This window comes from Vicia villosa, unplaced genomic scaffold, assembly GCF_029867415.1.
Source record: "Vicia villosa cultivar HV-30 ecotype Madison, WI unplaced genomic scaffold, Vvil1.0 ctg.000044F_1_1, whole genome shotgun sequence".
In the NCBI taxonomy this organism is placed as follows: Eukaryota; Viridiplantae; Streptophyta; class Magnoliopsida; order Fabales; family Fabaceae; genus Vicia; species Vicia villosa.
In genome coordinates, this window is record NW_026704976.1 from 1,572,711 (window position 1) to 1,644,799 (window position 72,089).

General features: G+C 34.0%; 2 protein-coding genes and 1 long non-coding RNA gene across 5 annotated transcripts; 2 read left to right on the forward strand and 1 right to left on the reverse strand.

Annotated features, from left to right (window-relative positions):
* Positions 1 to 23,428: 23,428 nt before the first annotated feature.
* Positions 23,429 to 26,665, forward strand: LOC131622754 (uncharacterized). The gene is made up of 6 exons (XM_058893797.1): positions 23,429 to 23,561; positions 23,670 to 24,433; positions 24,510 to 24,698; positions 24,784 to 24,882; positions 26,353 to 26,421; positions 26,514 to 26,665. The coding sequence occupies exons 1-6, from the start codon at positions 23,429 to 23,431 to the stop codon at positions 26,640 to 26,642; spliced, it is 1,383 nt and encodes a 460-aa protein (XP_058749780.1). The 3' UTR covers positions 26,643 to 26,665.
* A 15,638-nt stretch (positions 26,666 to 42,303) lies between these two features.
* LOC131622785 (uncharacterized) lies at positions 42,304 to 44,602 on the reverse strand. 3 transcript variants are annotated; one of them, XR_009290000.1, is made up of 4 exons: positions 44,044 to 44,602; positions 43,873 to 43,927; positions 43,169 to 43,449; positions 42,304 to 42,875 (listed from the first exon to the last, which is right to left on the reverse strand). It is a non-coding gene; the product is annotated as an uncharacterized LOC131622785 (long non-coding RNA). The 3 variants fall into 3 exon arrangements; XR_009290002.1 differs by having other exon boundaries at positions 42,304 to 43,223; positions 43,346 to 43,927; XR_009289999.1 differs by having other exon boundaries at positions 43,169 to 43,927.
* Positions 44,603 to 52,825: 8,223 nt separating this feature from the next.
* Positions 52,826 to 56,677, forward strand: LOC131622755 (uncharacterized). Its single transcript, XM_058893798.1, has 10 exons — positions 52,826 to 52,958; positions 53,315 to 54,078; positions 54,168 to 54,356; positions 54,442 to 54,550; positions 54,659 to 54,717; positions 54,810 to 54,972; positions 55,066 to 55,133; positions 55,403 to 55,763; positions 55,842 to 55,903; positions 56,630 to 56,677. Exons 1-10 carry the CDS (start codon positions 52,826 to 52,828, stop codon positions 56,675 to 56,677), a joined length of 1,956 nt encoding a protein of 651 aa, XP_058749781.1.
* Positions 56,678 to 72,089: the final 15,412 nt, after the last annotated feature.

Sequence of the window (72,089 nt, forward strand, 5' to 3'; positions counted from 1 at the left end):
GACCCTCGGAAGTGGCCTACGGAAAAAAGGCTGAGGTATCTTCTGGCTGCCTACGAAAAGGCTTATTCTGATCCTTGCCTTAGACTACCTGCCCCTCTATGGCATGGGACAGTCTTATGGCAAAGGATGCTTCGACGACCCTTCAACCTCCAAACGAAAGGCTTCCTGCCCTCTTATGGCGAGGATAGATCCTTTCATTCTGAAAGGCTAAAAAGAGACCTATTATCTGAGTTTAAGGTAATTGCCCCTAATTGCCTTGCAATGCTCAAACCTTTTTATTATATTCTTTCTCATAATTTTTCAAAAGGGCAACGCTTATTCACAAGCTAAAGTCCCTATCTCTTTCATCTATATTTTCTAAACAAACGAGCAAGCAAAGCAATTAAGAGCCCATGGAAAACCATGGATGCAAAGGGTGCCTTACACCTTCCCTTTGCATAAATTACCCCCCGAACTTAGATTTCTTTAAAAGGTTTTTTTCTGTTTCTTTTTGCCTTTCCGAATATTGTTTGGATAAAATAAAAGTCGGTGGCGACTCTTGCTTACCGCGACATTCCGATCATTAAAAAGTCAGTTCACCGTGTTACAGAACTGGCGACTCTGCTGGGGAGAAAATTCGATAAAAGAGGGGTTACCTTAAAAGTTTAGGATTCACTTAAATGGTTTCTATTGTTTGTTTTGTTTGTTTTATTTTTCAGGGGCGTTTTGGGAAAATTGAAGGACGAATCCTATTCCCGGATTCAAGAACACTTAAGATTAGGAGTGGCATAGTCATGGAGACCCCCCTTGTGCATGCTTGGGGTTGGTCAAAATGAGGTTCACGCTTGAGTTAGGCCTCCACTGGTTATTGTGTACCTCTTTTGCATGAGAGAGGTTTATGCATGTATCTTTGGGTGCGTCGGAGCTCAAGGACCTTTAGTTACCCTTAACCCATCCTGGCTTTTAGGAACGTAGTGGGAGGGCTATTCTTGGTGCATGCCAAGTTATGGTCGCTACCCGATACTACAGCTCAGATAGGTTTCTTCCTAAAGTATCATTGCGTGGTATGCATTTACCATGTTCGAGGGTGCTTTAGAGGGGGCTGACAATTCTGAGTCACTTGGTAGAACCCGTTGCTGAAATCTCCTTATCCATAGAAATACCCTTGGGAAGGACACCTGATCAGACTCCATGCAAGCCTTAAGCCAAAAATTGCGTGACTTGTGTGACTTATTTGTGTGTGCTACTAACCCTTCTATTTCCTTGCAGGATTTGCTTGTGGGACATCTCGTCTTTATCACCTTATGCCTTACTTAATGCATCACATGTGCATGACATCATGACATCATAAGCATAACATGATTTAACTAACCCTTTCAAGGATCTTAGGAATTTAGGGCGCATAATTTCAGGTGCCCTTATCAAAGACTAAATTCTTATCAAGGGGCAAGAGGATTTATTTTCCTCTAGCCACATACCTTCCAATTCAAAGACTCAGTACCTATCAAGGGGCAAGAGGATTTACTTTCCTCTGGCCATGTATCTTCAAATTCAGAAGTATCCCGAATCAGAGGCGATGACCCACTCGATATGGTGAGCTCGATTCTCAAAGAAGGATGTTCAAAAACGGAATTCAGAATTCTTCAGACGAAAATGCAACCAATCTAAATTTCCTATAGATCCTTGAAAACATTACATTTGCATTCATAACATCGCATAACAGGTCTCTCGTCCTTCCTCGCTGTTTATGTCAGCACAAATGGATCTCGAGCAATCAGTCATAAATCTTCAGGCTCAGAATAACCAGTTCCGAGGGATGATCCTTAACCCGGCCAAGGGGAAAGAAGAATTAAAGGCACTCCTATTCTTGGGGTACAATTACAATGCGAGATGTGCTTATGATTCGAACAATCCTGGTTATGGTGTAAAGGATGATAGACCGTTGAAGCGTGCCATTAAAGAGTTAATCATGCCACTCAAAAGACCACGACAATGGATTCACGACAACTGAGTCACGACAACTGAGTCACGACAACTGAGTCACGACAACTGAGTCACGACAACTGAGTCACGATAAACGAACCACGACAACTGAGTCACGACAATTGAGTCACGATAATGGAATCATGACGATTGAGTCACGATAAAGGAATCATGACAATTGAGTCACAACAAACAATTCACTCATATGATCCATACGCTCAGGGCAATCGAGCCAACAAAATCCACTCATACTATAAATCTCAATACAAGGTGCGCGTACCATTCCAACATGCCTGGACATTACAAAAAAAAAACAATTGTTGGACATTGAAGAATAAGATTCAAGATCTGATGAATGACGGAGAAATCAAATTCAACCCTCCTGAAACACCTGTGGTGATCACCGCTCTTATGCCTAGCCATGACAAGACGGATTGAGGTCTAGACGGACGAACTTCTGGAACATTAGATCTACTTTCATTTGCATATTTCTCTTCTGTTTGTTTAAACATTTGAATCATGATAGACATTATATGTTTTAATAATCATCATCAGTGCATCGCAGATGTTTGTCTTGAATAAATTATTTCGCTATCACTCATTTTAAATTATGTCTTTATTCTGCATATGTTTTTGTGATACTCAACTCCTGCTAAAGTTGTATACCTTTTGAGGGAGGATGACGAAAATGATACCGCAACCTTATACAATATGCTTTTGAACGGACTATGCTGACGATGTACAGGCATTGTTTCAATTCCTAAACAGTGGAGATATAAGGATGTTAATCCCTCGTCAACCCCTTTGAGCCTAAGAAGTAGGAGTTTCTTTCTTGTACTAATTAAAACCCTTGATCATAACCTGGGGCAGGGTAGTTCTCAGTTAATTTGGTTGTGCATTCTATTTTAAGAGAATCATTCAGTACACCTTTCAACAAAGGTTTCATTCACAAGCGTTCATCTACACACATCAAAGAAATGTTGGAGATGTCAATCAAAAGCCAATGATGGTTCATCAATCATTAAGCAAGGCAGTGAATATCTTTCAAAAAAAATGAAAAAACATATATACAAAGAAAAGCCTGCTAAGTCAAAAATAAAAAAATGACTTAGGCAAAAAATCGAGGCATCCCGCTGACTGTAAGCTTAAAATAGACAGTTCAGGCAAAAGTTAGGGATATCAAAAGATGAAAAAAAAGAGAAGTCAATAAATTCCTGAACGACACAATGTTGTGACTACCGAAAGGAAGAAGTGACTGCCATCTCAAAAATTCTCTTTGCTTGCGAATCATCATCATTATCAAAGGTGCAAATCCAAAAGTCTCTTGGAACCTGAATGCATAAGCCGAATTTACTGAGTTTAGGACTGAAGATCATCACGAAGAGGGGTGGGGATAAATAAACTTTGAGCCTTTATCCTTTGTTTCTTAAACCGTGAACCAAGCCACGTTACAACCCTTGAAAGTCCTAATTGAAGCATGGTTAGTTCGAAAGCATACTGTCACCAAAAAAAAAGGTATCCTGACTCCTTAAGGTTTACCAAAAACGAGGAGTCGGTATTTCATTCTTACAAACATTATTACAAATATCATTTTTTTTACAAGTGTCGTGTTTTTGCATCTCATGTTTTAAAAGGTTTTTCAAAAATTCAAGACAAACGTATGCATTGCATCTCATGAATTCATTATTAAACATATTCTGCTACATAATTTCAAATGTTAGCATCAGAAAGAACTTGCACAGGGTACAACTAATGACTGAAAGTTATCCCGACAGACAAGATTACACCGAGAAGCAATGTATCCTACGTATACAAGGGGCATGACATGCTTTGCCCAATCAATCTGGGGCAATCCAGTCAAGATTATAAGAATCTCTCAAAAGCCAAACAATCAAAGGCATACACCTCAAGTGGGTTTCAAACCATTTGTCCAAACAATCTGGGGCAATCAAGTCAAGTTTCCGAGAATCTCTCAAGGATGCCAAAATAATCAGGGGCACGCATCCAAGAAGATCTGAAGCTACTTCTCAACCAACATAGGACATCATATTGGGCATATGACTACTAGGGGCATGTCTCCTAAAGTGCACATCTTATAAAGTCCTCGCAAGGCGAATCTTTCCAAAGTTCCTGCTAACTGGGGCAAATCTATACAAGTCCCGTTTGACATCTTAAGTGACGTATCCTAAATCAAGTAGTAGTTACTATAATACTGGGGGCAACTTTCACCCATGTCTCCCCACAAAGCCGGGATCACAAGATAATATCCCCACAGAGTAATCATTAAGAAGACATCTTCAAACGCTCCCGATAAAGACATGGCTGCCCAACAGAGTTTACATCTTCAACACTGTCGCTCTCCTCCAACATGATTTATCAATATCTTTATCACCAATCAGGGAACATCAAGTCACTGATCATCTCCAAGCAGAAATCATAAATTCCCAGCTGAGCATCTTCAAGACAAGATCAGACAGTACAATTACAAGGACATAAAGATCTACTTTCTTAATCAAAGACAACATAAATCATATTCACATGTCATAAACATATTCATACACTGCATACATTACCTCATAATGAACTCATACATAACATGCAAAAGCTCTCATTTATTTTGAGGGATTCATTACATAACCCATGCATCATGACATTGCATAAAGATTAACCTTACCTTTTTCAGAATACATGTACCGACAAATGAACGAAATCTCCAACTTTCCAAGATCTAATTCAGCTACTACGAATGGTACTGACACGATCAACGCTCGAAGATCTAATTCAGTTACCACGAACGGTAATGACACGATCACTTTCAAAGTCTAATTCAGCTACTACGAACAGTACTGACACGACAAAAGATCTAATTCGGTTACTACGAACGGTACTGACACGGTCAATTCTCAGAGATCTAATTCTATCATCACGAACGATGTAGACACGGTCACTGACTTTCTCAGTCTAATTCAGCTACTACGAACGGTACTGACACGACAGAAGATCTAATTCAGATACTACGAACGGTACTGACACGATCAAATTTCAGAGGTCTAAGTCTATCATCACGAACACGATCACTGGCCTTCCCAGTCTAATTCAGTCACTACAAACGGTGCTGACACGACAAGAGAATCTAATTCTATCATCACGAACGATGAAGACACGATTATCTCCTCAGATCTAATTCTATCATCACGAACGATGAAGACACGGTCATCTTTCCAAGATCTAATTCAAGTATCACGAACGATACTGACACGATCAATTCCCAGGGATCTAATTCATCTACCACGAACGGTAATGACACGATCAACGCACAAACAACATCTTCTCAAAATTCAACTACCAGATGGCATCCACAAGCCCATCTCCGACAAAAGTCCCTACTTCAAATAGGGCAAATTTCTTGGTATTCTAGTGTTCAATCATCTTCCACCTTCAGATACCGACTGGCCTACAAACCACTCTACATCTTCAGGTCTAAGATAATTGAACAGGGGCAGCTGTCATACCCCAAAATTTGCCCATACATTTTCTCCCATTCCAATTCAAATAAATAAATAAAGCTCCTAGACACACTCTCCTATACAAACTAGGGTTTGGCTTAATCAAAGAAAAATCAGTGAACCAATGGGCTTAAGATATGAAGTTACAACGCGTCCATGGGCCATATGAAGACTCTTAGACCATTTATTTTATTTTATGATATTTATTTTTATTTACTTGAAGATTTATTCAATTAAATATTAATAAATTAATTAAAATACAAAATAAATTGTTCTAAATCAAATATTTGATCTTATAATCAATTTCAACTATCAAATATGTCAATTATATGAGCCAAAATCATGGAAGGAGAGATTGGAGAGATATGATCAAAGTTGAGCTAATTTTAGAAAGATTCAAATCAAATTTCAATCAAATAATTTGTAGAGATTTGGTGCATTGTTACTGACCTAATCCAAACCTTATAAGTACTTGGATCTATTCTGAAAAAGGGGGACGAAAATTCATAATGGATGGCAGACCCAAGGAACCCTAGCCGAGCACAAAAAATCCAAGAACAAAACACAAATCGGTTTTCCAATTTGCAGCGCAATTCAAGAGGTTTTGAACATCAAATAACATCCCTGAGGTCTCTCTGAAGCAAGCACAATCGGAATCAAAGCCCAGAACGTCCAGAATCATCACCCATATGATTACGGTTTGGCCTTTTTAAACTTTAATCGTTTTGCTCATTTGGTGTATGATAAACGAATTGCGATTTCATATTCACGTTCATGAGGTTGAATCGAAGCTTTCCATATGATTTAATTGTTGTTTACATGCATAAACCGATATCTGCCATGATTAGGTTTTTTAAGCTTTAAATTGGGGGTTCTCAATTGGAGATGAAATCGGTCCAAATTAATGATGTTACAATGTTCAGGAGGTAAGGTTTGATGGATCTGGGCACTGATTTGAAATTTCTTTTGCGTGTATATTAGTTTTTGTAATCGCAGGTTTTGGCTACGGCAAGAATCGTAGCTAGCTGGCAGGAAAATCGTAGCTAAATGTATGAGCCCACGAGGAAGACGAAGGCTGTTTTAGCGCGTGTTTTTTTAAATAACTTGTTTCTCTTCATATTCTATTATTTCCAGATAATAATCAGCGTGCAAATGTGGCTCAGTTGGTAGCGCGTTTGGTCCAAAGTTCCTCATACGCAGGGGCAGGGGTTCGATCCCTGCCTCTTGCAAAATTTTGTTCCAATTTTATTCCTCCTATTATCTCACAGATCCAGTCCAACCAAGGCGCGCCTGCTATCATACACCCTTTGGCCTAGACCGTTGGATGTTCACCAATGAAGATCTAAAGGCCCCGGGGAGTGCAGCTCATCATAGACTCTCATCCATGAGCAACACAGGATCAGCTAAGCTACTAATCTCCTTTTTAATTTTCACATAGTTTTTATTCATTTGTTTATTTTTATTATATTTTGTATATTATTTCTTAAAATTTCTTTTAAAATAGTTTTAATAAAACTTCTCTTGAAATTTCTTTTTAGATGAAACTATATGTGGTTAATAATAATTTTTTTTTGTTAATATAATTTTTAATAAATACTTTTTATTTTGATTTAAATAATTAGAATGTGTAGAATTATTTGTTTAAATTAATTATCAAGTTTTTGTTTTATTGACGTACATACATATTAAGGTTAAGTAATTTAATCAAAAACATATTTTTTCCGAATTAATTAATTGGGTTGAAAATCGACCATTAATTAATTTTTGTTCTATTAACTATGACTAACTTATACCCTAATCAGGGTTTACGAAGATCATGCCATACACTAAAAATCTTCTTCTTCTGTGCCTTTTCAGGGTTAGCAATATGATTAATCCCGACTGCGCGCCTATTCCGAAACACGAAGTTAAGTACTCTATTTAATTCAATTTAAATTTTTATTTGGTTTATTTTAATATTAGGGTTTGTTTCGCCTTCATCTTCTTCTGCCTTGTCTCTTTTCAGGGTTAACCTTAAAGCGTCCTATCAACCATATCAGATCAAATCGAATCAAAGCTAAGTACCCTCGCCTATTTGATCATTGTTTTTTATCTTTATTTACCTACTTTTTACTTTTTAGGGTTACCCCCGCCCGCCTTTGAATTAGTCATACACTCACCCAATTTTGTTATTTATTTGCCTTTTCAGGTTTATCAGTTGCCAAAGCTACGTCATTGGTAACCCTAAACCTCATTTTATTTTATGCCTTTTATTATTATTACTTGTGTCAAACCCCATTGGGGATCCGCTGGTTTCATTGTCCCCTTCCCCTTTATTGCTTTATATTATTGCGTGGTTAGTAATCTTAGGGAGTGCAAGCCTTAAACTGAATCAGAATAACTAATTAAAAGATAAATATCTGAACATAATCACGTGATTGTTGCACACACGCACGCTTTTGGGGTAACCTCTCTGTTGCCTGGTTGCCTGGTTGCCTTGTTGCCTGTTGCCTGTTGCCTTTGTGTTTTTTTTTGCAGAATAAGCCATGTCCCTCGAATTTGAGGATACCTCAGCCATGCTGCCTCGAATACTAAAGGTCATACGACCCTAAATGATGCTGCCTTCGATACACAATATGACCTCGACCCTCGGAAGTGGCCTACGGAAAAAAGGCTGAGGTATCTTCTGGCTGCCTACGAAAAGGCTTATTCTGATCCTTGCCTTAGACTACCTGCCCCTCTATGGCATGGGACAGTCTTATGGCAAAGGATGCTTCGACGACCCTTCAACCTCCAAACGAAAGGCTTCCTGCCCTCTTATGGCGAGGATAGATCCTTTCATTCTGAAAGGCTAAAAAGAGACCTATTATCTGAGTTTAAGGTAATTGCCCCTAATTGCCTTGCAATGCTCAAACCTTTTTATTATATTCTTTCTCATAATTTTTCAAAAGGGCAACGCTTATTCACAAGCTAAAGTCCCTATCTCTTTCATCTATATTTTCTAAACAAACGAGCAAGCAAAGCAATTAAGAGCCCATGGAAAACCATGGATGCAAAGGGTGCCTTACACCTTCCCTTTGCATAAATTACCCCCCGAACTTAGATTTCTTTAAAAGGTTTTTTTCTGTTTCTTTTTGCCTTTCCGAATATTGTTTGGATAAAATAAAAGTCGGTGGCGACTCTTGCTTACCGCGACATTCCGATCATTAAAAAGTCAGTTCACCGTGTTACACCGTCACGGTTCGAGAAGGAATTAGCTCATTCTTTTCATTTCGAATCACCGTCATTCCACCCTTCTTGGGCACCACATGGACGGGACTCACCCAAGCACTATCCGAGATCGGATAAATCATCCTGGCTTCTAACATTTTCACTACTTCCTTTCTCACTACCTCTTTCATCACCGGATTCAACCGTCTTTGTGGTTGAGCCACCGGTTTAAAGTCATCCTCCATTAAAATCTTATGCATACAAAAGGAGGGACTAATTCCTTTGAGATCGGAAAGTGTCCATCCCATTGCTTCTTGATTTCTTTCTAAGACCCCAAGTAATTTTTCTTCTTCACCCTTAGAAAGGGCGTTGCTAATGATAACCGGCTTATTTTCATTCTTCTCAAGAAACACATACTTCAAGTGAGACGGTAACACTTTCAATTCCACCTTTGGTTCTTCAACTTCAAGCTCATCTTTCAATTCTTCAATTTGAGCTTCAAAAGGATTTATCTCATCACATGCCTCAAGATTTCTCAAGCAATCTTCAATTTCTTTCTCTTGATCTTTTGTAAGCACTTCAAAAGCTTCCATCAAAGTTTTCTCAAGAGGATTAGACAAGTGCATTTGATTCTCCACTTTCATAATCGCTTTTTCTGTGGCATCAATTCTAAAACAATCATCGTCATCACTAGGATGCTTGATGGCTTCAAAGAGATTAAGACATAATTCCCCGTCTTGGTATCGCAATTTCATTAAGCCATCATCGATGTCTATCATCATTCGGGCCGTCTTCATGAAAGGCCTTCCTAGGATCCATGGTATATCAGGATCTTCTTCCATGTCTATGACAACAAAGTCAACCGGAAACCAAAATTTGTCAACCTTGACAAGCAAGTCTTCCGCAACTCCATGAGGATGAGCTGTGGATTTATCCGCTAATGATAATGTCATTCGAGTTGGCTTCAAGTCATTAATTCCTAACCTTCTCACCATAGACAAAGGAATCAAATTAATACTAGAACCGGTATCGACCAAACCCTTGCCTATATGAACATTTCCAATAGACACCGGTAAAGTTACCCGTCCAGGATCATTTGATTTAATCGGCGTAGTGCGTTGAATTAACGCATTACAACAAGAGCTCACCGTTACTAACTCGGGATCCAAGAATCTCCTCTTTTTTGTGATGATGTCTTTGATGAATTTTGCATACATCGGCATTTGCTCTAATGCCTCGGAAAAAGGAACATTTATTTGTAATTTACTAAATATATCCAAGAACCGAGCATAGTGCTTTTCATCATCTTTCTTTGATGGACCGGGAGGGTAGGGCAATTTTTTCACATGAACTGAATCCTCTTTCTTTTTCCCTTTTTCACTCATACTCAATCTTTTCTTTCCTTTTTCCACTTCTACCTCCGGATTTTCTTTTTCCACTAATTCTTTCTCTTTCTCATTTTCAACTAAATCACCCTCAACATTTTTTTCTACTTCAATCACTCTATCTTTTTCAACATCAACAATATCTTCCTCAACTACTTCTCCTACACCCATATCAATATTTCTACCGCTACGAGTTAGAATGGACTTACAATGCTCACGAGGATTTTCTTGTGTAGTAGCCGGAAAAGGACCTTTGTTTTGATCGGCAATTTGCTTTGACAATTGCCCGACTTGAGTTTCAAGGTTCTTGATGGCCGCATCCGTACTCTTTTGACTTGCAATTTGCAATTGCATGAATTGGCTAAGAGTATCCTCTATTGAAAGCTTTGTTTGTTGAGGTTGTTGATTATAACCACCAAGATAAGGATTTTGACGATTCGATGGACCCGCATCCGACCTCCATCCTTGTTGATAACCTTGATTACCTCTTTGTTGGTAACCTTGGTTATTGTTGTAAGGTTGTTGTTGTTGTCTCCCACCATAACTTTGATTAGGATTAGAAACATAATTCACCTCTTCACCTGGTGGAGGACAAAAACCAGTTTGATGGTCACCCCTACACAATTCACAACACATCACTTGTTGATTTTTAGTAGGGATCCCATTTATTTCTTTGATTTGTTGACATAGTTTTGACATTTGTTGAGTAAGCAATTCTACTTGTTGAGTCAATAACTTGTTTTGAGCAAGTATTGCATCACTAGTATTCAACTCAAGAACTCCCGGCTTTCTTTGCGATGCACTACGGTGGTGTTGCCCTTGATGATCATTCAAAGCCATTCTATCAATGATAGCAATTGCTTCTTCAGCAGTTTTTGACATCAAGGAACCACCTGCGGTAGCATCTAAAAGTGTTTTTGGTTGAGGTTGGAGTCCATTTCTAAAGATATGGATTTGAGACAATTCATCAAATCCATGCCCTTTGCATTTTCTAACCATAGACTTGAACCTCTCCCATGCTTCATTGAGAGATTCATTCGGACCTTGAGAGAACACCGCAATAGAAGTTTTCGCTTCCATGAACCTATTATGAGGAAAGAACCGATCCAGAAATTTCTCTTCTAACTCGTTCCAATTAGTCATAACATTGTTTGGTTGGTCAAGGTACCATTCCTTAGATTTTCCAATTAAGGAATGAGGAAATATTCTCCTGAACACCTGTTCTTCTTCGGCCTCCGGAGCATCAATGGTTCCGGCGATCTCATAGAACTTTGTTAGATGAGTAAACGGATCCTCGTGATCTGCTCCTGTGAAAGGATTCTGGTATAATAGTTGAAGTAACCCCGTTTTCATTTCGGAGTTCCTTCCATTGGCTTGATCACGAGCAAATTGTGCATTCAGACGAGGGCTATTAACGCAAGGCCCTCGCGGTGGAACATTAGGATCCACAGCCATTTCTTCCTCAACTAAGTGTTCAACTGGAGTTGAAGAAGAAGATGCTTCTTGTTGTTGTCTTCTTTCCCTAGCTAGTTGTCTCCGTTTACGAGTTTTTCTATTCTATCTACGCGCAGTCCTTTCAATCTCGGGATCAAAAAGGAGTTGATCTGCAGGTACACGTCCTCGCATAAACTGTAATCTGAAAAACTAACCAAGAAAATTAACAAACACAAGGGATAACAGCTAAGAAATACGAGATTAATTATAAGACTTAATACAAAACAAACTATTGCAATTCTTGCAATATCTAAACAACAATCCCCGGCAACGGCGCCATTTTGTTGAAAGAGTATTGGAGTACTTTTAGATTATCGTTTCCTCAGGAATTGGTGCGATATCACCGCCGTTCTATAGTTTATGTTGTCTTGAGTTAATGTTACTTTGTTTTTGGGTTTGCAAAAGATCATTCAACAATTTTAGTAGCAAGGATTAAATTAAAGAAAGTTCTAAGTTTTAAAGAGAAGTATCAAGACTTGATTTCATCAACCTATAATTTGTATGTCTTCCTAACAACATGCGTATGAATTTGTTATCAATCAATATCTCACGTATCGTACATCTATACCGTTCGTTTCCACAACGTTATAGCAAGACTTACTTGATTGTTCAACCAACGATTTCTCAATCGATTGAACAACACAAATAACATTTATAAACCGATACTAAGTGATTATCAACCATTAATTCCATGTCTAGACTTAATGTTTGATAGATGATAGAGCTAGGTCAAGATTCAAATATTGTATTTCACAAACATTTAAACCATAGTAAGATAAGATAAAGCAAACCAGATCATCTATATTGATTAACAACTTGTTCATACACAATATTTATAAGTAAAACATACAAAAAGTAAGGAAGATTACATCAAAGCCTTGACACAAAAGTGTTTAGCTATCCATTGACATGGTAGCTTGCACAAGAAGGAAGGAAATATAGCAAGCATCAACGGTAATTTCTTGACGATCAATGCTTCGATTCTTCGATTCCAAGTCAAAATACTGAATTTAGGGTTTCTTGGCTCTCAAAAATGGTCTAACACATGAAAAAGACAGAACTGATCTATATATAGAAAAACCAAAATCTGTGCAGCGCGCGTCGCGCACTCCTTGCTCGCGGCGCAAGCCCTTCATTAAATGATCAAACTGCCCAAGCGCGCATCGCGCGATCTTCACCTCGCGACGCGCGGATGCCACTGACTTTAACTGAAAATTTCCTTAACAGCTCGCGACGCGCGCTCCTAGCTCGTGACGCGCCCTTGAGCAGATCTTGAAACTTTGCTTTTGCAATTGGCTCATTACTCCAATCCTCAAAATTCCAACCTAATAAAAGAAAACCTACACACGAAACACTTAAAAACAACGATTAAAAGAAAACGAAAGCGTAATAACTAAACTACTATTATTTACTTCAAAATAAACGGGGTTTCATGAATTTGCGATAAAAAGTAGTCGAAAGGTACCAAATATAAAAGCAAATATTAACACAATTTGGCACCTAACACACTCAACCCGCACAATGAGATTGAGGTACGTCACAAGCGAACCACCGTCCAAAAATGCTACGAATGCATGATGTACAACAATGTCATATAAATTTCGACCGCGGCTAGTCAATTGCATCATCATTCACATAATCATCATTCACATAATCATCATTCACATAATCATCATTACACAATATAACGAGCAACAACAATGCATTTTTGATTATGTCACACCACAACATAAACAATACAATGCATTTACCACCACCACACACCAAATTATGCATTTCCAGGTACATAAACCATTTTTAGAATAAATTTCATCGTGTTAACTTTCCAACGCTTCGAATGGAACTCAAATCGAACTCTCGGAACTAAAGTTTTGAATTTTGGAAGTTTTCAAAAATCAGTCAGAACAGTGGTAACCGATTACACCAAAGTACGTAACCGGTTACTCTAATTGCAGTAGCTTGGATACCCAATTTTCTGCAACAGTAACCGATTACTCCAAAAGTGGTAGCCAATTACACCCTTCTCAAAAACTCTAGTTCTCACAAAATTTGACAGCAGTAACCGGTTACTCCAAAAGTGGTAACCGGTTACCACCCACGAAAATCCAAATATTTTGAAAAGTTATCTCAGTTGTGACCGATTACCCCAAAAGTGGTAACTCGTTACCACCACGACAGTAGCGGATTTTCTGCAATTTCTGTGTACGAAAATCATTCCCAACATATTCCTAAAACCTCAATTTTTCATGAAAATTGTGTATCCAAGTTATACAGGTTCGGTCCAAAACACGTAGCAATCATCATACATCACATAATGGCATAAGAACACATCATAGTATACATCATATACATCAACTCATAGCATTTCAACATCAAATACATTCATCGATTCACAAATCATCATGTTTTTCATCAAATCATCATACAAGACACCACTACCTTAACCTGATATCAATCATAATAAACCCAATTACACCCCCTTTACCTTGAATTCTTAGTAATCGACTTCTTCCTTCGCGTTCTACGGAAAATCCTTCTTGGTTCTCTGTGCCATAACTCTCACTTTACGTCTTCTCTCTATTTCACGATCTTACAAAATAAACTCTTTTCTCTTATTTTATCCCTTGGACCCTTTTATGTTATTTCCCTTATGCCCTTATTCACCTTTCACCTTAAAAATCTATTTTTATCCCTTGGTCACCCAAATTCACCAATAATTTACAAATAATCAATTAAATAATTTAATCTAAATTTTGGGGTGTTACACTCATGCCGACACTTCTCCTTTCTCCATATGGGTCAATTCATGTGGGTCGATTCTGAAAACATATTATTTTTTGTTTCAGATGTAAAATCTTCATTTTAAGGTTTATTTTCTATCAAGAATGTGCCATGATTTTTTTAATATTTTAGTTTTGTGGAATCCTTATAGCCAAGGTGTGACCAAGACATCTTTTCGAAACTCTTGTTGTGGAATCCCTCTAAAAATGGTGTAAGGTTGGTAGTGTTATAGAAATTTAGTCAACCTTTCAAGTTTCTGCTGTGTATCTTTACCTTTTAAACACATGGCTGACATATGCCGACAGGAAAATTTAGGCAACTACTTGTAGTGGAGAATGGAGAAGTTTTGACTTTACTTGATATCACAAATTATTGTTGAGAAAGGTAAAGATATTGCAGCAGCTATTGAAGGAGTTGAAAAACATTGGGGATCAACTAATTCTGGTAAGTATTGTATTTTCATTTTCATTCTTAGATATTTTATTTATAATGTCAGCATCCCTAAAAAGTATCATTGTTGCATGGCCTATAGTTTCAAATAGCTCAGTTATATCAATCTAATTTGTTCTTTGTGCAGATTCTAATTTTGTGGACATTGTTGCTGGTGTTTGGTGTGATACAAAATCTATTGTTACCAGTCCAATGATAGGTAGATAGTATGCTAATGCATCTGGTGGAAAAGCCACAATTGAGTTGGTTACGCGTTGCAGGCATGAGGCGAAATGCAATTGAGGTATGCGTCTGGTTCAAAACTGTTGTTAGTGAAAATAATAATAATGGTAGTATCTTTGTTGGTTTATTATAGTATTGTATTTTTATGCTGATGGTGATTGTTGTTTATTAATTTTTTGTTGGTGTGGTTAAAGGTTGATGAAGGAGGTGGCGGTGTAGGTTTGAATGATGATGATATGTTAACGATGGTGAGTTATTACTATGTATTTGAATCATATTTTTCTAATTTGCTATTTTTTACAGTGGTGTGCTGTTTTGCACCCCTACACATGATGTTCATGCACAACTACTACCAATTTAACTAGCCTAATGGGACTAGGGTTGTTCATGGTATAGTTTTATGAGAAAATCTAACTGAGTCAAACTATAGTTAAAGTTCACTCTGAAGGTGCGAGAAACACAAGAAAGGGGGTTTGAATTGGGTTGCACCAAATATAATATTTTCGCAACTCAGAACATGAGGTTAACAAGTGAATAAGAATAGACAAACACAATTATTTTTATCCTGGTTCACTGTTAACGAAGTTACTCCAATCCACCCGTCAAGGTGATTTTGCCTTCTCAATAAGGACTTATAGTCAAACTGATTGCATACAACCACAATGACCGCAACCACTGTCTTCTTGAGACTCCTGACTAACACTAGTCTCTCAAGGAAACAACCACAATAAGCTAATGATCAACCTTGTTGACAACCCCAACAAGTTCACCAGATCCTTATCGTGAAACCAATATGACCTCAACCACAGTCTTCTCAAGGCTTCTGACTAACACTTAGTCCCCCAAAGAATCTAATCAACCAAGCTGATTACAAGTTTGTGTTACAAAGATGCTTCTAATAAGCAGATTATAAAATGTTTAAGTACATCAAAACAAAAGTGTTGATAAGCAAGATACGAACAAAAGTTCCTTGCTAAAAATACAAAACTATACAAAGAATTTCTCTAACAAGCTTGTGCAGCGCTTTAGTGAAGTTTTGTAGAACTGATTCGTTGATTTCAAATTCTTCCAATGGCTTCCTTTATAGAGAAGGATAAATCCGTTGGAGGGTAGAATAGGAAATGCAAAGTACAACTATAAAGTCCCCAACGCTCATGGTGGAAATGATAGATAACAAGTACATGTTGGATTGTCCTTACGCCACCCTATAAGAGTAGAGGTCACATATTACGTTAGTACTTTCATTCTCACCATCACACGCAAGTTGTCCTTGATCTTCTGAGTCTTCAGATGCTTCTGATTATATGTTGATTGAAGCATGTTGTAGATGATCAGAACTTGAGTCTTCAAAACCTAAGTGTTTGAGTCTTTAGAACGTGTTCAACAGAACCTTGTCTTCAGAGTCTTCAGCACTTGGTCTTTAGAAGCGATGTCTTCAGATCTTCAAAACTTGTTCAGGAAAACCTCGTCTTAAGCATCTTCAGAATATGGGACATAGAAGCAAAGCTTTAGAAGACCTCTAAAGCTTCCTTGCAAAGTCACGATCAGAAGCTCTTGTATTAGCGTTCCTGAGAACCGTCGCAGAAGTAGCATTCCAGAATCTTGACTTCCATTGTGACACTACACTAGTATTCTTCCAGAGTGTTGAGTTCAGAACCTGATTACGTCACACGCCTTCTTACCAGAGTCAGAACCTTCAAGGTAAAAGCCACACACTAGATAGAAACTGTTAGTGTATACAATTTTTCTTTAAGATAACATGTAAAGTTATCATCTAAACTTATGGTCAGATGCAGAATCAATCTTGTTCTTACACACTCAAACTGAATCGAACCGTTTCAATTTATTCAGAACCAAACCGAACCAAAATTATTTGTTTGGTATACCATTTAGAAATTCCGAACCGTACAAAACCGTTAGAAGACAAATTTTTCAAACCGAACTATTTGTTAAAGAACTGAACCTTTAAACTTTTTTTTTTTAAATTTAAAACTTATTTTTAGTATTTTTCATTTTTTTTAGTTTCAGTTCGACTTATTTTTCATATGATTCGGTTCTAAAACCGTTAGTATGATATAGTTCAGTTCACTAACTAAACATAATAATTCGATTATTTTAACTTTAGTTCGATTCAATTCAAATCGCACTATATTTTAACACCCCAAAATGGGACTAAAAATGGTGGAGTAAAGAAAAAATATTATTGTGTTGATTAATAGTTAAAAAAATTAGTTAAATTAAGAATGTGGGTTAAGAAAAAGAAAAAAGTTAATCAATTAAGAAGTTAGTGGTATAAAGTTAGTTAGCTTTGATAAATAATAGAAGTTACTGGGATAAAGTTAGTATAAAAAAAGGTGTTTTATGGAAAATAAAAAGTTAGTTACAAAAAGGTGGGGAAAGAAAAATTATCAAGTAAGAAGCTAGTGAGAAAAACTTAATTTTTAATAAATGGATAAAATTAAAAAAAATTAAATATTATAAATTACTAAAAAACGTAGAAAGTTTATTTTTACTAAATATCTAACAAAATAAATAAATATAAGAGAAATTGTTAAATAAAGTTGCCTTTTATTAGTTCTTAATAAACAACTAAGAAAATAAAATAAAATAAATTTAACAAATTACTATAAAAAAAAAGTAAGCTTTTATAAATAAATATGTTTATAATCTATAATATAAAAAAGCTCTATCTTTTTGAAGAGTTCCTCTCATGCTGCCAAGTGGCTTATTCTGAGAGTAAGAAATGTTGCTTATGGATGCGCCACGTGGACTGTTCATTTATAAAGTTATGTTCTTCCATCTTCCACTATGAATGTGTTACATAATTTGCATTTGTGTGGTTCTGTCCATGCATCTTCCATTCTGCATAATTATGTGTTACATAATTAACATAATGAGGACTTTATCTTCTTCTGTCCATTCACCTTCTGCATCAGTTATGTAATGAAGAGTTTGTAACTGCTACATTATACATAATGATTGTGTTATTCATAGCATTTGCGGCTTCCACTTTTTTGTAGTATCAGACCATTTTTACTTTGCTGCTTGTGCTAACTGGCTGTAAGATATGGCGAGATCATTGGCGAAAACCTGTGACATCAACGATAGCAAAGAACTTTGGAAAGTTTTTGTTCGAGTGCACCACAAATGGAAGGTTGTTTCGAACAAGAAGGAGCATTTTGAGATGATTTGATGAGTTTTTTTTTCTTATATTCTATTATTTTGGTCTTATGTTATTTAGATACGATGGTGGAATGAGATCAAGCAACATCAGAACAAACCAACTGACATATTGGTTTGATTTTCTATATTTATGTACTTTGATAGGGTTTTCATCAAAACTCATCCGAACAAGAGAAAAACTGCCATCAGTGTTTTCGAATCATTAGTTTTATTTGATTTCTGCCATTTTTGTAAGTACAATTGTAGAGTACGAGTACGTAAGAAGTAGAAGTTAATACAAATGTAAGTACAATTTTTGTAATCAGAGTGCATTTAATTTTTGTAATAGGTTGAAAAGAGAATAGATAAATTATACAGTGATAAATGTGATGATTGTATGTGTTTCATTGACGTGGTTTGTTTGTTATTGTTTTGGTTTTAATGAGTTTTCATTTTCATTTTTTTTTATGTTGTTTTGATTTTATTGTTGAACGGTTCCGTTGGTTTTCTACCTTAGAAATGATTCTACTTTTATAAATCTGGTCTTTCCAACTTTACTTTTGAATAGTCCGGTTATTCTGGAATTATAAGTCTCATCTTTCCAACTTTACTGTTGAACGGTTCTTCTGGAATTATAAATCTGTCTTTTCAACTTTACTTCCCGTTCTTCTCGAATTGCGGTGATTTTGGGTCTCAGTTTTTGTTGATATATTTTTTTATAGAATTTAAAGAAGAAAAAAAAACTAAGAGTAAAAGAATAAATAAAATTTAATCCATTATATCTAATGAATTTTGATTTGTTTTTCGATTTGTTTTATTAATTCTATATATGATAAAGATCAAAAAGAGAGCATAATCACGATTTGATCATTAATAAACTATATATTTAATTAATTTCAAAATATTTATTTATAAACATTTTAACCTAAATAAATTATATTGGACTTTAAATAAATAAAATAAAAAATATTCTCTACAAAATACAAATCAACAATAAGAAAAGTGAAAATAAGAAAAATAAATGGAAAAAGAGGTATTGCTTTTGAGTTATTATTCAAGTCATTTAAATTATAAAGAAGATAGACATAAAATATAAAATATAATTTTTTGTTTCTGTTGAGTTGAGAATTCTATTTGTAAAATAATTATTATTGCTACATTAAAGTCTAAAATGGAAAAATATTTATAAATTTGATTTTTCAAAAATATTTAAAATAAATTAAGTAAATATATATTACAATAACTTAAGGAAAAAATATAATAAAAAAATATAATGATGATTAAAATAAGAGAAAAATATAATGTGATGTTTATTATTGATCTAAATATGAAAAAAAAATGTTACTATTGAAATCTATGTCATTGAAATAATGATTTAATAAATATGTAGTACTTATCTAAATACGAGAAAAATATTAAAATTGTCATGGTGAGAATATCCGATAGAGCAAAGATACAATGAAATCTTGGACGGACCAATGAAGGGGAGACACAACATATTTTTATGAGTGGATGGAGATAAGATTGCAAATAACTTGCTATGATGTGTTATATTTTGATGAACAACTAATTATAAAATTTTAATTTTTATGTGTATTATTTAATAGTTATATGATTTATTTTTATACTAAAAAATAATTTATTTTTAATATAATTATCCATATAGGTCTATTAATTTGTCTATATTTAACATTTTGTTAATGTAATAGTGTTATTAGACAACAAAATCGACGAAACAATAATATAATATGCATTTGATTTGTTTCCTTTTTTATTCTTTTTATTTTTAAATGATAATAAATTTTTTATTTTTAATATTTTCTAATATCTACGATATATTTCATTTTTCTATTTTAAAAATATTAAATGTTACATTCAATTAAAAATAAATTATAAAACATTATATAAAAAATGATTTTATGTAAAAAACTAAATATAGACAATGTTATTTTTATAAACGGGGAACACATGTTTTTATAAAAATAGTGATCCAGATATTATTTACATACAAAAAAAAATTTATAAGCACGTGTTTTGTTATTCAGCTAACAATTCAACTTCTATATAATGCTTATTTGTATATACTCTAATTTTTTTTAAAATAACCATATTAAATAAAAATTAACATATTAGTTATAAAAAAATTAGTTACAATTATTTAAATTAATTATCATAAATATTATTCTAATTTTTATTTTATATTTCTTAATATGTATTTATAATATATTATTTAAACTATATAAATATGATATATTAAGAGTCATAAATACTTATTTATTTAATTCTCCCCGCCTTTTTTAGACATAACACCGACTTTTTACCCCCACTTAATTTTTTGGCAATGAAAATCAAGTTTAAAAGTCATCAAGTTATACCTCATATTTTTTAATAAATATTTCATTTTGAGGAAAGGAAAAGTCAATCATATTAATTTTAATCAATTTTTTACATAATTAATTCTAATCAATCATATTAAATAATTGGCATAATTTTTGAAAGAAACATTTATCAATTAATAACATTAAATTATAAAATTAAATATATTTTTAATCTTCTAAATATACAAATTGAATTAATATTATCTTCAATTTTCAAAAATATTAAATTACTCAATTAATTTTAAACAATTACAGTAAATATTTATTTTTAGTAAATAGTTATTTCTCTACAATAATATTCAACTCATATACAACTTACCTTATGTTTTTTTATTAGTGTTGTTTAGTGACGAGTATAAAGTATAGTATTGTTTTGTTTCGTTTAGTTTTTGATATGATTATAAAGTATAGTATTGTGATCTATAATAAATACATAAATAATGTATGAATTAAATATATGAAATATTTTTAATTAGTTTATTATCATTAATCATTGAATATTAAGGACAACATAACGTTACTTATAAAAATACTGAGAATAATAACGGAAACATGAAGTTACTGATCAAAATATTGAATAATAACGGAAACATGAATTTACTAATAACGGGAACATGAAGTTACTGATAAAAATATTGAATATTAACAAATATTGAATATTAACAGGAATATGAAGTTAGTGATCAAAATATTAATATTAGCGGAAACATGAAGTTATCGGTAAAAATATTGTATATTAACGGAAACATGAAGTTATTGATCAAACTATTGAACATTAACGGGAACATGGAGTTATCAATTAAAATATTAAATATTAACTTGAAAGTAAATGTGACTAAGTTTATATTGCATTGGACAATCGATATTATATATTCTTTATTGATCTTTCCAATTTTTATTGCATATTAATAAAATAACACTTCATTATTCTATTCTTTATCAATTTCATTTTTAATTTTATTATGTATCTTTGCTGAACGAATTGTATCATAATAATAATTACATCAATTTTTAAAAAAATATATAATATTGAACAAAATAAGCAAGAACATGAAGTTATTAATCAAAATATTGAATATTAACGGGAACATGAAGTTACTGAATAAAATATTGAATATTAACCAGAACATGAATTACTGATCAAAATATTGAATATTAACGGAAACATGAAGTTGCTGATCGAAATATTGAACATTAACGGGAACATGAAGTTACTGATCAAAATATTGAATATTAAAACAAATGAGCGTACCACATTGGTCCCCGTGCGAATGCACGAATATCCCGTTAATATTTAAAATATTGAATATTAACGGGAGCACGGAGTTATTGATTAAAATATTGAATATTAACGGAAGACGAAGTTACTTATCAAAATTTTTAATATAATCAGAAACATTAAGTTACTGATCCAAATTTTGAATATTAACGGGAACACAAAGTTATTGATCAAAATAATAAATATTAACGGGAACACGGAGTTATTGACAAAATATTGAATATTAACGAGAACACGAAGTTAGTGATAATTGTTTTAAATATAAACGGAATATGAAGTTACTGATAAATTTTTTCAATATTAACGACAACAAATTTGGAATATTAACGGGAACACGAAGTTATTGATCAAAATAATGAATATTAACGGGAACACGGAGTTAATGATCAAAATAAAGAACATTAACGGGAACATGAAGTTACTGATAAAAATATTGAATATTAACGGGAACAAGTTTGGAACATTAACGGGAATACGAAGTTACTGATCAAAATAATGAATATTAGCGGTAACATGAAGATACTGATCAAAATATTGAATATTAACGGGAACATGAAGTTACTGAATAAAATATTCAATATTAACGAGAACATGAATTACTGATAAACATATTAAATATTTACGGGAACATGAAGTTAATGATCGAAATATTGAATATTAACGGGAAAATAATTTTTATTCATGAAAATATCCCAAACTTTGCCCCAGCCTATTAAAAAGAAATTTCTATATTTTACACATCTGGTTTTATGACATTTACCTCTAGAATAATATCTATATTGAACAAAATAATACGGCCACAACGGCTACCCGGCGGACGCACGGGTATCACGCTAGTTTTTATATAAAATAAAATCATTGAAAAATAAAATTAATGTCATTTTTATAATAAAATAAGTATAAAAATTATTGTCAATTTTGTTTTACTACATAATTGATTTTAGTGAAGATAAAAATTACTAAATAATTAATAACATCATATAAATATTACAAATTACTAAAAATAAAAGTAGAAAGTTTATTATTACTAAATAGCTATTTTTACTAAATATGTAATAAAATAATTAAATAAGACAAATTATTAAATAAATTTACCTTTTATTGGTTCTTACTGATTAACTAATAAAATAGAATAAAATAACTATAATAAATTACGACAAAAAAGCCATATTTATATTTAAATAAGTATAAATAATTATTATAAAATGATTTACTATAAAAAATATCATAAAATAAAATGAAATTAAATTCATTTTATAATAAAATAAGTATAAAATTTATTATAAATTTTCTTTTACTAAATAACTCTTTTTTACTAAAAATCTAATAAAATAAAACAAATTTGATAAATTACAAAATAAAGTTATCTTTTATTAGTTCTTACTAATTATAGAAAATAAAATAAAACAAATATCATAAATCACTATAAATAAATAAATAAATTATATAAATTATCTGTGGTGCCCAAAATTACTTAAATAAGTTTACATAATATAAGATATATAAGATAACAAATTTTATTAGAAGTTTTTTAAGGAACATATTACAATTACAAAGTGAAGAGTATAAATTGAGTGTGATTTGTGTTTTACATTTAGCGCTTCTCTATTTCATTTGAGTATGGCTCTAAACAAACGCCATTTCCCATGTGAAGAGGAGGAAGGTTCAACTCATCACAAGAAAGCAAAACAAGTTGCATTGGAACCACCTCCTTCATCCAGCATTGTTCTCAATTCTGCTGATTGTGATTTAGGTATTCATTTTTCTATGGTATTTCAAAAATGATTGATGTTAGATTTCACTGATGAAACAATGGTTATTTGTATCTTAATCTGTTGTGTTGCATGACTGGTTTTGCTAGATTTCAACATTGAATGCAATGGACTTGTTGGATATGGCCTTAATGAGGAAGGCTTTGGTTACTGCTGGTCTGGTGCTAGAGCTACTGTTGGAATAACAAATGGTAGATATTGTTTTGGTTGCATTGTTGTTTCTTCTCAACCTGTTGATACTGACGATACTTCACCTGATCAGCGACATCTTTGTCGTCTTGGTGTTTCTAGAGGTGATGATGTTGTTGGAGCTCTTGGTGAGACAAAACATAGCTTTGGTTTTGGTGGCACCGGAAAGTTCTCCAATGCCGGGAAGTTTATGAATTTCGGTGATAAGTTTGGCGTTGGAGATACAATAGTCTGTTGCATTGATCTTGAGAGTAAACCATCTGCTACTATTGGTTTCTCTAAGAATGGTAAATGGTTAGGTACTGCGTTTCAATTTGATGTTGGTTCTCTTGGTCTTGGACCGGATTCTTCTTTATCCAAGGACTCGCCTTGGGAATGGGCACTTTTTCCGCATGTTCTTTTGAAAAATGTTGTGGTTCAGATGCAGTTCAGTGTTGAGGAAGGACTTGTTCCTCATGAAGGGTTCAAACCTTGGGCCTTGGCTGTTGCCGATGGAAATGCGATTACAGGACCTTCGTTTTCTGACTCAAAGGAATGTGAGTTGATGATGCTCGTGGGATTACCCGCTTCAGGCAAGACTACATGGGCAGAAAAATGGGTGAAAGATCACCCAAAGAAGCGTTATGTTTTGCTTGGCACAAACTTAATTCTCGAACAGATGAAGGTTTGTTTAGCTTCCTTATCATTTTTTTATTATCATTTTTCTATCTTCAATTTTTGCTTAATCTAGTGATGTTCAGGTTCCTGGACTGTTGCGGAAAAACAACTACGGTGAAAGGTTTGATCGTTTGATGGACAAGGCAAGTTCAATGTTCAATGTAATTCTGTCCAGGGCGGCTAACATACCTCGCAATTATATAATTGATCAAACAAATGTGTACAAAAATGCACGCAAGTGTAAGCTTACGCCTTTTGTTGACTATCAAAAGGTAGCTATTTATCTTTCTTTTTTTGTTGGAGCTTGGAAGATGATTACAGTACAGATTTTGTAATATAACTTTTTGTTCATTCCAGATTGCTGTTGTAGTGTTTCCGAAGCCTGAAATGCTCAAGAGACGGTCTGAAAAAAGATTTAAAGAAATGGGCAAAAAAGTTCCAGTTGATGCTTTGAATTAGAGCTGTCAAATAAGCCCTATATTTGAAAGCCCCACTTTTTTAGCCCCATCAAAGCCCTATTATATTAAGCCCTTTTTATTGGAAATTAATTTTAGGCCCTAAAATGTTAGGCCCTTTACATAATGCTTTTTTTTTGGCCCCATTGAAAGGGCCCTATTTTATACAAAAATTTGCACAAGATTCTATTTGTTCCAAGACTCCATTGTACTTTCAGCAAAGAATTGTAATTATTCCATTTGTTAAACAAAAAGTATTTTTATTTTAAAGCATAATCCTTTGATTCTTAAATCACATTTATAGAAATAACTAATAGTCATAAAAATAATTTAATTGGATCTATCTTTAGAAAGAATTGTTGTTTACAAATTAAATCCAAATAATACATAAATTCAATTGTTTGTGTGTGTAAAATTTGATACCATATTGCATCCTGCAAATAATTGTTTGTCTGTGTGTAAAATTTGATACCATATTGCATCCTGCAAATTATATTATCAAAGCTTGTTAATTAAATATTCTCAAAAAAAAAAATTAGGTATGAACAATTAATTTTCTATTTTTAAAAATAGTTTCATAAATTAATTTTTCAAAAACTGTTTTAAAAAAATAAAATAAAATTTGATAGTTTTACTTTTGAAAACTGTTTAAGGATAAAAATATTAAATACTTGTTTTGAAAAAATTGTTTCGGTATTCTAAATTTTACCAATGAACATTTTTAAAAACCTAAAATCTAATATTTTAAATTTTATAGTAAAACATCTCTAATATTAATCAAAACTACAAATTTATCAATTAGATAAAATAAGTTAATAAAGAACCTACTTAAATATTTGAGAATCTCTATTTAAATCTTTTACTATTAACACTTGATTTGGAAGTTTTTTTGTGTGCAGTGCTTAATAAAAAATAGGTAACATTACATGTAGAATTATTACCGTATTATAGAAAAAAATTAGTACACCTTAATTATTAATCAATTAAAATTAGAAATAAAAAATTAATTAAATGACGTTAATGAAAATAGAGTGCTTTTCAGCATGTTTTCATTTTTTATATTTTTTTCAAACAAAAAACTGAAACTGGATACTGGAAACAAGTTTTACAACTTTTCTATTTTTTAGTTTTTAAAACTAAAAAACAAAAATAGTTTTTATTTTTTCGATTTTTTTAATTTTATTTTTTATAATTATATTTTTTTAATTTTATTTGGGCCTTATGGCCCATTTTGAAATTTAGGGGCTTCTAACTTTAGGCCCTATGTATTTAAGGGCTTACTATTGTTAAACTTTTTTAGGCCCTCTTAATAATGGGGCTGGGGCCCAAATTAATTGGCCCCTTAAATTGACAGCTCTACTTTGAATAGCATGATAGGTATTACTTTAACTTTACTTATTATTTTGTGGTGTTTAATTTATCAAATTTTCTTAACATAAAGTAATCTTATGCCTGTTCTATAATTTTTATGTCCATGGCAGCTAATTATGTATTACCTAAAAGCAAGGATTTGCCTCATTCAGATGAGTGTTTTGATCAGGTATATTTAGTGACTTACTCTGCTTTTTGTTGATGTGACTATCAAATTATCAATCATGAATGGCAGTACTAAATCTTAATTTGTATTTCAAGGTTCTGTTTATTGAGCTGAACCGAGACGCATCTCAGAAATATTTGGATCAGATGAAGCAAGATATCCTATCTCTATCTTATAACAACCAATTGACATTATCGCGAGGTTCTTCTCTGTCTTCTTCCTGACCTGTATTACAAAATCAACGAAGTTCGACAGGTTTTTATCTACTAGCAGTTGCTTTTCGATCTTGCACTCTGTTTTATCGTATAATTATCTTTAAGAATTAATAATTCTGACGTTGTGGCACTCTTGCTCAGGAAGTGGCATTCACCAGTGGAGAGCTCATTCTCCCAGTTCTCATACCGACTATAGGATACCTAGTGGACGCTATTCCAATGGTGAAGCATCTTGTTTTCCTAGAGATTATGCGGGTTCCTACACAACTTATGGTGCCATCGAAGCATACAGAAACCCTATTTTGGGTACCCATTATAGGCCAAGCACTGCAGGGAACAACAATATGGGTTTTCATGGAAGACCTTATGTTGAATACCGGGAGTCGCAACCTTTCAATTATAGTACATACAATGGACCTTATGTTGAATACAGAGATTTTCAGCCATACCTGCATATACCTGCACCAGCCACATGTAAGTACTACCTTATGATTTTTCTTAAAGTTTTTTTAGATTAATGCAATCTTAATTTGTTGTTATTACATTTCAGCTTTGCATCCCCCGAATGGGGAACCAGCTCTGAGACCTCGACATGGTGGATTACCTGATTACATGGAATATTCAGAGAGATATGTTTCTCAACTTCCAAAATACTACCACTGAAATTGATCAGACAATGTTATTGATAAGTGGAACAAGGCTTCATTGATAGCTAAAGCTTGTAATTAAGTTTTGGATATATCTTAGTAGTAATCAACAAATTATACAGAGGAATGGAAAACAAAAAGTCCATTTTATGTGGGAGTGGAAGAGAAAAAATTTAAAAAGATAATTTGTGTCCAAAAGTATAATTTGTCACTAGGCCTTGACTGTATTAGTTGATTAGTCTCTCAAGTTTCAGCTTCTGGTTTACTGATGTAATTTTACTATATTAGTTGAAAAAAATTGAAAAGATTGTGTTAGAATATCAGTACTGAAGTGCACCACCAATTGCTCTCACCTTTGAACAATGGTTTTAGATCAAATTTTATTCTCCTAAGATTTTTGCATGTGTTTATTTATTGTGTCATGAACCCATGAATTAATTAACTTAAAAATAACTATATTTAAATAATAAAATCTTATAGAACACCTACTCGGGGTCCAAATTAAATCGTTGCCTTAGAGGTGCCATGAGAACACTAAATATGTAGATCTTGTCATATAACTTACAAATTTAGTATTATATTTAGGTAAACACTTGGTACCCATGAGTTTAATTGGGTACAGATATCTTCAACCAATTAAATAAGATAATTTCATGTCACATCACTTATTTATTTTAATTTAATTTAAAATAAATTAAAATTTTATAATATTTTATTCAAAAAATATCGGTACTTAATTTGAATATATGAATACCAAATAATTTACCTTATATTTAACATCCATAATAAAAATATGAAATGGAGAAACAGAGCCATAATAAAAATATGAAATGGAGAAAAAGAGAGGGGAATTGAAGTACCTAAAACCTACTCGGATTGCTAAAAGAAATTGTAACAATCCAACACATTTTATTTAAATATATTTATACACAAATAAAAGATAAATGTACAAAAGGTTGCGTCGTTATTTCTTTTACGATATTATTCATAAGTCTTGAATTCTCTGTAAACCATCAACAACAACAAGGGAAATAATAGAAAGATATAAAGTATGTTTTTTTTTTGACAAGAGATATAAAGTATGTTTAGTTTAACTTAAAATAAATTATTATAATTTTAAAAACAATTTTATGAGGAAATTTTAAAACTTGTACTAATTATTTCAAATTTATTTTTTATAAATTAAAACAATAGTTTTGATATTCAATAACTTAAATAATAATTGTCAGAGATTGTTAAGAGTAAAAAATGGAATAATATATAACTTAAATATGTCTTATGAGATAGTTCTCACCTTATAATGATGTCTAAGCTAGATTGAGCATTTATGTTATTAGATTTTTGTTATCGAATCATCAACGGTTTATTTTAGGGTCATGTTAACGAGTGCCTTCTGTTGGTACGGTAGAACGGCAAGCAACAAAAGTTTTGGAAGTATTTATCCGGGAAATTATCGTGTCCACGAAGATTGGTCTATTAAACTGCCGTTCAACAGTTTCCATAGTTATGAGTTAGGATTTAATTGTTTAAAGCATAAAAACGGAAAAGTAAATATCAACACAAAAAGAATTCATTCTTCAGAAAGAAAAGACTTATCAAGTATGGCATATAATCTACTTATCACAAACTTTAACTCCTCGACCAGTTACACTCAACCTACAATACTCATCAATGTCTTCCGGCATCGCTCACACCCTAAGTCATTTCTAACCCAAAGTAGAGAGAACTATTATATCATCTTGGCGACGATCTCTCAGCACACCTCAACAACACAGCAGACATTCATATCAATCGTATCGACAATCTCTCAACCGATACAACCAACACGACAACATTAATCTTCGACACTCATAAAGATTGTTAGCTATAAATCTATCTCTAAAATCCAGAAACTAACAGATAATCATCCTAGATAAGGATTCAAGAAGTCTATCTCTAAAACCACCCAAATCCCTAGCACAGAGCAAAAATCTAAGACAACAATCAACAAAGATTTGTAAAGCAAGATTTATATAACGACATGGGTGACAAATATACATGAGTTCAAAGTAAATATATATACAAAACCCAACTAAGAAAAATACATAGAGAGAAATAGAGATAAAACCACAAATCTTCCAGTTTGTCAGCGCCGGTTGATGAGCAATCCACCTCGAAATCACCGAATGCACGACCCAAAGTTGTTATCTAAGCTAGTCCTAAAGAAAAATGGGTGGAATTGGCATGGGAGCACAAAAATCCCCAAAACCAACCACACAAAACCTCAAAAATGTTCTAAAATGAAAATATAAACAAAATTTGTCCCGACGCGTTTGTCCGGCGAGCCAATTGCTCCGCCCCGCGAACGGCTTTATTCTGGCCACACAGCCTGCGCCACGTCAATAAGTGGGCAAAAATATCTTCATTCGCCTGGCGATTGAATTGCACCGCCCGACTACTCCTTAAACTTCTGCCCGGCGAACGAGAGGCGGGCCAAGGCAGAAGCAGGACATTTAGTTTCCATGCTACTCCTTTATTGATCCAAAATTGCACCCTTGAAGCTTTATTGCTCAATGCTCCATAAATGCTCAAATACCCACAAAATGAATGAAAAACTATTAGCTGATACATAAATGAATCAAAAACTCGATTAAACACAAAATCTACATATTTATGTAATATCACTAAAACTCGTCTAAATTAAGGAAAAAGAGAAGATAAGTGCCGCAAAACTATACACAAAAATAACTACAATTTAGCACTTATCACCTTCAGAGAACTCTTTAAGGATATTAAGTAAAGAAAATATTTTTTTTATAAAACTTAATATTTCAATTTTCAATGCATTGAATACACGTATTTTAAAAAAAAAACTTACCACTTTAATCACTTATATATATATATATATGGGGTTTGGGGTTTGCTAACGTAGACCCACTTGGTTTTATGAAGGTCTATTTTAGGAGGGATTAACTGAAAAATAGTTAAATGCACCTTAAGGTGCATGTTGCTAAAACACACCTTCATAAAATAGGTGGGTGTATTTTAGCAAACCTTTGTGGGGTTTGCTAAAATACACCCACTTATTTTTATAAAGGTGTGTTTTAGCAAGCTTTAACTAAAAAATAGTTATATGCACCCTAAGGTGCATGTTGCTAAAATAGACCTTCATAAAATCAAGTGGATCTACGTTAGCATACCCATATATATATATATATATATATATATATATATATATATATATAACATATTTTTACAAATTATATTTAAAATATTTTTAATTCGAGTGATTTTTTTTAAGATTTGATATCCAAAGAAAGTTATAGAAAAAGGAAAAAATATTTAAAATGTCTAAAACGTTGTTTAAATTAAATTTGTGTGTGTGTGTGTGTGTGTGTGTGTGTGCGTGTGTGCGTGTGCGCGCGTGCGTGTGTGCGTGCGTGTGTGCGTGTGCGTGTGTGCGTGTGCGCGTGTGCGCGTGTGCGCGCGTGCGCGCGTGCGCGCGTGCGTGCGTGCGTGCGTGCGTGCGTGCGTGTGTGTGTGTGTGTGTGTGCGCGTGCGCGCGTGCGTGCGTGCGTGCGTGTGTGTGTGGTCTTGAATGGTGGCTACAGTCTCCTTAATGGCGGTGCGGGGTGGACCTACATGGTTAGCACTCCAATGCCCAAGTTAATTCAAGATTCAAGAAGTGCGCATTAAGATTAGGGATAAGAGATTACACACATTCTCATCACATGTGATTTATTTTTATATTAGGGTCGAATAAAGTGGGTCTTTGATGGATTGGGCCTCGACCAATTGGGCATTTGGTCGTTCCAGAGAAGTTTCCCCAAGGCTTGACCAGACATTGAAAGAGTCGGGGTAAGCCATAAGTATCATTGATCGGCCTCTTTATAGTAGTATGGTGTGAGGTAGAACTGGATCGCTTGGGATGAGTTTTGAAAAATAATGGAGGAGTTGATGCATTTAATGCGGTTTCATCATTACGATGCTTCATCACTCATTCCTGACAAGTGCGATGACGTAACCAACTAGGGTGTGGCGCTATTCATAGAGTGATTAAGTGCACTTGAGTTTGGTGTGTTTCCGTGAGTGGAATTCTAGTTGTTGATCTTGCGATTTTTGTTCATAGTTGGTCTTGATCCTTCAGCTATCTTTGGTTATAAATAGGCTGAGTTGAATATTTGGAAGTTTATGCAATCTTTTAGCTTTCAAACTTTTGGTGACTCTTATAAAGAAACATCTATGTTCCTTTCTTTTGAGAACACCATTAGAAGTGATTCAAAGTCTTTGCTTAAAGCTTTCATCTTTTTTCATCCTTATTGATTCATCTATCTATTTTAACCATGTACCCTTCTAACTCAAGCTTTCTACTTTAGCCTTTTCTGCTTTTCAGTTAAGATAAGTGATAACATTTTCGATTTAGTGAGTGATTATGAGGTGGAAACTTCATTTGGGTCATCCCCAGGTTCCCCGTCCCTCCACTAGTAGTGATTAAGTAGGGCTAGAAATCATATCCATATCAGGTCAGAGGGGACGTTTGAGGCTTCCTTGGAGGAAGATACTTCTTCTAGGTCATTAGACGCTCTTATATAAAATGTTGGTGGAAGAATATATCATGTCGAGTCTCTCATACCCCCTCTCATCTGGTTAAAAGAGAAGGTACAAACCAATTTGAAAAAGAGGGCTCTTGTTAGAAATTTCAATCCGATATGCCTACAGAATGTAGGCTATCAGTCTAACGATACTGAAGTGCTGGAACATTTAAATCTTCTAGCTCAGAGGACATGATGATGTTTGGCTAAAAATCTGCAAAGATATCGTGTACTCCCTCGGTTTTAAGTATTGAGGACGCCTTCAGTAATGCCAATATTATGGTCGGTAATCCTTCGGAATGGTTAGTATTTTCGGTGTTAGAGGAGAAGAAGATATGCAGTTCCTTCGATGACTGCATGGTTCCGTTCTATGAGTGTTGTTCACAAGATTAAGGTCCCGACTACCTTTTTTAGAGCTTGAGATCCTTCTATTAATTTATTCTTTGATATTTTCCATTTGAGGCATACTTCCGCTTACAACTTTCATAATTAAGGGCTCATTTGATTTCATTCGGTTTACTAGTGGTTCGACCCCTTCACTATGGATTGGGGCGATTTCCTGGGACATTTCATATTGGTGAAGCCCCTCACATCTATCGCTTATTCCATATTATGCTATCTCCCTAATAACTCTCCTCGTTTTTGTTAGTTTTTGTACCCAAAATATTGGTCCAAGCTCCACTTTAACTGGTCTGCTCATTCCTATTGAGCAAATTAGGTTATCTTTCTCCGAACAAGGTAGCAATGATGGAAGAAATGTAATTCTAGTTTCAATGGCTTGGCTATGAGGAAGGGTTTGACTCTTGTGAGGTTCCCCTTACCAAGGTGAGAAAGAGGCGAATTGATATTCGTGCTATCTTGAGTGCAATTACTCTTGAGGAGATGAAGGAGATTTTTGGTGAGAGTAGAGTTCTCATGCTTTTTTTGACATGCGAGATTGCATGGATAAGATAAGCAAGTTGAATATGTTCTACATCCTTGATGATGCTCAAGGTATACTAGCTGCAATGAATACTTGAACTTCTTCTTCTGTCCCCACTCCTGCCCCAGTTTCTTATCCTACCTAAATTATAGAAGCCTTAACTTATGTGTTCATCTTGTACACGCTTTAGCCACTCTAACCATGGGAGGACCAATTTCGCCTCTTGTTTTGACCAAAAGGGCTCGGGATTAAGAACAACAATACCCTCGAATCAAGATTTCTCTAAAACGAACATGTGTCCCTGAAGACGATACTTCTGTGGAGGTGACTCCTTTTATAAAGATACTGGACATATTATCTTCACGGCTTCCGCGAAATCCCGAGGAGGTTGCTATTATTGTCTCAACATCGAATTTTTATCCTTCATCCAAAACCTTCCAGAGAGGATAAGATGGAAATGGCTTCTGAGCTTGCTCATAGCATGTTCAAAGTTGCTCCTATATTTTCTCTCATCTCAGCTGGACGGGGCGATGTCTAAGCCCCGTGTAATCCCTCCAATGAAAGGTATATTATGGTAAGTAATATTATTTGGGCATAGTCCTCAAAGATGTCTAATGAAACTTTGAGCATAACCTTCACGGTAGAGCTACATCCCAGAGAAACGAACTCAGGACAGTAAGAAATATCAATAAATTAGTTAATTTTGGTAGGTAACAAGTGTACATTGTAGGGAAAAAAATATTACTTGCCAACCAAATTTTAAAATGTCGGGTACAAACACCTCGGTAGTAAAAGGCATGGTGTCATACCCCAAAATTTTCCCATCACATTTTCATACTCAAGCTCATTTGAATATCAAAGAATCAAGGTCTAACCTCAAGCACACTCTCCTAGACAAGGGCTAAATGAACTAGGGTTTTGGCTTCTCTGAAGAAAATCAATGAATCAAAATCTCCAATGCATTTCATATGGCTTATGATGTTTCAAACTATCTCCATGACAAAATTCCGGTTTCAATTCCAAGGATTGACCACTCAATTGCTCAGAAAGTCAACAGTCGACTAGTTTGACCTAAAAGTCAACTGTGGTCAAAGTACAGTCAAAATTCTTGATTTTTGGTCAACATCCTTATTTTGAAGTATCATTCATCATTTGATCAAGGTTCGATCATGATTCATCAAGAAAAGTTCAGAAATCAACAAAACCTAAAAGTTTCTAAATTAGGGTTTCATATGAGAAAGTCAACTAAACTTTGACCAGCCATAACTTCCACATGGAACATCAGAAATTTTCCATCCAAATCTCAATTTGAAGGAAATTGAATTCTCTACAATTTTGTCTCTCACAAGCCAAGGCTAAAAATGCTTCATTTGAGAGATATGGATCAAAAGATTATATGTCCTTTTTGAAAGTCAACCAAAAGCAGTTTTTTGTCAAAGCCCATATCATCAAGATAAAAAGCTTCCAAAAAGTCCTAGAACTCCTCCATATCTTAAAAATTGAGGGAGATATGCCTTGTCAAAGTTAGGCAATTTTAAGGAGAAAAATGTGTTCAAATTGGATTTTCTTGCAAAGAGGCCCAACTTGTTATGACCCAATCTTGTTTCTCAAGACATCAAGGAGATCCAATCCAAATTCCACGAAATTATTTAAATTATTTGATTTTATATTATTTTTATTCATTAAAAAAGAAATATAAATCAAATAGTTTAAATAATAATTAAAGATTTGATTGGAGAGACTTCTCTAACTGAATCCAATCACCAATTGGACATTATATATGATCAATTTTCGTGGATAATTATATTGGAAAGAGAAGATCAAGATTGAACCAAATTTAAAAAACTTTAATATTGATTTTCAATCAAAATTCCAATTACTTGATTCAAATAAATTTGGTGCAAACTATTTACCCTAATATCCTCCTCTATATAAGGACAATAACAAATCAGAAGCAAAGGACGAAACCCTAGCCCCTAAGCCTCATTCAAAAAATTCAAAAATTCAAGAATTTAAGGCAAACTTGCAGTGTTGGTTTTAGAACGAGTCAGAGGCAAACAAGCATACCATTCCACTTTTGAGACATCATAAGGTAAGTCCAGGTAATTTGTAAGGTTAATTATACGTGGAATGCACATATCATATGAACCAACTTCATTCATGCTTTCTGATTTTTGTATTGCATAATTTGTTGTGTTTCAAAGCAATTTGAACATACTAACACATTCCTTGAGTTATTTAGAACGAATCTGGACGATTACATGGGTTCAGGAACGTTTGAACCATCACTTACCATTGTTGGAGACAAAGCTTTGATCTTTTCGTACCCATGGCTACGAATGTTTTCAGCCAAAACTAACCCCTCCATTGAATTCAGAGGGTCATTATTATGTGATCTGGGTTCAAAGGCGTGTCTATTTGTGTTGTTTTTCGTGTTTTGAAGGTGCAGGTTGATGGAGACGGACACCTAACAAAATTCGCATGTAAAGTCCCAGTCGTTCCCGCAGGTAATATCGCAGGTACTGAGGTTGAGGATAATGAACAGTAACGTGGCCATACATTCGTTACAGGCGTGATAACGTGGTTGGACGGTCCACCACTCACTCTCTCTCTCTCTCCGGATGCATATTTACTTTTGATTGGCCAATCAGTTCTTCAACGCCTTCTCTCTTCTTCTCATTGGTTCACGCAGGAGATATGGGGTCCACTTTGACCTTATTTGTTGAATTCCAGATTTCATTTATCTTTTATATATATTACTTTGAAAGCATTTAATTTATGAATGATCAGCGCAACATGGATGGCAAGAGGGGTTGGATCAGGGCTTTAAAGACCTGAGTTCGAGACTTGGTCCAGGCATTTTAGTTTTAACAACTGTGTGATTTCCGATCCAATGCGTGCGGCCGCATGCATCTACGATGCAGCCTCAATCACCAGCCATTGGATTTACACGTTTCCAAATCCAACGCTTCATGGATGCGCCGTCCGTGAACCATTAAGTACTTGTCACACCGGATCCAACGCCCACAGGTTTTGTCTCCTCTTGCTGTTTGTTTTTTATTTATCATCATTATTCTTTTTTTGTTCTTTTTTTATTTATTTCTTTTCTATATAAAAACCAAAACAAAAAACCTTTTCATCTATTTATTTATTAGTTTAATTAATTAGGTTTAATAATTTAATTAGCTTTTATTTAATAGTTAATTAATTTAAACATGTTAATTTAATTTTAGACTAATTTAGGGTTTTAATTTAGATTTAGGTTTAATCACAATTTTTAGACTTAGGTTTATGAAAATTAGGATTTTTAGGCTAATATTTATTTTAAGTTGTAATTTTGATAATAACTATTAATTTTAGATTTTTATCACTAACCCTTGCCCATAACCCTAACAGATCACATATTCAGGTAGGTGTTGCCCATTAACACAATTTCCAAACTTCACACAATTTCCAAACCTCACAAACCTTTTCAGGTCACAGTAAGTTTTCTTAAATAAACCTTGTAGGTTTATGATTAGGGTTTTTACCGTAATAATTAATTTAATATAATTAGGTTTTTTAACCATTAACCGTAGTTATAGGTTTGCCCTTTTGTAAACATTGAATTTCTTCATTACCGCAAACTTCTCTTCTCATCTCATACTCCATTGATTGTCGAATGCTCTCTATTTAATTTTCCTCCTTGTTTAAATTATTTGCCTTTATTTATTTATTTATTTATTTAAATTATTTGTCTTTAAATTATTTGCCTTTAAATATTTTGCTTTTTTTTGCGTCTTTTTATTTTCTGCCTTCTTATTTAATTATCTGTCTTTATTTCAATTATTTGGTTTTCTGCCATTTAAATTCTAGAAAATGTGTATAGGTTTGCAAAAGGTTTTATTGTAATAGTAATTAGGTTTATTTTTTTGCCTTTATTTTCTGCCCACAGGTGTTTATTGTAATAGCGTAGGACTTTTAAATTCTGCCTTTAAATTTCTGTATTTTTTTGAATTACGTGGTTAGTAAATTAGGGAGTGCAAACCATGAACTGGATCTAGAATGAATAACTTTACAAGATAAATGTAATCGAAGTTAACCACGTGATTGTGCACCCACACACCTTTAGGGTAATCCCTCTGGTTGCCTTGTTGCCTTATTACTGTTGCCTTGTTGCCTTAATTTTGTTGCCTAAAAATAGTCAAATCCCTCGATTCCGAGGATACCTAAAGCAAATGTTGCCTTTAAAGTTATTGAAACTCCCTCGAGATTGCCTTATGAATGATGATTTGTCCCTATTGCTAAGGTATCCTCGCATGATGCCTAAAAAATTAATGACTATTCCATCCTTCCCTTAGACTACCTGCCCTCTTTATGGCAAGGGACAGTCTTATGGCGAACGATAACTCGATGACCCTTCAACATCCAATTGAAAGACTTCCTGCCCTCTCATGGTATGGATAGACCCTTTCGCCCTGAAAAGCTAAAAGAACATTTTTTATAACTTAAGGGTAATTGCTTTTTAATTGCTTGCTCTTCTTCAAATTCAAACTCAAAACTCTTTTCCCACTTTTTTTTCAAATCAAATTTAAAAAGACTACGCTTATTTACAAGCTAAAGTTCTTATTCAGATTTCTATTCACACCCTACTTTTCAAACAATTCAAACATTTTGAAAACAGAGTGAGCTAAGCAATTAAGATCCCATGGATAACCATGGATACAAAGGGTGCTTTACACCTTCCCTTTGTATAACTTACCCCCCGAACTCAGTCTCTTTCAAAAAAAGGTTTTTTTCTGTTCTTTTAGCCTTTCTATAATTTGGATAAAATAAAAGTCGGTGGCGACTCTTGCTTACCGCGACATTTCAAATAAAGTCAGTTCACCGTATTACACATGGCTAAACCACCAGAGAAACCACCTCTCATCTTCAAAGGCTTGGTCAAGACGGACTTGCTCTAAAGAGGTCGTCCCAGTAGGATAAAAATTCTCCGCCTAGTTCCAAGAACTTTTAAAAGAGTCATGAGCGATAGAGTATCTTTCCTTCAATGATTTGGCTAATTCCTTGGACATAGCAAGGTTCTCGAGACCTGTCTCATGAAGGACGTCCTCAACTTTCTTCTGTCATCTTAAGACTCCTTTAAAGACTTTTCAAGCTCTTCTATCCTTTTTTGGGCAGAATCCAAAGACTGATTTGCTCCATCCAGAGTGACCTGCACCCTAGATAAAGATGTATGAGAAGAATCTAAAGCCTCGTTCTTCTCCTTCATTTCCTAGGAAAGTTGTTTCACATTCTTGGCCAGGGTACCGGGATATTAAAAAGGCTAAAAAACGATCTCAATAACCAGAAACAAGTCAGAAGCTCCTTGAATTTCTTCCAAGCACTGGTTCTGCTCATTAGTGAGGGCATTAACCCATCCTTTGAGCATTTCCATTTCCTGTCAAAGGAAATTGGGAAAGAAGGCTTCCTCTCGCCTAATAGCTCTAATGGCCAAGACGGAAAACGCCTGATAGATGTAATAGACCAACTATGTTAACTCTCCTTGAAGAGCATCCTCGAAAAGATTTGAGAAACAAGATTAATCTTCATCTAAGATGGAAGACCAGAACCTTGTGGTCATTCTTGGGCTAGGACGAGCTAGCAGCACAGGAGATGAACTTGTCTGAACTGAAGCATATTCTCCATAACTTAAGCCTCTCAATCTAAAATTCTTCGAGGTCAGAGATAGGCGTTGGGCCTCCCTTGCATTATGGCTACGGCAGAGTTAGAACAACATCTAACACTTTCCGGTCAGGCAAACCTCAGACTTCCATTTGAATGGGGGAAGGAGTAACCTGAACACCTGGCCCGACCGAAGTACCTGAAGTAAAATCTCTCCCATTATGCGAAGTAATTAGAATACTTTCTAGAAGAGAGATAACTCAAAGCTTCTTCCTCCTTTTCCGTATGGCTTCTTCAGTCTTTACTGCATATGCACAACCAACAAGAATAATGTCAAAGGAAATATACTTCAAGCAAAAAATTAAGATAAATGAGATTCTTATGTCACTCACCGAAAATAGACTTCCTCTCCTTCTCTGATTTTGCATCCACCAATCGGTAGGTTTGGATGAATATTTTCAATTATTTCCTTGGCGTTGTTTTAATAGTTATTGTTGTTTGGTATTTGTTAATTATGGTTTTTAAGGTGTATTTTGAATACTTAACATTTTAATAAATATCATGATAAACAATATTTTTATTTTTATTTTCCTATTTTTTATTCCCTTCTATTCTTTATTTTATTATTATTTTAGTTATTGATATTTGCTATTTGTTATTTATGTTTCTTAGGTGTATTTTGAAGATTTTGCATTTTTATAAATATTATGGTAAACAAAATGAATCCGAAATGAATACAACATAAAATATTAATAAAAAAATAGTTTTTAATTTATTATATTGTGTTTTATTTTTATTTTCTTTTATTCTTAATTTTATTATTATTTATTAAATTTAGTTATGTTTATTTTGTAGGTATACATTTTAAAACACCACATTATTTTTGGTAAAGAAATTTTAGAAAAATTAATTGTAATATTCTTATATTTCGTTATTTTTATTATTTTTACTTTTTTATTTATTATATAATACTCAATATTTTGTTTCAATTATTAACCGATAGTGAGCTATGATACAACAATCTCTATTAAAAGAATGGTGTTCTAATTTGTCTATTTTTAGTTTGGATATTAGATGCTTTGTAAGGAACTCCAAATTAATTTCCTAGCCTTAAAATAATAGTACAATAGAATTATCAGTTAATTTCGATAATCCATTAAACACCATCTCATTGACTCCATAATTCAACATGTGATAATGTCTATAATAACAGTATAATAATGCAAAATATTGATTAAAATCATTCAATTTTTAAGATATATACTAATTGATAAAATTGTATGTAGTTCCTATATTACAATAAGGGTAAAGATAAAGTTGAGTGGTTGGGAAATTCGGAGAAAGAGTTCTCTGTAGCATCTTGTTATGATTTTTACTAGAAACTTTGTATCCCATATGGTCCTTCTATTAAGCATGAGGAAACGTTTGGCCTTTTGTGGGAAATGGAAGTGCCTTTCAAGATAAAGGCTTTTCGGTGGAGACTACTTCATAATAGACTTCCAATGAAAGATCCTTTGGTGACTAGATGTATTATTTTTCCTTCAAATGATTTAAAGTGTATATTTTATGGATATTGTTCAGAAAGTATAAATCACTTCTTTTTTGGTTGTTTGGTGGTGAAGTATATTTGGAAAGAAATAGCTTTATGGGTGAGTAAATAGGATAATTTTGATGAGGAGTGTTTATCGAATTTTATGGAATGACACTCTTTCTTTTATAGTAAAAAGGTGAAGGATAGAAAATTGGATGTTGTTTGGATGGCTACAACTTAGAGTCTTTGGTTGGTTAAGAACGGTTGGTGCTTTCGTAAGGACGCTTGGAATATGAATAATACCGTTTGAAATATCAAGTTGTTAGTTTGGAGGTAGTCGTTTTGCAGGAAAATTACACACCACAGTTACTCTTTTTACAAGTTTAGTATGGATACTATGTATTTTCTCTCATAATTGTAATCGGTTTGTAAGATTCCTTTTTGTCAGGGTATTCTGATTTTATTTGTAATTGGGTGGAGAACCCTTAGTTCTCCCTTTAATATAATCTCTTGCTTTCTAAAAAAAAACATTAATCTTTTTATTATTTCTTAAAATTCAACATATTCTCAAATATTATAATCAACTCATATATAATATTGATTCAAATAAACACATTATATAAAATCCTATAAATATAATCAATTGATCCTTTATATTAGTTTTAAAGTTCAACTTTTTTTCAAATATGTATTTATAAAATTACATATAATAATTAAAATAATTGGAAAAACACCCCACAAACAAACTATAATAGTTTTTTTTTTGATGAAGTTTAAAATTTCATTAACAATAACAACAATATATTACGGGATTACCGCGTAACGCGCGAATTATATACTAGCTTTTATATACATATTTATATCCGAGTCAACTTATGTAACTAAACCCTAAAAATGTATTTAAACATAATCATTAACAATCACCAACGGTAATTTCTTTGATTCAAGATTATTTATACAAAATTAAATTACAAAAAATACTCATCAAATATTAAATAATTAAACAACTTAACATAATGTACATAATGGCCACATCGATAACAATTATTTTTCAAACAAATATTTTTACAAGTACTTAAAATCCCTAAATTAAGGGATTATGTATGATCCCAAAGACCTAAAATAAAGAATATAAAGAGATTGACGATAAAATTTGAAACCCATAAACACTATTTCAATTAATTTTACACTTTTAACTAACAAATTTTTTTTTTCAATAAGCAATTGATATTCAAAGAAATCGCACTAGAGGTGCAACCCTTACAAAACCGGAAACTCTACGAGTTTAAAAAACAAAATAACGGACATTTATACCAATCGTAAAAGCTAGGTGTTAACAAAGAATTACAATTGGATAACCACCTCCAAGACCAAAAGAAAACATTGGAACACACTTCGTCAAAACTAAACGAACCTTCCTCGAAGATGATCGTGTTTCTCATTTTCCATAAGCTCAACGTCGTTGCCACCCAAATTGCAGAAATCTTCTACTTCGTAACTTCCTTCTTCACTTTCTCTTGAATGATTGCGAAGTTTACGAATTCGTCAAAAGATAGATCTAAATCTTCACCCATCCACAATCCGCTCCCACATCTTTCTTGAAACGCAACAGAGAAAAAACAAGTGAGTAGAGTTCTCCTAGACATTGTTGTAAAACACACAATCCATATTGTTCCCTACAGCCGCTATTCCTCTTTGAAACAAAAGATCTTTCATAGTCAACCTGTTCATAATCATCCTCCAAACAAACACTACAAGAAAATTGACAGATTGCGACAGTTATTTTGGAAGGTTACGACGGTCAAAACAGTCGCAATTTACAATCTATGACAGTTGAAATACCATCGCGGAATCGTGTGTCCCCAACCTGTTTCGCGACGGTTGCCAAAACCGTCACACCAACCGTCGCTCTAGTTCACGACGGGTTGGAATTGACTTAAACTAGAAATAGCGATGGTTAAAAACTATCGTAAATATGTCTGATTTTTATTTTCATTGTTATTCGCGACGGTTTAAAACTGTCGTGAATGTGATATCCCGGCGGTTGAAACCGTCGTAAATATGCCTTTGATTTTTGTTTTCATATTGTTTGCGACTGTTTAAAACCGTGGTAAATAAAAAAAATTAAAAATTATTTCTACTATAATATCTTTAAATATAATTTTATTTTTTTATTTAAATTATTTCTATTATAATATTTTTATTTATAGTATTATTTTATTTTCTATCACTTTTTAATGTAATAAAATTAATTCCAATAAAAAATATTTAATATCAAATAAACATCATAAAATCAAAAAAAATGTGAGTTCCATTATCATGTAAAATGAGTTCCATAATTATGTCATGTAGTACAACAAAAGAAAAACATATCAAATCCTAATCTTATAATAATAAGTCTCATTATGCCAACAATACATTAGAAAGTTCACAATGTAATTAATTCATAGTAAAATATAATTTGTCTTTCTTGCTGATCCATTATCTGCAATAAGGAGACTCGGATGAACGTCTAACATCTAACATCTAAGGGTTTTAGCTTCTATAAAATATAATATAAAAAGGGAGTTAAACTTCAATGATATTCAATATATTTTAGTGGAAATGGGAAAAATAAAACTGTTAAACTGCTTCAGAAAAATGACTAATAAAAACCAGACCTTAGTAGATTTGTGGCCCTCATTAACTAATAGAAAATTAGACCTTAGTAGAATCCATGCATATTTTTGCTTCTGAAATCACTGAAAAAACACTTTTTATTGTGTATGCTTTATATAAACTTAGTAGAATCCATGCATTTTTTTTTTTTTGCTTTTTGAACAAATATCTCTTTATAATAAGCACTTACTTTATATCTAAAGCCCACCAAACATTCATTCTGCAGTTGATCAGATCTCCAGCATCACATTGATATTCCTTTGTTGTACACTACAGAAAAAAGAAATGAAAAGTCAAACTATAGATATTATCCAAGAGACTTGCTAGAACACGTACATTAGAACATGTATAGAGGTGACACTGACATGAAAACAACAGAAATTAAATTAACTGAAAAAGAAAAAGGGAGTTACCTTAGCTTCTTAATAATGTGATGAACAAATTGAAAAATGTGATGAACAAATAAAAAATGCACTGGAAATTAAAGTAAAAAGGATGGTCCTATCTCGGATGTCCTCAAAGTGAAAAATATCAGTAGGAATCTTATAAATCCAAAGCCTTACCAAGAGAAGAATTGCCTTTGTAGAAGCAATCCTTAGATGGGCCTTATCAAGTGAACTGCAAGATGGAATAAATGCCATATTTGTACCCACAAAACCAATTTAAAATTATCTGAAGAAAGAGAGACAATTTTCAGATAGAAATGAATTACAAAAATATAGCTTGTAAAGCTATTAAACCTTGACTTTATGTTTTGTAGTACCAAGAGACAATTAATACCAGGACGAACAACAACATATTTGACTGGCAAGTAGCTTTGTACTACAATTTTGATACCATATATCTGCAACAAAGAAATAAGAAGAAAAAGTGATACAAAGAGAGAATAATACAAACTGTCAGAGAAAAGTTGGCTTACAATCATTATCCAATAAGATAATATTTGTATCAAATTACATATTGCAGACACATCTAAATTACATATTGGCATCTCCATTGCATATAAAGAAATTGTAGAAATCTAGAACTGTAGAGATAAGTAATTATCAAAATCAAATTCTAGAAATAAACTTATATAATTAAATACATATAAGATGTGAGAAATATACACAAACAAATATAGGGAGAAGTGGACCAGTCCCATATCATGAATAACAGGAGAACTGAAATATCTTCTGATTAAGTTTTGAATGGAACATTGGAGAAGATACAAAATGGAACTTATCTATACAACAAATTATAAATTAAACTTAATATGAGAACATACCTGTTACGAGAAAAGTGAGTGAGTTGGAATTACTAGGTCGTGTTGCATGAACACGCTGAAGAAAATATTGAAATCAGTACAAAAATACTTAATTCATCAAACTTGAATCAAAGAAACAATGATAACACATTTATGCAAATAATAATAATAATAGAGGTGGGCAATACATACCAATGCACGCCTCTCAGGTATAAATCCTGGAAACCCATTTTCTATGTCACCTCTTGCTCCTCGAAAAACAAAACTCATGGCTCTATATATTCAAAAACTTGAACTAAAACTTCATGCGGTGAAAATAGACCCAGACCAGAATCAACAATTAAAAACCTTTCAGTATTCTGAAAAATCAAATAAAATGGTAGTCAGTAAACAAGGAATCAACACCAAATACATGATTGAGGATGAAATTCAATAGGTAACTCAGATAAACTAACGGAATAAACCATTTGGCTGCCATTGCACCAAATATCAACACCTTGAGACTCAAACACTCGAAAAAGATAATCGATTGCCAAAGGTTTTGCAATTTATGAAGGAACTGTTTGCGATTTGAAGGGCTTGCGATTGACGGCAAGTTCTAACAACAAAATGATTCGCAGATGAATCGATTGAGAAGAGTTTAGGATTTCAGAGTAAGAAAAAACGGGTTTGAAATTGGTGAATCAATTGTTCAAATTTTCGTGAGTTTCGAATTTGTTAGGGTTCGCGTTCCTCTTTACTAGTGTGCATACGAAAGTTGCGTTTATGAATGTTGAATTTCTCTTTCTTTAACTTTGCTAAATTCAATTCACTCAAACTTTAATTTTTGAGGAAAATAAAAAAAAATATTATGGATCAATTTTTGGAGAAACAAAAATAATTTTTCAATAAAAGTTATTATAAGATTGTAGCCTGAAAATCTTATTGTTTATATTAATGATAATGTATATTATAAAAAATTAACATAATTTTTTTTTATTATATGTTTGATTAGCCTTCTATAAAAATAAAATTACTTATATTATTTTATTATATATTTTAAATAAATTTATTAATGATGTGATAAGATATGTATTATATATAAATGATGAAATTTTCAACATAAAAATAGTTAATTAATTTTTTAGAAAAATAAATTAATTTTCATATTTTTTAATAATAATGTTTATATTATGTAGATTGCTAACTTTTATATTATAAAATTAATATTATTTTTATGCTGATTCAAATTGATGGTGGTTGTTTTGACGGTGATTTGCAGTGGCGGCGTGAGTGGTTGAGAGAAATGTTTTGACAGTGATTCTCCGTTGAACGTGGGTAGCCTTTGACGATGATTCAAAAAAAAAGAAAAAAAAAACCGATTCAATTTTAGTGCAAAACATGCATTCAGAGATTACGACGGATGAAATCACCGTCGCGAACTTCTTATCCGCGTGTGAAGGGTATAGGGTGGCGACGGTAGGTTCACCGTCGTGCCCTTCGATAATTGTTTTGTAATTGTAGGCGACGGTAGGTTCACCGTCGTGAAGTTCGTAATTTTTAAGTAAGTGGGTGCGACGGTTGGTTCACCGTCGTGACCTTTGATGAGTTTCTCATGGTGCAGGGCGTGTGTTATTTGGTTTGGTGCGCGACGGTTAATGTACCGTCGTAACATATAATTTAGGGCGGTTTTTAAACCGCCGTCAATTGATTTCTAGGGCGGTAGTTGTATAACCGTCGTTATATTTAATCTTTTTATAAAAATGTAAGGACGGTAGGTGTTTACCGTCGTGACATGCGTCTCTATATTAGAGTTACGACAACTATCAAGTAACTGTCGTAATTTTTGTGTCGTAAAACCTTAATTTTCTTGTAGTGAAAGTATGTTTAAATAAAAAGTAGAGAATCAGTCAAAAAAATAAAATAACAAGTAGGGTCCCATATATAAGTTTAATTCTTAACTTAAAAGTGTCCGTCCAGTTCTTAGCCTCAAAGAAAATGTGAACTATCCAGGTCTCCCTACCTTGCCTCACGATGCTTCATTGCTTTAGATTTTGCGACTGAGATTCAAGCCTGGGTGATAGAGAATAGAATTATATTATTTAGGTTAGTTTATTAGTTGCACTTTTATTATATTTTAGTTGGGCTTTTCAATTATCAATTAAGTGGGCTTTTAATGTTTAGGTCTTTTATTAGATTATCCAATAGTGACCTTATATAATGTAGTGTCTTTGACACATTTTAGGATATCAATGAAAAGAAATGAGTCTTTATTTTTATTCCCTTTATTTTATCTTCTTCATAATTTAGATTTTCCAGCTTTTAGTAGTCTTGTTAGGGTTCTAGATTTAGCATCCTAACATTGGTGCTTTCATCTTTGAATCTCAATCCTTCCATGGCATACTCATCTCCCTCATCTTTCACTACATTTTATCCCTATCATCCCAACACCACCACTGTCACCTCCTCATTCCCCTCTTATCAATGGGAAAATCCTCCATCTTATTCCCCTAACATACCTTTCACTATCACATCACAAAATTTCTCTTATAACCATGGATACACACCACATAAACAACCACCATTCACCTTGCCTCCCACAACAATACCACTTACAGCATCTCCTCCATACACATCATATACACCTTCACACAACCCATACATTTCATACCAACATCAACCCCAAAATTTCAATTCACAACCACAAACATTTTACCAAGAGCTAGAAACTCTAAAACAATATTTGATTGAAACTCATGAGTTAGCAAACAAATATAGAGAAGAGTTGAAAGTACATATTCAAAATATTTCAGATTCATTCAAAAAAACCCAAGAAAAATTGAAAGAAAAATATGTTGTTCAGAGACATACAGAAGAAAAAGAAGGAATCAAAAAAATTTCGAATCTGAAGTCATCTCCGGCGACAACTCCGGCAACAACTCCGGCGACAACTCCGGCAAAGTTTTTGATGTTGTCTCCGGTCACTTTTCCGATGTCATTTTCGGCACTACCTCCGGCGACATTTTCGGTATCACTTCCGGCGACAACTCCGGCATCAACTCAAAACGTACAGAAACCATCAGATCTACTCTTTTTATGGTCACCGGAAAATTTATCAGAACAACAACGGCCACCGCCGGAACCACCACCACTTTTAGACTGCATACATTATTTAAATTATTATTTAGTGTTATTTGAAAAAAAATAATAAGAAAGAAGAAGAAATGAAAGGAGAAGATAAAGAGATTGGAAAAGAAAAACGTGAAGAGAAGGAGAAAGAGAGGAAAAAAAAAGTGAAAGGAAAAGAGAGAGAAAGAGAATACTGACAAAAAACTTGAAGAGCAATTTTTTTCCTTGATTCGTGCCACTGTTATCTCCCATCACGTGAAGATATTGGTTGAATAGTACATCCACCTTTCTGAAATTGCTACACTACATGACAGCTAATGAAGTACTACTTCTTATCATTTCAATACCACATGATATTTATTATATTTTCACTAAAGCTGCACCACCCATCATTCACTTTGGCCACGTAGACTTTAGAAGAAAAAAAATCAAATAGAAGTCCTGTCATTTCTTTTTAAATAAACATCTCTTTAAAAAAAAGTGACATTATTGTTACAACCTTGAGGACAAGGTTGATTTTGAAGGGGTGAGTAATGATAGAGAATAAAATTATATTATTTAGGTTAGTTTATTAGTTGCACTTTTATTATATTTACGTTGGACTTTTCAATTATCAATTAAGTGGGCTTTTAATGTTTAGGTCTTTTATTAGATTATCCAATAGTGACCTTATATAATGTAGTGTCTTTGACACATTTTAGGATATCAAAGAAAAGAAATGAAATTTATTTTCTAAGTTAGTTTTTATTCTCTCTTTTATTTTACAGCTTTTCTCTAATTTTGTTAGGGTTTAGAGTTAGCTTCCTAACACTGGGCCTCTCGTAATTCCTTCAGGAGAATTTCTTTGTAAACTTATATAGAGAGAGAGAAAAAGACACCTGAAAACTATAAAATACTTTTAGGATATAATCCTATAAAAATTTAGGATTTTAGCTAATTCGGATATGCATATCGGAATTCACCTCAACGGAGTTTGGATATTGGTTAATTCTATTCACAATTTAAATTAAAAATCACACATTTTTAAATAAAATAAAAATATAAGAAAAGTAAAAACAAAAATAAATAAATAAAATGAATGAATAAAATTGGAGACAATGAATCCATAAAGACTTTTCCTTTTTCTTAGGTTACCATCTTCGATTTTACACGTTTAACAACTTCCCTATCTATTTAACATTATATATAATCAAATTGATACTATTAAAATAATTAAATTCATTTATAAATTCTATTCACAATTTAAATTAAAAATCATAAATCTTAAATAAAATAAAAATAGAAGAAAAGTAGAAACAAAAAAATATATAAAAATGGACGAAAAAAATTGGAGATAATGAATTCATAAAGACTTTTCCTTTTTCTTACGTTACCATCTTTGATTTTACATGTTTAACACTTCCCTATCTATTTAACACTATAATAGTATATAATCAAAGAAAATTTCTTTACCCACCTCCCTATGGCGGTCACCCCCGGTGAAAACCCCAGATTACCCCTGCTTCGGAAGTTTATTTCCGAAATATTTTTTTTTTAAAAAAATTTCAGACTTCGGAAGTGCATCTCCGAAAACCCCTCATGGGGGTGTTTTCGGAGATGCACTTCCGAAAACACCTTTTTTTCAGATTTTGGGGGGTTTCAAAAATGAACTTCCGAATTATGCAGAAACTGTGTTTTTTTTTTATGTTTTTGGAAATAGTCTCGTATTTTTAATTAAAGGAAGCCGGAAAATAAAATAAGCGCATATAAACAGAATTCTACTAATATGATAAAAATAGTAATATATACAAACTGATCCAAATCCAAATAATAATAGTGTGCTAAAGATACAATCCGAAAACAAAAAGAAATAAACCCGACCACGACTGGGTATGCCTAACCCTCTCTCCCTGGGACCTCCTCTGCCGCCTGTATGCCGCCGCACGGCCCGCATCAGTGACGATCATCTCCATCACGGCGACTGCCTCTGGACCGCCCTGATGAACGACACCTCGATCCAACGCGTCCCGCCCAAGCATCTCTATCCGCTGGCAGATCGGCAAGAGATCAATGGCGTGGTCATCCTCGGCCTGCTGGTTCTCCAGGATCTCCTCGTGTGCTGGCCTAGGAGCGCCGGGAACGTCGGGTCTCAGCAGAGGATGTGACACCCGGTAGAACCATGTGACGTATCCCTCCACACTGTGCCAGTCCTGGGTGACCCGAGTGTGACGGTACTCCTCCGGTACCACATGACGCTCCCAATCCTCAAATATGGCAGTGAGCTGCACTCGGGTCACTGTGTCGGGAGCAGCCTCAAAGGGTGACCTGGGTATCATCTGCACAAATCCGAACTGCCACATGCACCGCTCAGGGAGATACCGGACCATGATGCTAGTCCCGCATGCCAACCAGCCAGAATATAGAGATATGCCGTCAAAGGGGACAATCTGAGTGTAGTCGCTGAACGGCCTCCAGGTGACGTCATCGTGCATCGTGCGGTCCAAGTACCCACGGTATGGTCCCACCGCATTGTTCCCCCTCTGGAGAACGTATCTGGCGGCCCTGGGCATGGCGTCAACGTACGTAGGATCGATGTGGAAGCCGTGGATGCGGGAGAAGTAGGAGATGATCCAGCTCTGAAACACAAACACGATAATGTATTAAAAATAAATACGAAACATAAATAAATACAAAACAATTAAAATTAAACGTACCGTAAGTAGTGTGCAGGATCCGACCAACTGCCTCGTCCTCCAGTTGGAGGCCTCATTCAGCTTCTGGTATAGGTATGCCAGAGTAGCTGCCCCCCAGTTCCACTGGTGAACGGTAGTCAGGTCCATGAAGTAGCGGAGGTAGGTCACGTCGACGTACCTCGCACTCTTGTCCACAAAGATCGCAGCGCCTACCACATGCATGTACCAGCACCGGAGAGCGCAGCCACGGTGATAATGTGTAAATAGGTCGTCACCCGCATCCTCGGCATCGGCCGCCGCGTCCAGGTGGTGCTCGAAATAGCGGCTCAGTGTGGTGAACCGGATATGAGGCCCAGATGTCGTGATGCACTCGTAGTCAGCAGCTTCGGGCTCCATGCCCAAATAGAGCGCCATCCACTGACTGGCTTTGACCTTATGGATCCGGGAGTGGGTCAACAGCGGACCCCTGATCGGCAGGTGGAGAAGACACTGCACATCATGCAAGGTGATCGTCATCTCCCCAACCGGCAAGTGGAAAGAAGACGTCTCCTTGTGTCAGCGCTCCATAAAGGCCCCCTGCATGCCGTGGCTGATGGTGGTGTACCCCGTCATGCAGAGCCCACTAAACCCTGAAGCTCTCACCGAGTCGTTAAACCACTCCGCCGTCGGTTTAAACAGACTGAAAATCTTCCGGGCGTGGTTCACCACTTTCAACGGCTCTCTCTCCTATTACAAAAAAAACAAATAAAAGCGTATGTTAAATAGACCGTTAAGAAAATATCGAATAAACGTCTAAATTATAAACGGTTAAATAATGTAGTCGGTCAAATTATAAAAAATACCTCTCCCTCCCAGATACGCCGAGCGACGTGATCGTGGTAGGTAATCAGCACGGAAGTGTCAATGGGACCTCTCGGGTAGCTGTCCTCTTGCTCATCCTCCTCCCCGAGTGGAGGGTCAACATCCGGTACTCTCCGCCTCGTGGTATGGCACTGCCACCTCCTCCTCCTCCTCCTCTCGCTGGCGGGAAGAAGATACCCGAGCCAGCCGACTCCTCAATCCAGATGTAGAGGTACCCTCGTCCATCTCCACGGGAACTCGCACACGTCGTCCCCGACCCTGCCCTCGTCCCTGTGTCGACGCCAGCTGCGCCGCCGCCCGCTCGCATCTAGCCGACGCAGTCTGTGTCTCTCTACCCTGTCTGTTGCGTGCTTGGTTGCCTGACATGTTTTTGAAAACAATTGAAATCGATTAATATGCGAGACAACAGAAAAAACTAAAAAAGAAATGAAATTCTGATACACTTCGGAAGTTCATTTCCGAAATTGGGAATGGAGGTGTTTTCGGAAATGAACTTCCGAAACACCCCTGCGAAGAACTTCTCTGCAACCTCCAATGGCAGACCTCAAAATCCTAAATCAAAACTACTTTTATGCCTACTAAACAACCTAATATCAGTACCAACCTATCTTAATGTGATTTTTTCAATTTCTAAACACCGTAATAGAGTAATGAATAATGGATCTAAAAATTGAAAAAAAATGATAAACTTACCAATTAGTGTTTGAGATTATTTAGGTTGAGATTGGAAGAAGACTTTGGCAATCTCTTTGACTTCACACTTGCTTGTTGCAGAAATTTTGAAAGAGGATGAGTTTGGAAGAAGATTAGGGTAAATGAATGGGGGAGGGGGACTGTTTTGCTTAATCTGCAAAACGCGCAGTATTTCGGAAATGAACTTCCGAAATGCTGTTTTCGGAAATGAACTTCCGAAATAAGACAATTTTTTCAAAAAAAAAAAAAACGCTTTCGGAGATGCATCTCCGAAAACACCTTTTTCTTGCATTTCGGAAATGCATTTTCGAAGTCAGGGGTAGTTTGGGCTTTTCACCAGAGGTGACCTAGAAGGTTGGGAGGTGGTCAAAGAATTTTCCTAATCAAATTGATACTATTAAAATAATTAAATTTATTTATTAATTTTATTCACAATTTAAATTAAAAACCACAAATCTTTAAACAAAATAAATATATAAGAAAAGTAGAAACAAAAATAAATATAAAAATGAGTGGAAAAAATGGAGAAAATGAACCCATAAAAACTTTTCCTTTTTCTTGGGTTACCATCTTTGATTTTAAACGTTTAACAACTTTCCTATCTATTTAACACTACAATAGTATATAATCAAATTGATACTATTACAATAATTAAACTCATTTATTAATTCTATTCACAATTTAAATTAAAAATCACAGATCTTAAATAAAATAAAAATAGAAGAAAAGTAGAAACAAAAAGAAATATAAAAATGGATGAAAAAAATGGAGAGAATAAATCCATAATGACTTTTCCTTTTTCTTGTGTTACCATCTTTGATTTTAAACATTTAACAACTCTCCTATCTATTTAACACTACAATAGTATAAAATCAAATTGATACTATTAAAATAATTAAACTCATTTATTAATTCTATTCACAATTTAAATTAAAAACCACAAATTTTTAAATAAAATAAAAATATAAGAAAAGTAGAAACAAAAATAAATATAAAAATGGGTGGAAAATGGAGAGAATGAATCCATAAAAACTTTTTCTTTTTCTTGGGTTACCATCTTTGATTTTAAACGTTTAACAACTTTCCTATCTATTTAACACTATAGTATATAATCAAATTGATACTATTAAAATAATTAAATTCATTTATTAAATCTATTCATAATTTAAATTAAAAGTCATAAATCTTTGAATATAAGAAAAATATAAACAAAAAAAAGATAAAAATGGATGGAAAAAAATGGAGAGAATGAATCCACAAAGAGTCTTCATTTTTCTTGTGTTACCATCTTTAGTTTTGCACGTTTCACAACTTCCCTTTTTGCAGTTTTTTTCTATGTTTTATTTTTAACGAATAATTGAAATAAAATTATAAATATTTATATCAAATAAATTAATAAATTAATAAACAAATAGACATAGTCATAAAAACTTCCATTTTCAAATCGTTTTGCAAGTTTTACAGCTTTTCTTTTTGCAATTTTTTCCTATGTAAAATATAATAATTAATAAATAGGTAATAGGTAAAATTACAAAAATACCCTCAATAAACTTGACAATTTACTATATAAGATGAGGTAGGAGAGTATAAATTGAGTATGGCATGTATGTATCTATAACACTTCTCTATTTCATTTGAGTATGACTCTCAACAAACGCCATTTCTCATGCGAAGAAGAGGAAAATTCAACTCATCATAAGAAAGCAAAACAAGTTGCGTTGGAACCGCCTCCTTCATCCAGCATCATTCTCAATTCCGCTGATTGTGACTTAGGTATTCCTTCTTCAATCTCCAAAATAATAAGCTGAAACTTTAACGTGTGAGGCATGCAAATGCAGAACTGTTCTTTATATTGTGAAGAGTTTCACTAAATATGACTGATGCGAAACACCTCCCTCGAGTCTCACTAACTTCATCGAAATTCAAAACCCTCCCTTTGATTTACATAATTTAATTTTATGTTTATTTATGGTGCTTTTTTATTAATGTTGTTTAACTTACATTGATTTAATTTCTTAATTTAACTTGTATGTTTATATAGGGTGTTTCTTGATTGACGTGGTTAGATTTCAATATTGAAGCAATTGTGATTTGTATTTTAATGTGTCGTGCTTGATTGATTTTGTTAGATTTCAACATTGAATGCAATGGACTTGTTGGATATGGCCTTAATGAGGAAGGGTTTGGTTACTGTTGGTCTGGTGCTCGAGCTACTGTTGGAATAACTAATGGCAGATATTGTTTTGGCTGCATTGTTGTTTCTGCACAACAAGTTGATACAGATGACACTGCTCCTGATCAGCGGCACTTATGTCGTCTTGGTGTTTCAAGAGGGGATGATGCTGTTGGAGCTCTTGGTGAGACAAACCATAGCTTTGGTTTTGGTGGCACCGGAAAGTTCTCCAATGCCGGCAAGTTTTTGAATTTCGGTGATAAGTTTGGCATTGGTGATACAATAGTCTGTTGCATTGATCTTGAGAGCAAACCACTTGCTTCTATTGGTTTCTCTAAGAATGGTAAATGGTTGGGTACTGCACTTCAATTTGATGTCGGTTCTCTTGGTCTTGAAGCAGATTCTTCTTTTCCAAAGGCTTTGCCTTGGGATTGCGCACTTTTTCCGCATGTTTTGTTGAAAAATGTTGTGGTAAAGATGCAGTTCAGTGTTGAGCAAGGACTTGTTCCTCATGAAGGGTTCAGACCTTGGGCCTTGGCTGTTGCCGATGGAAATGCAGTTACGGGACCTTCCTTTTCAGATTCAAAGGATTGTGAATTAATGATGCTAGTAGGATTACCGGCTTCAGGCAAGACTACATGGGCAGAAAAATGGGTGAAAGACCACCCAAGGAAGCGTTATGTTTTGCTTGGCACAAACTTAATTCTTGAACAGATGAAGGTTAGTTTAGCTCTCGATCATTTTTTTGTTGTCATTTTTTGGTTGTCATTTTTCTATCTTCAATTTTTGCTAAACCCATTGTTGTTTAGGTTCCTGGACTGTTGCGGAAAAACAACTACGGTGAAAGGTTTGATCGTTTGATGGACAGGGCAAGTGCAATGTTCAATGTAATTCTGTCCAGGGCGGCTAACATACCTCGGAATTATATAATCGATCAAACAAATGTATACAAAAATGCACGCAAGCGTAAGCTTGAGCCGTTCACGCATTATCGAAAGGTTGTTATTTACCTATTTGTTTTTTTTGGAGCTCAGAAGATGATTTTAGTACAGATTTTGTAATATAACTTTTTGTTCATTCTAGACTGCTGTTGTAGTGTTCCTGAAGCCAGAAGAGCTCAAGAGACGGTCTGAAAATAGATTTAAAGAAATGGGCAAAGAAATTCCAGTTGATGCTTTGAATAGGATGATAGGTACGTATTATTTTAACTTTACTTGTTATCTGCTGGTGTTTAATTTATCAATTTTTCTTAACATAAAATATTCTTATGCCTGTTATGTAATTTTTATGTCCATGGCAGCTAATTTTGTATTACCTAAAAGCAAGGATTTGCCTCATTCAGATGAGTATTTTGATCAGGTATATTTAATGACTTACTCTGCTTTTTGTTGATGTGGCTATCAAATTATCAATCATGAATGGCAGAACAAAATCTTAATTTGTATTTCAAGGTTCTGTTTATTGAGCTGGACCGAGACGCATCTCAAAAATATTTGGATCAGATGAAGCAAGATATCCTATCTTCACCATATAACAATCCATTGGCATTATCGCTTAGAGGTTCTTCTCACTCTTCTTCCGGACCTACATTGCAAAATCAACGAAATTCGACAGGTTTTTATCTACTTCCAGTTGTTTTTCGATCTTGCAGTTGTTTTATCGTATAATTATCTTTAATAATTCTGACGTTGTGGCACTCTTGCTCAGGAAGTGGCATTCACCAGTGGAGAGCTCATTCTCCTATCTTTCAAACCGACTATAGGATGCCTAGTCAGGTTAGTCAAATCAACCTATATTTCAACTTTCTATTAACTTCAAACTTTTCGGTGTTGTTAAATAGCTGCAGTAGTCACGATACAACGCAATATCATTATAGAGTTTTAACAAATTGCTATTGTTTTGCAATAGTTATTTAATAAAAAAAATTGTCAAATAGTTGGAATATTGCAGTTCTCCATTGCAGAATTTACAACATTGAAACTTTTCCATCTTGGTTATTTCTGTCTTGTGGCAACTATGTTGATTCCCCGGTACATGCTTTCAGGTCAATACACATGGTCATATGAATGAACCTCGACTCAATATAAATCCGTTGTTTGGAGGATATCCAAACAGTGAAATTTCACCCTCTCATAGTGGATGCTATTCCAATGGTGAAGCATCTTGTTTTCCTAGAGATAATGTTGGTTCCAATACAACTTATGGTGCCATCGAAGCATACAGAAACCCTGGTTTGGGTACCCATTATAGGCCAAGCACTGCAGGGAACAACAATATGGGATTTCATGGAAGACCTTACGTTGAATACCGGGAATCGCAGCCTTTCAATTATAGTACACACAGTAGACCTTATGTTGAATACAAAGATTTTCAGCCTGGCCTGCGTATACCTGCTCCAGCCACATGTAGTTACTATCTTATGATTTTTCTGAAAGTTTTTTCTTAGATTAATGCAATATTAATTTGTTGTTATTACATTTCAGCTTTGCATCCCCCGTATGGGGAACCAGCTCTGAGACCTCGACATGGTGGATTACCTGATAACGTGCAATATTCAGGGAGATATGCTTCTCAACTTCCAAAATACTACCACTGAAATTGATCAGACAATGTTATTGATAAGTGGAATAAGGCTTCATTGATAGCTAAAGCTTGTAATTAAGTTTTGGATATATCTTAGTAGTAATCAACAAATTATACAGAGGAATGGAAAACAAAAAGTCCATTTTATGTGGGAGTGGAAGAGAAAAAATTTAAAAAGATAATTTGTGTCCAAAAGTATACTTTGTCACTAGGCCTTGCTTGTATTAGTTGATTAGTCTCTCAAGTTTCAGCTTCTGGTTTACTGATGTAATTTTACTATATTAGTTGAAAAAAATTGAAAAGATTGTGTTAGAATATCAGTACTGAAGTGCACCACCAATTGCTCTCACCTTTGAACAATGGTTTTAGATCAAATTTTATTCTCCTAAGATTTTTGCATGTGTTTATTTATTGTTTCATGAACCCATGAATTAATTAACTTAAAAATAACTATATTTAAATAATGAAATCTTATAGAACACGTGCACGGGGTCCAAATTAAACCTTTGCCTTAGAGGTGCCATGAGCCCATGAGAACACTAAATACGTAGATCTTGTCATACTAGTATAAAACTAGTAAAGGACCCGTGCGTGCGCACGGGTCGCGCAAAGTCAATATATATGAATTAAGAGAAAAATAAATGTCTTAAATGATAATTGTCATATAAATATTAATTTAATTTTTCAGGTTGTAGTTGTCATGATATACATAGAATTTACGTTGAAGAATGTATGAGTATAATTGTATAAACAATTGACTTTTTTTCATTCATAAAATGCCCGCGAGTCCTCCACGTCTCACATTTTACAGGGCAGGGTAACGTTTTATGACCCATGTATCCATTTATAAAAATATTTGAAATTTATTTCCATTTATATAAAAAAATTGTATCAACAATCGTTAATACTTTTTTCTACCTTCAAGTCTGTTAAGATGACATTTGCCTCCAATAATTTCAGAAAACTCTTTGAAGTAATACTTCATAGAAGGAATATTTTGAACATCCATACGTTTCAAGGTCGTACCACCAAGAAACACGAATTTTTTCGAATGGTCACACAACTTCCACTGAAAATCGTTATCGAACACAGTACCGTTGTTGATTATGCAAGTCATATTTTCTTGAATTCTTGATTTCCACTTATCTGTATGATCAGCCCGAATCAAAACTTGAATTCGATCACCCTAACAACAAAAGTAAAACATGGTTAATACCCAATAAATTATTTTTAATATTGAAAAATCAAAGATTAAAGAAAAATGAAAAATATATACCGCAACATCCATGATAACCATCTCCAGATGTTCAACACCCTTACTGATAACAACGCTCCATGAATCAATAATTCGAACAGCCAATCTCCACGTTTCCTTCTTGTCGCTAATGTCTTTTATGCAGTCAAATTTTCGACTCATATTCTGCAGAAGATGAAAAAAAGAAAAGTTAAAACAACAGTCGTTTAAAAGAAAATACAGTGAAACATGGAGGTGGAATCGCAGAAGTGGCTTGAAAAAAAAAACTAAAATCGATGGGGGGTAATAGAAGAGGAAGATGAGCCAAATGTAATGGTTTGAAATTTAGGGTTTGTTGGTTGAAATCAAAAGCCATAATATATATAGATCAATGAGAGAAAATTGAAGGGTTTTTCAAAAACCAAAGAGAAGAAGCGTGCAAAGGGTTTTGCTGTATTCCATGCAGATTTGCACAACTATCTACAAAAGCATGACAATAATATTAATTATGGAAAAGAAATTGGACAATTGAAAAGTAATGCAATGATTAAGGAATAAATATTTTTAATTAAATTATTGAAGTATATGCAATTACCGTTGTGTCCCCGATTATCACCCTCAAATTGAATGATTAGAGGGTTAATAATAAGATTTCATATGTATTGTACTTTATTATATTAAAAGTAGACAAGAACATTTCACTCCTCCAATGACATAAACTTAATAATTTTTGTGGTGAAAGAGATAATATTGTTTCTATGTGTGGCACGTATTATAACTTACAAATTTAGTATTATATTTAGGTCAACACTCTAGTACCCATAAATTTAGTTGGATATTGATATCTTCAATCAATTAAATAATATAATTTCATACCATACAACTTATTCATTTTAATTTAATTTAAAATAAATTAAAATTTTATATTATTTTATTCCAAAAATACCCGTACCTAATTTGAATATATAGATACCAAAAATTTACCTTAAATATAAGGTCCATAATAAAAATATGAAATGGAGAAACAGAGAGGGAAATTTAAGTACCTAAAAACTACTCGGATTGCTAAAAGAAATTGTAACAATCCAACACATTTTATTTAAATATATTTATACAAAAATAAAAGATAAATGTACAATAGGTTGCGTCATTATCTATAATATAAGGAAATTAGATGCTCTGGAAAACACCTAATTAACCTTCTCTCTTTGCCCTCCGCATCATCATTTTAGGAGTATTTTGTGTTTAAAAATTACTTTTTTCAACCAAATTGTACTTTTAGTTCTAAGTTAAATATACTTCCTTGGTTTTGTGTACAAATTGCAAAAACATTTGGTCTTCATAGTTCACTTACAATTACATGCTAACTGAAAAAGTAATTTATTTGAATTCAAAATCACTTTATCTCTCTCTCTCTCTCCCCCTTTCTCTCATTTCCACTACATCTCTCTCTTTCTTCCATCTCTCTCTCTCTCTCTCTCACTCTTTTTCTCTTTCTACTACATCTCTCTTCATTGTCTAATATCATCTCTTGGATTTTGGATTTACAGGTTAATGCAAAGACAAGCAATGGAGAAAAAGAACAATCTTCTTGGGCTCTATTACAACCTTTTTGACATTTGAATGGAGGTAATATTTTTTACATTTTATGATTTCATTTTCTTGTTTTTTTTTTTTGTCTTTTCAAGTTGTAGATATATTGATACTATGATGGAAACTAATAGTAAAACAATATTATAATTGTAAGTTTGAACATAATATTTGTTTTCTCTTTTTCATGTTCTTAATATTTTTTTCACTTCTTTTATTTTTTCAGACGGTAGATCTATCGATAAAAACACGAAAAATGGGTAATAAAACAACTTCAATAATGTTTGTGAAATATAAAATCTGGTGGTGAACAAGGTCACTAAATCCTTTTTATTTGTTGTTATTGGTCTATATTTGTTCAATTTCCATTTTGTATTCTCATATATGTGTTGTTCTGTTTCAATTTCACAATATGTTTTGAAACTATGATGTATTCTGGCACAGGTTTACCAAGCTAATAACTTTCGTATATTTACATTATGATGATGGGAGATTCAATAGTTCAGCATGGGAAGACTCAGAGTCATTATAAGCACCTGAAGAAAGAGTGATGGAGAAGTTATGCAACTACTATTTTTGGACATGTTTGACAATTCATTCATTTTTTTATGCACTTTGAACAAACATATGTGAGGATGAATTCTAATATATTTATCACAGTGACAAAGAGACGGTACCATATCTTCTTCTATTTTGTTTTGGTTGAATGTTTGTATTATTAAGATAAGTTGTTATGTCTCTTTTTTATATATGTATTAAATCTTGTGGTGTTCTCACTGTCATCTTTATTTTAAATTTGGATCTTAGATGAATTAGATAAAGAGATCAAATGTAATATGCATTTCAACTTAGGTGCAATTTTTTTGAATTTGATCAAATTGCAATACCATACTACAATTGCATAGCTTTTATAACGAATCTACAATCATCTTCATAACTATGCTTTGAACTATAACTTGTTTTGGAACTGTGATCTATAATGAGTGTTTAATACATGTTCTATTTATAACCAGTCTTCAATCATCTTCGTAGCAGCCACTAATGGACAACTAAAGTTGAAATGTGCTTACACAACTAGCTATATAAATTGTTTTACACACTTTATCAACACAAAGTGCAAATTAAAAAACGTAACAAAATGAATATTATCTCAATTAAAAAGGAAGATAACATAAAGTAACCATGACAATATTATATTATATTTATTACAGAAAACTTCCTTTCCGATGAAAACTCATCATGTTCTATGGGGTCAAATCCCCAACATTTAATTAAATTGCCCTTAATATATCAAGTTTGTTAGCTTCCTCTCATTTTTATATTGATTTCTTGTAGTAGGACGTACTTAACACTATTTACTACAAGTTAGAGCTATATCATGTCAATGCAAGTGCAGTCTTTAGCCATATCCTGTCAAATATTGAGCTGTCTCATCTCATTTATTGCTTAGCTACAGCTATTTTGCATATTATAGTACCTTCTAAATTGTAGTTTTATTTTCTACCCCGCTAAGCCAATATTTTATAGCAAAATAATCAAGGAGAAATTCATATTTAACTATACCATGCTGAAAGAACCTCAATAACTGTCATCTCTGCACTCTCTACCTTTGGAATTTATGTCATTTATAACATTTACTTTATGCTATACCATATAAATTCATTGCTAAATCACATTGTTCATTAGGAAGCACATTACTCAAACAAATACAGACCTTTTATAATAGTAGAAATCTATTTATACATGAATGTATAATATTTTATTCTCAACATGTCTTACCTTATTCTTAAGATCGAACTGACACATAGTATAAAAAAATGATAAATGAAGTTTCGATTACAATGAAACAACCAATTAATAGATTTAATTAATTTTTTTTAAATAAAACGAATATCAAATGAAAATAGAAAATAATAATTACTTTTTAAAAGAAACTCAATCATAATCAGTATTCAATTTTAAATTTAAGTTGTTTATACCATAGAATCACTATGTGTATACTAATAATTACTAATTATGTATTATATATTATTAATGGCGGTGCGGGGTGGACCTACATGGTTAGCACTCCAATGCCTAAGTTAATTCAAGATTCAAGAAGTGTGTATTAAGATTGAGGATAAGAGATTATGCACATTCTCATCACATGTGATTTATTTTTATATTAGGGTCAAATAAAGTGAGTTTTTGATGGATTGGGCCTCGACCAATTGGGCATTTGGTCGTTCCAGAGCAGTTGCCCCAAGGCCTGACCAGGCATTGAAAGAGTCGGGGTAAGCCTTAAGTATCATTGATCGGCCTCTTTATAGTAGTACGGTGTGAGGTAGAACTGGACCACTTGGGATGAGTTGGAAAAATAATGGGGGAGTTGATGCATTTAATGCAGTTTCATCATTAAGACGCTTCATCACTCATTCCTGACAAGTGCGATGACGTAACCAACTAGAGTGTGGCGCAATTTATAGAGTTCTTAAGTGCACTTGAGTTTGGTGTGTTTCAGTGAGTGGAATTCTAGCTGTTGATCTTGCGATTTTTGTTCATAGTTGTTCTTGATCCTTCAGCTATCTTTGGTTATAAATAGGATGAGTTGAATATTTGGAAGTTTTTGTAACATTTTAGCTTTCAAGCTTTTGGTGACTCTCATAAAGAAACATATATGTTCCTTTCTTTTGAGAACACCATTAGAAGTGATTTAAAGTCTTTGCTTAAAGCTTTCGTCTTTTCTCATCCTTATTGCTTCATCTATCTATTTTAACCATGTACCCTTCTAACTCAAGCTTTCTACTTTAGCCTTTTCTGCTTTTTAGTAAAGATGAGTGATAACATTTTTGATTTAGTGAGTGATTATAAAGTGGAAACTTCATTTGGGTCATCCCCTGGTTCCCCATCCCTCCACTAGTAGTGATTGCGTAGGGTTAGAAATCACATCCATATCAGATCAGAGGGGACGTTTGAGGCTTCCTTGGAGGAAGATACTTCTTCTAGGTCATTAAACTCTCTTATATAAAATGTTGGTGGAAGAATATATCATGCCGAGTCTCTCATACCCCCTCTCATCTTGTTAAAACAGAAGTTACGAACAAATTTGAAGAAAAGGGTTGTTGTTAGAAATTTCAATTCGACATGCCTACAAACTGTAGGCTATGAGTCTAACGATGCTGAAGTGCTGGAACATTTAAATCTTCGGGCTCGGAGGACATGCTGACGTTTGACTAAAAAGATGCAAAGATATCATGTACTCCCTCAGTTTTAAGTATTGAGGACGCCTTCAGTAATGCCAACATTATGGTCAGTGATCCTTCGGAATGGTTAGTCTTTTCGGTGTTAGAGGAGAAGAAGATATGCAGTTCCTTCGATGATTGCATGGTTCCGTTCTATGAGTGTTGTTCACAAGAGTAGGATTTCAACTACTTTTTTAGAGCTTGAGATCCTTCTATTAATTTATTCTTTGATCTTTTCCATTTGAGGCATACTTCCGCTTACAACTTTCATAACTAGGGGCTCATTTGATTTTGTTCGGTTTACCAGTGGTTCGACCCCTTCACTATGGATTGGGGCGATTTCTTTGGACATTTCATATTGGTGAAGCCCCTCACATATATATCGCTTATTCCATTTTATGCTATCTCCTTACTAACTCTCCTCGTTTTTGTTAGTTTTTGTACCCAAAATATTGGTCCAAGCTCCACTTTAACTGGTCTGCTCATTCCTATTGACCAAATTAGGTTCTCTTTCTCCGAACGAGGTAGCAATGATGAAAGAAATGTAATTCTGGTTTCAATGGCTTGGCTATGATAAGCAAGCTGAATATGATAAGCAAGCTGAATAGGAATTACTCTTGAGGAGATGAAGGAGATTTTTGGTGAGAGTAGAGTTCTCATGTTTTTTTGACATGCGAGATTGCATGGATAAGATAAGCAAGCTGAATATGTTCTACATCCTTGATGATGCTCAAGGTATACTAGCTGCAGTAAATACTTAAACTTCTTCTTTTGTCCCAACTCCTGCCCCAGTTCCTTCTCCTACCGAAATTATAGAAGCCTTAACTTATATGCTCGAGGTGGATCATCTTGAACACGTTTTAGCCACTCTAACCGTGGGAGGACCAATTTTGCCTCTTCTTTTGACCAAAAGGGCTTGGTATTAGGAATAACAATACCCTCGAATTAGGAGTTCTCTAAAACGAACATGTGTCCCTGAAGACGATACTTCAGGGGAGATGACTCCTTTTGTAAAGATACTAGACATATTATCTTCACGGCTTTCGTGAAATCCCGAGGAGGTTGATATTATTGTCTCAACATCGAATTTATCCTTCATCCAAAACCTTCTTGAGAGGATAAGATGGAAATGGCTTCTGAGCTTGCTCATAGCATGTTCAAAGTTGCTCCTATATTTTCTATCATATCACCTGGATGGGGTGATGTCTAAGCTCTGGGTAATCCCTTCAATGAAAGGTATATTATGGTAAGTAATATTATTTGGGCACGGTCCTCAAATATGTCCAATGAAACTTTGAGCACAACCTTCACGGTAGAGCTACATCCTAGAGAAACGAACTCAGGACAGTAAGAAATATCAATAAATTAGTTAATTTTGGTAAGTAAAATGTGTACATTGTAGGGAAAAAATGAAAAATATTACTTGCCTACCAAATTTTAAAATGTCGGGTACAAACACCTCGGTAATAAAAGGCATGGCTAAACCACCAAAGAAACCACCTCTCATCTTCAAAGGCTTGGTCAAGACGGACTTGCTCTCAAGAGGTCGTCCCAGTAGGATAAAAATTCTTCGCCTAGTTCCAAGAACTTTCAAAAGAGTCATGAGCGATAGAGTATATTTCCTTCAATGATTTGGCTAATTCCTTGGACATAGCAAGGTTCTCGAGACCTGTCTCATGAAGGACGTCCTCAACTGTCTTCTGTCATCTTAAGACTCCTTTAAAGACTTTTCAAGCTCTTCTATCCTTTTTTGGGCAGAATCCAAAGACTGATTTGCTCCATCCAGACTGACCTGCACCCTAGATAAAGATGTATGGGAAGAATTAATTGTAGAAAAATTAAAACATCACATTAATTTTGGTAAAGTAATTTTAGAAAAATGAATTGTAATATTCTTATATTTCGTTATTTTTATTATTTTTACTTTTTTATTTATTATATAATACTCAATATTTTGTTTTAATTATTATCCGATAGTGAGCTATGACACAATAATCTCTACTAAAAGAATGATGTTATAATTTGTCTTTAATTGACCTAGATTTTTAGTTTGGATATTAGATGCTTTGTAATAAACTCCAAATTAATTTCCTAGCCTTAAAATTTAAGATTTTGTTTTTCATATATATATTAAACACAGTCGAATTTAAGATTTAAGATTTTGACAAATAATAGTACAATCGAATTATTAGTTAATTTCGATAATCTATTAAACACCATCTCATTGATTCCATAATTCAACATGTGATAATGTTTATAATAACAGTATAATAATGCAAAATACTGATTAAAATCATTAAATTTTTAAGATATAAACTAATTGATAAAATTGTATGTAGTTCCTATTTTACGAGAAGGGTAAAGATAAAGTTGACTGGTTGGGAAATTCGGAGAAGGAGTTCTCAGTAGCATCTTGTTATGATTTTTACTAGAAATTTGTATCCCATACGGTCCTTCTATTAAGCATGAGAAAGCGTTTGGCCTTTTGTGGGAAATGGAAGTGCCTTTCAAGATAAAGGCTTTTGGGTGGAAACTACTTCATAATAGATTTCCAATGAAAGATCTTTTGGTCACTAGAGTTATTTTTTCCTTCGAATGATTTAAAGTGTATATTTTGTAGATATTATTCGGAAAGTAGAAATCACTTCTTTTTTGGTTGTTTGGTGGTGAAGTATATTTGGAAAGAAATAGCTTTATGGGTGGGTAAAGAGGATAATTTTGATGAGGAGTGTTTATCGAATTTTATGGAATGACCCTCTTTCTTTTATAGTAAAAAGGTGAATGATAGAAAATTGGATGTTGTTTGGATGGCTACAACTTGGAGTCTTTTGTTGGTTAGGAACGGTTGGTGCTTTCGTAAGGACTCTTGGAATGTGAATAATACCGTTTGGAATATCAAGTTGTTAGTTTGGAAGTGGTCGTTTTGCTGAAAAATTACACACCACAATTACTCTTTTTACAAGTTTAGTATGGATCCTCTGTATTTTCTCTCGTAATTGTAATTGATTTGTAATATTCCTTTTTGTCGGGGTATTCCGATTTTATTTATAATTGAGTTGGAGAACCCTTATGTAACTAACGATAATTTCTTTGATTCAAGATTATTTATACAAAATTAAATTACAAAAAATACCACAATGGATCCTCTCCTTCCCTCCATCCCTCTCCTTCAACAAAACACATTCAATTGCATAGATAGAATTAAGAAAAAATGATAAATAGAAAAGGAGAGAGAAAATGTTATAGAGAATAAGATACATAAATGTGAAGGAGAAAGTTGGAGAAAAAATGATGAAGGAGAGGATCCAAACCCCAAAAAATACTCATCAAATATTAAATAATTAAACAACTTAACACATAATGTACATTATGGCCACATCGATAACAATTATTTTTCAAACTAATATTTTTGCAAGTACTTAACATCCCTAAATAAAGGGATTATGTATGATCACAAAGACCTAAGATAAAGAATATAAAGAGATTGACGTTAAAATTTGAAACCCATAAACACTATTTCAAACAATTTTACATTTTTAACTAACAAATCTTTTTTTTATCCAAAAGATAATATATTAATTAAAAGAAGATACAAAAGATCCAACAAAGGCCCCTTAGTTACATAACCTAAATCTAGGGGTGCCTTCTTTGTCCAACAAAAAATTCCTACGTAAATCATCGTGAAGAAACGAAAACCAAGTGAAATGCTTGTAATGCAAATCAAGGTTAGCTATAATATCGCCACAAAAATTGGCTTCACGGTAGATGTGTGTTATCATAAAGTCCATATTCAAAGTGTACGCACAACACTTGGGTCAATGAGCCTTGATTTTCCACGGGACAAGATTATAATTAGTAAAAGCCTTAACAACAAGAACACAATCTGTTTCAATCCACAATTTTCTCAAATTTAAATTCATGGCGTTTTCAATTGCCAACATGGCTGCCCAAAGCTCAGCAGAAGTTGAACTCCCTTCAGCAAGGTAATCACAAAAGCTTCCCAAATGATTCGCTTTGTCGTCGCGAAAAATGCCACCATAGGAGCTTATCACGGGGGAACCCTTGGCCACCCCATCAATGTTACACTTAATCCAGCCAAGAGGGGGAGGACACCACAAGACGTCAATAGATCTCGAGGGAGCACTGGGATGAGTACCTATGTCAAAATATTTTAAAATAGAAAAGTTGTGCAAGTCAGAGTTAGAGCAATTGGAAGTTAAGTTCCCAATCACGCGGACGTTAGCAACAATGACGGGACAACAGTTCTCCCAAGACATCATGTTATTGTCGAACCTCGCAAGGTTTCTAGCCTTCCATAACTGGTATAGCATGCTAGTAACGCAAGTCGTAATCACCACACGGGCCTGATCCGACCAATTCTGAAGCAAAACAGAATTGCAGTCATTCAAGCTTTTAATATAATGGTACTTTAGCTTGATAGACATCCAATTCCACAGCTACTTGGCAAAACAGCATTCGAAAAAAATATGGTTGGCACTTTCTTCTGTGGATTTGAATAAAGAGCACATGGAAGGGAAAGCAAAGCCACGAATCTTCAAGTTCTCATTCGTTGGCATCTTTCCATGAATATGCCTCCAAGCAATCATAGAGTGCAAGGGGGGAATGTTGCTGTGCCAAGGGAAATCAGACCAAGAAACAGTAGGGTGAGGCTTCGGTATGAAATTGTAAGCCCTTTTACTAGTCAGCATGTCGTCATCCGCTGAAGACCAAACCAAAGTATCCTCAGCAGAACCCGAGGGCAACATCTTGGAAAGGAGGTGACTTAAATTGGGAAAAGCAGTGAGCACATTTGAAGGAATCCTCCAGCAACCATTTACGTACCAATCCCCAACCATTACCTTTAAAGTTTTGTGGAAAACTTGAGGTATCTTGAAAGTGTTAACCATCGAGACCCCTATCCAATTGTCCGACCAGAAATTAACTTTTGTTCCACTACCAATCAACCAATGGCAATTATCTTTGACCATAGAAATCTTTCCTTTGATGCTGCTCCATAGGGATGATTTGATAGAGTAGTTGATGAAGCCATTTTTACATCTAACCCTGGCAGCCAAAATATTAGCCCAACTCTTATTTTCCTGCATAAAATTCCAGCACAAAAGCAGATTTGATGCTTCATTGAGAGCCTGAACCGACTTTAAGCTAAGCCCCCTTCATTGTAGCTTGTACAACACGTTTTCCAGCTGACCGTAACAATCTTTTTTTTCTCCATACTTCCACTCCATATGAAATTCCTTGTCCATTTCTCGATCATTTTGATAATACTAGCGGGCCAGCTATAGATAGCCATACAATGCACCACCATGCTTTGAATCACAGCCTTGACAAGTTGCACTCTTCCCGCCATGGACAAGAGATTAGCTTTCGAAGCAGCGAGCTTCAGCTTGATCTTATCTGCAATAAACAGAAAATAAAGAGCTTTAGTGGATGCTATTTCACCCTCTCATAGTGGACGCTATTCCAATGGTGAAGCATCTTGTTTTCCTAGAGATAATGTTGGTTCCAATACAACTTATGGTGCCATCGAAGCATACAGAAACCCTGTTTTGGTTACCCATTATAGGCCAAACATTGCAGGGAGCAACAATATGGGATTTCATGGAAGACCTTATGTTGAATGCCGGGAATCGCAGCCTTTCAATTATAGTACACACAATAGATCTTATGTTGAATACAGAGATTTTCAGACTGACCTGCATATACCTGCACCAGCCACATGTAAGTACAATCTTATGATTTTTCTTAAAGTTTTTTTCTTAGATTAATGCAATATTAATTTGTTGTTATTACATTTCAGCTTTGCATCCCCCGAATGGGGAACCAGCTCTAAGACCTCGACATGCTGGATTACCTGATAACATGCAGTATTTAGGGAGACATGTTTCTCAATATCCAAAATACTACCACTGAAATTGATCGGACCATGTTATTGGTAATTTTTAATTAAGGCTTCATTGATAGCTAAAAATTGTAATTAAGTTTTGGATATAGCTTTAGCAGTAATCAACAAATTATAGAGATGAATGGAAAACAAAAAGTCCATTTTATGTGGGAGTGGGAGTGGAAGAGAAAAAAATTGAAAAGATTTGTGTTAGAATATCAGTACTGAAGTGCACCACCAATTGCTTCTCACCTTTGAGCAATGCTTTTAGATCAAATTTTATTCACCTAAGGTTTTTGCATGTGTTTATTTATTGTGTCAGGAACCCATGTATTAATTAACTTAAAAATAACTATATTTAAATAATAAAATCTTATAGAACACGTGCTCGGGGTCCAAATTAAACCATTGCCTTAGAGGTGCCATGAGAACACTAAATATGTAGATCTTGTCATATAAAACAAGAACATTTCACTCCAATGACATAAATTAAAATAATAGTTTTGATATTCAATGACTTAAATATGAATTATTAGAGATTGTTAAGAGTAAAATATCGAATAATATATGACGTAAACATGTTTTTTAAGTTGAGATAATTATCACTTTATAATGATATTTGAATTAGATTGAGCATCTATTGGACTACTTGTTATCAAATTTTTACTATCGAATAATTCACAAAAAAATATATTTAATGACATATTTTTACAAATTATGTATGAAAATATTTAATTTGATTATTTTTTTGTTTGTTAAAGATTTGAAATTGAAACAAGTATAGAAAAAGAAATAATATTTAAAATATTTGAAAAAGTTGTTTAAATTAAACTTTTATTTGAAATTTATTAAAAATATTTATAATACTATATTTTGTTTTCCTTTTAAGTGAAACTACAATCGCTCAGAATTCTCCATTGTACTCAGGAGGTACGTAGACAAAAGATGTTATGTCTTGTCGAACATAATTTTTAAAATCCAACAAACTCTTTTCCTTTCACACACAATTTCTTTTAACACACAGGTTTTCAAAAAGGTTCCTGTGGAGTACCACAGATGTAGGGGGTGCTAACACCTTCCCCTTACATAATCAATACACGTACCTAAGATCTCAGCTTTTTGTTGTTTCTTTTATTTAAAAATTCTTTGGGTTTATTTCGCTCTTTTCCCATTTCCTTTGGAAATAATAAAGCGCGGTGGCGACTTTCACTAAAATAATGAGCAAGTCAGTCCGTGGCTTTGATCTCAATTTTCCCACGCTACATTAGGGCACGCCTTTCTTGTGTGGCCCTCTTTCTTACGATGATAGCATCGAATACCTGATGCTTCGCCACTGTAAGACTTATGTTGACTTTTACCTTTTTTCTTGTCAAACTTACCATCCTATTGCAAGAATTTTCCCTTGAATGCTTCATTCTTTCATTCAAGTCCTTAGAATACAGGACTGATTGAACTTCTTCAAAGGTCAGGAACTCCCTTTCATACAAGAGAGTATCTTTGAAGTGAGCATGTGTTTGAGGAAAAGCGTACAACAGTAACAGCGTTTGATCTTCATCATCGATCTTCACATTAATATTTTCAAGATCAAGAATCAACTTGTTGAACATATCCAACTGCTCAACCAACACTTTGTCTTTAATTATCTTGATTGAATACAAAACTTGCTTCAGGTAGAGTCGATTTACCAGCAATTTGGTCATGTACAAAATTTCAAGTTTCACCCCTAACCTTGATGTCATCGTCTCCTTTGATACATGTCGAAGAACCTTATCACCAAGGCAAGACAAAATTGCGCTATGAACTTTCTCTATCATGGCCGTCTTTTCTCTTTCCGTTAACGCAGCGACCATAACTGCCGCTCCCTTCAACGCTTTCAAACAACTCTGCTGAACCAGTAGGGCTTTCATCTTCAAGTACCACAGACCGAAATCATTCACTCCGGTGAACTTTTCAATCTCATACTTTGTTGAAGACATCTTCTCCATGCTCACCGCACCAATTTATTGTGATAACGATGCCAAGAATAGAGCATAATAGGGAACACAATGGGAAGCAAGAAGAACAACAAGGAATTGGTTATAACTACTATTCTTTACTTTCTTTTTGAATCAAGATTACAAGTGTTACAATAATAACAAATAACACTCTCACCCTAAATTAGGATTTGTCGTATGCAATGATGAGAACTAGTATGCTATTTATAATAAAATCTAACATACTAAACTAATTAGATTTTTCACAAATAGTCATTACAAGAACTTTGGGTAGAAGCTAACTTAAACAATTGGACATTACAAACAGGTCCAATTCAAAATACTAACAACCCTAGCATTTTGACACCCACATACTAGAACACATTTCGACTACAATATGTAGGTCTTCGACACATTCTCTATCGAAACAAGAAACTACTTTTTAACCCACTAGAGTTCGATCCAATTCTCACAGAAATTATAAGAGTTTCACATCGGATAATATATGTTCTAGACATGTTTTTATAAGTGGAGGTAATCTTATCCTACAAGTCAGTTTTATAAGGATGAGTTATATCAAACTCTAAAATGATATCAGAAATATGTTTAAGATCCAGGGGAGCACCTGCTATTGGATTTCTGCTATTGGATCATCCACCATTTATTTTTACGCTCCAAATGTTCAATCTTAGGCATGAGGGAGTGTGTTAAGAGTCTTATATCGGATAATATATAATCTGAACATGTCCTTACAAATGAGAATAATTTTCACCTTACAAACTGATTTTGTAAAGATAGATTAGGTCATATTCTAATAGAAAATTCATTGAAAAGTTAGTTCTCACTCTCTTTGTTTATTATACTTAAGAATGTGGAAACTCGACTTTGACAAGAAACTAATAGATGTTGCCCCATGAGGTTGCCTTACATATCAAATTTCAAAGAAACTCCTCCGATATTATTAGAAAATTTCTTTACCCACCTCCCTATGGGTGGTCACCTCCTGCGAAAAACCAAAACTACCCCTGCTTCGGAAGTTCATTTCCGAAAGCGTGTTTTTTAAAAAAATTGACTTACTTCGGAAGTTCACTTCCGAAATACTGCGATTTCTGCAGATTTATCAAAACACTCCCCCTCCCCCAATCATTTACCCTAAATCAAAACAAAAAGTGGCAGAGGCGAAAATTTGTGCAAACAGAATTCCAAAGCTGCATCAAGGCTCCAATCACACTGCTAAACAACATTCAAAAGCCCTCAATCCTAACACTTTGTAAGTTTTGAAATTTTTAGATCTATTATTCAAATGCATGTTATTTAGGGTTTTAATTGCATAAATGATATATGGCTAGGTTGTTAGTAGTATTTAGGTTGTTTAGAAGCATTTTGATTTGGTTTGAAGGTTGATTTAGGGGTCTGCCATGGAAGTTGCAGGAAATTGCATCGCAGGGGTGTTTCGGAAGTTCAAATTTTTTTGTTTTTTATTTTGTCTCGCATATTAATCGATTTCAATTGTTTACAGGAACATGTCTTCTAGAGAGGGCGCTAAGGGAAGAAAGGATTCTTCAAAGAAAGAGGTGAAAGAGGTGAAGGAGGTGAAGGAGGTGAAGGAGAAGAAGAAGGTTTCGACCGGCTCTACTTCTCGTTCCCAGGGGGCCCGGGGCCCGGATGCTCAAGCTCAGTCTTCAGGCGTGAGAGTCGTGATCAACGCTGATGGTTCTGAGACTGAGTGGGATGAGGATTGGTATAATTATCTTCATTCGGAGGAGTTCGCTCGTCGGGAAGAATAACGTGTTTTTTTTTGTTTGATGTGTATTTTGTAACGCTCGTCGGGCAGAATAACATGTTTTTGTTTTGTTTTGTTCTGATTTCGGATTGTATCGCACAGTGTATTTGTATTGGATTTATCATGTTAGTTTTTGGAAGTGGTAACCAGGGTCGGAACATATGACGGATGAGGTGGATGTCTGGAGGAAGTAGAACTGGAGATACGTCCACCACGAGACAAAGTAGCCAATCAATGTAAGCTATAGTTTATGATTATCATCTGGGGACGTCATTTCTAAAAAATCAAGATTAAAAATAATAAGATTTTTTTTCCAATTTTTTGTAATGACGTCCCCTGATGATAATGATAAATTATAGCTTACATTGATTGGCTCCTTTGTCTCGCGGTTGACGTACCTCCGGGTCTTCTTCCTCCGGACATCCACCTCCTCCGTCATATGTTT

Coding starts and splice junctions, on each gene's coding strand:
- LOC131622754 (XM_058893797.1), top strand. CDS start 23,429: ATGGCTCTAAACAAACGCCATTTCCCATGTGAAGAGGAGGAAGGTTCA. Junction 24,699..24,783: donor CTTTTGTTGACTATCAAAAG/GTAGCTATTTAT, acceptor TGTTCATTCCAG/ATTGCTGTTGTAGTGTTTCC. Junction 26,422..26,513: donor CAGATGAGTGTTTTGATCAG/GTATATTTAGTG, acceptor TTGTATTTCAAG/GTTCTGTTTATTGAGCTGAA.
- LOC131622755 (XM_058893798.1), top strand. CDS start 52,826: ATGACTCTCAACAAACGCCATTTCTCATGCGAAGAAGAGGAAAATTCA. Junction 52,959..53,314: donor TTCCGCTGATTGTGACTTAG/GTATTCCTTCTT, acceptor TGATTTTGTTAG/ATTTCAACATTGAATGCAAT. Junction 55,904..56,629: donor ATGGTGGATTACCTGATAAC/GTGCAATATTCA, acceptor TTAATTTTTCAG/GTTGTAGTTGTCATGATATA.